Source organism: Vanellus vanellus (genome assembly GCF_965231255.1).
Source record: "Vanellus vanellus genome assembly, chromosome: 2".
NCBI lineage: Eukaryota > Metazoa > Chordata > Aves > Charadriiformes > Charadriidae > Vanellus > Vanellus vanellus.
Window position 1 is genome coordinate 70,554,126 of NC_138906.1, and position 72,089 is coordinate 70,626,214.

Consider the following 72,089-nt stretch of genomic DNA (forward strand, 5'->3'; position numbering starts at 1 on the left):
CCTTCTCCCTTCCCATACTTTCTTCTCTGCGTGAAGTTGCTGCTGAGCAGTGGCTGATCCTGCACTGCTGCTGCTCCTCTTACTCTGTGCTCCTCAGGGATTCAAGCAGGGTGGTGGGTTGTGTTTCATCTCAGGGCTATCTGCATTTGACCCTCAGTATTACCAGCTAATACCAGAGATGCATTACAGGCACCCATGAATTTACTGTGGGTACTGCAACAGTAAATGGCAGAATCCTACATTCTATGCAGTATTTGATTCCCCCCCCCCCCCCCCCCTTTCTTGGAGGAAAAGCTTGGATTTGTACAAGCCCATTGCTTTACCAAAGCACAAAGTGCAAGTGAAAAGCAAAGAATACAGCATAAGACAGGGCAAATGGTTTCTAGTTAAACCCTGTTTAAAAATAAATGTTATCGTTCCTTTTAGTACATTAGCATCCATTTTTTAAAACAAATCTTGGGGAGGAAGCTATAATATATATGCTGCTTGATGCAGTCCACAAGATATAAAGCAGTGTCTCCTCCATCTATCCTGCCAGGCTCTGGGAATGCTGCAGCCTAGCAGCAGTCCCACCAGGCCCACATTAGTGATGGCTTTACAGGAACCTTTGGAGGCAGAGTGCACAACTTGAGCCGAAACCATTCGGTCATTTCAAAGAATGAGTATGGGGGAAACTGGAGAACATGAGAGCAAAATAACTTCACCTTCTCCCAGCAAAGCAATGTCCTTCATAGCCCCAGCGCCTTATCACCCCTGGATTTCTCCAGGGCTTGGACGGCTGCCATATATTTTAATCTCGCATATACTGGAGCATAATCATTTCTGGGAAGAAACCGGTCACCTCAGGTGTTCTGAGATCACCATGTGCATATAAATAAATAGCTAGATAATGACAATTATATAAAATTATACTCTATTTTATTGTATAATGATAACTTGTGAGTAATGGGGTTTATAACAATACCTCCATTGCCAAGGCCATAAGTAGTCCTCGTTGGCACTGGTGCTAATCCTTCCCACATGACCTCAAATTAATGACAATTACAGACACAGACTGACACAAAATCCTGGGTCTGAAAGGGACTTGCCTTCCCAGAGGAGTGAAAGGTGGATCACAGAATGCTTTGCTGCTCCTGCATAAGTCATTCTGGCAGGGGGAAGAGGTGAGCTGTGGACATTCCTCCCTACCAGGATATGTATGGTGGGGGCACATGCTTCCCAACAGAGCACCTTCACAACCTGTGCTGGGGAAGCCCCCATGGATGCTTACTGCTGTAACACCCCACTCCCCACAGCCTCCAGGGTCTGCGGGAGTTACTCAGGAGTGAAGGTGTTTATCATTCACATAGCAAAGCCACCATTAGCCTTTCATTGATTTTCATGGCTGGACCCAGCCTTCCAGTTAGTCAGCAGCATCAAAAATACACGGGCATGGGACCAGAAAGAGACACAAGGTGCTTGGGAAGCAAGGGGAACCACCACCCTACACCACCTTGTGTGGCATCAGCAATAGATGAGGCTGCTGGAGAGAGGCTGGCGTGCAACCCTAGCAGTCTCCGTGCCACAGCCATACAGGGCTCTTCTGTAGAGCTGCTGTCCCACAAAAATGTATGCACAGGCACAAACTTGGCACAGACCAGACTGGCTGCAGTGGGACACACACAAACATGTAGCACTGAGCACAACCACAGACCCAGGCCTGAGGCCATCCAAACCCAAGCCGCAGCTGGGAAGAGTGACCAAAATGCTCAGAGGGATTATGAGCCACCAGAAGCTTAGAATTAGGATTTTGCTTTTCTTTAACTAAAACACATGCTTGATTCTTGCTGAGTTACCCCCTGTTGTTTACATACATGCTCTCTTCTTTGAATTATTTTTATTGATCCCATATGCTTCAGCTCTGGCAGCTGAACTGAGTCACATATTGTCAAAATTAGCAGAAAAATTATGTAGTCTTACACATTACTCCCATGAAATTTTTTCCCTACACATGCATTTGCCTTTCCCTACTTTTATGTGTTTTTCTTTCTTCCCTTCTCTGCAGTCATGTTTGCATTTTCTCTGCAACATTCATCTCTCCAGGGTTTCCAGGGGCCTTTGGAGGGGATTGGAGGAAGGCCCTTGCTCCACCAGGAGCTGCTGGGAAGCAGTTCTAAGCAGAGCCCTGGAAGGCAGGAGCAACACCAAGGCAGCAGCAGCTAGACCTCCCCCTTGGCCCCTAGACCTCACTCCTCTTCCAGCCCCTGCATGGACACACTCCTTATGAAGGATCTTCCACATGCCCTGCTCAGGTCACCAGCTGGAGTCCAGGATATTGGACAAAGCTACCACAACCGTACTCATGCCCCTTGTGTTCAAGCATCTTCCCGATCACCTATGCAGCCTCTGAGCCTTCCCTCTGCCTTCAGCGGGGTCACCTCTTCCAGCCATCCTCATGTCAGCATGCCCAGGAGAACAAGACATGGCCCAGGAGCAGTCTGGATGGCACCAACAGCGCTGCACTGAAGGAAGGCTGGTGCCTGCAGCAAGGAGCTGCCTGTCCAGTAGTTGGTCCTTGCAGATGCCATGGCACGTTGGAGACTGGGCACAGCACCCTGCAAAAGCATCAGTGCCGGAGCATGGGCACATGCATCTGACACGAGTGTCAGGGGCTGGGTCACCTGCTAAATCTTCACCCCAGTGGGTAGGGAGCCAGTTCTCAGTTTCTCTCTCAACTGGTCTCATTTTAAGCCCACTGATAGTTTTACCAGCTCATCTAGATGTGATTAGGTCTTTGCTGAAAGAAGTTGCCTCTTACATGGAGGGGAGAAGTGAGAAAAGCAAATTCCTAACAAAACTCTTCTTTCAACTCATCATGGGAGGACCCTGTCCAACCTTCATCCAAGTGACAAACAGGTCCCAGGCAAGCTCCTGTGAAACAGCACGGCCCTGTTAAGGAGGCACATTTGCCACCTTTTGCAGCGCTCAAGGCAGGGCAGGTCCTCTGGAGCAGCTGGGCCTGGTGCCAAATTCAAATAATCCTGAAGTGCCAGTAATGTGAACCTCTTCTCCCCGCTGGCGCTTTGCCAGTCCCCATCATGCCAGAGCTCAGCACTCCCCTGCCCTTGAATGGCCTCCCCACCATGTCAGAGGACACAGCCACCACTGAGGGACTTCCTGGAAGGCGGGCAGAGGGCCTTGCTTCTCTTTGTATCCACAGGATTAACATGCTGAACCGTGACAGCAAACTTCATTTTTGTGGCTGGCATAACTGCTCCTGATCTGCAAACTGAACAGGTTGCTTCTGGTAGGCACAAACAAGTGCATCCCAGCCATTCCTGCTGGGGGTGCACAACAGGAAACCTGCTCCCCAAAGCAGAGATTAGGTCTTAAAGCTGACATGGAAGCACAGAAAAAAAAAAAAAAAAAACACACCAAAAAAACCCCACCAAACACACACAACAAAACCCAAGGTGAAACAGTTGAAGAAAAGCCTGGAGGAAGGCATCAGGATCACCAGAGCTTGGATGCCAGTTAGACACTCTGTACTTTGAAGCACTTGGACTGGGGTGCCCAGCATCTTTTCCTCCAAAAGCTACATGCAATACAGACCAAAGCACCAGATTAGAGAAAACACATGTATTACCAGAGGAAACATTATACAGTTGCTGCAAGACAGAAGAAGAAAATTTTTTCTACAGCCACCCTAAGCCTCGACTCTGCCTACTAGAGTCCCAGACCACATACCAGGGAGACGTGGGGTGATGTGAAGACAACACAGCTCAGCAACAGGGGAGGTCGATGTAAAACCCAGCCAACTCACCACTACCAGAAACAATCTGCTGGTCTCTGGGCCATCACAGCTACATCAGACCTTGCTGCACTTCCTCACCCAGCCAAGAGGGACTCGGGTCTCACTGCAGTCCAGAGCATCCCTATTCTCACTTTTAAATCATTGCCCCTAAGGGCCCACAGGCTGCTGCCTCCCTGATTGCACCAGAACTTGTGGGTGACACAGGCTGGAGGCCCCAAGGTCTCTCACATTTTAGTTGTCTGCACTGGTAGCCTGAGCAAAGCTGGAAGCTTCTTTTCCATTCTGATTATGTGTCAAAAATGGCACTATCCCACTGTAGAGCCACTGGCAGCGTAACACTATATACTTCAGCATACTTTGGTAGCAAACATACTTCAAGACATCTCTAGCTGAAAAACCATCAGGAACAGCATCCTTCCAGGCAGCAGCTAAACACGCAAAGTATTAGGTCAGCAAGACTGAACACAATACACCAGAAGACAGATTAATTCTCCTCTCCCTGCAGTGCTGAGAGTGGAGTGAGAGAATCTGGTCAGGCCTCAGACTAAGGGGAATAAACTTCCAAATGGGAATAGACACAGTTAGAACAAACCAAAGCTTTCTCAAGAGACGTTCAGCTGAGCTAACCTCAAGGTCCTGAAGTACCTCCTCTAGCATCTAGAGTGCTTCTCCTGGGCGCCTTTACACTCCCCAGAGCCCTTCTTTCAAGGCCTGACCCACACATCCCCATCTCAGGCCCAACCGAGCAATAGGATGCTCAGACACACTCACATGGGGAAATCCAACAGCTCCCAAGACAGCATCACCACTAGCCATGGTGTCCCAGATGAGCTGCTGCAGGACCTAGCAGGAACCTCTTACCTCTCATGACAGACAGTAGCAGAAGCTGCTGTAGGCACATGCACTCACCTGGGCTTATATTCGATTCATTAGCCAAGATCCAGGAAAACTCAATTACTCACTAATTGGCCAGTCCTCAAGACTTTCTCAAAGTATAACGTTTTGACACTGGCATGGTTCTCAAGAAGGCAAGACTGCCAAATTACCAACTGTGCCTGCTAATGGATTATGCTGATAAGAGGTCAGCTTTGGGAAGGATTCTTCATTTCTTTGCTACTACAGAAAAAGACTAGGGGGTCTCTTGCTTGAAAGCTTCACTCTGACCCTGCTGGGGAAACTTTCTACAGCCTCAGTTTGTGAAGTCAGAGTTCCTTCAGTTTTCTCTTTTTGGATAAAACACAGGCATGTCTTCGGTGTAGGTGTTAAGCCAGGCTCTGGGCTGAGAAGCTCAGCCTGAGAGGTCTCATGTGAGAAGTGACCCATAGTACCAAATGCGGAAGTGTTTGCTCTGAAAAGCATGATTTTGTGGGTAGTTTTGGGTTTTTGTTTGTTCTATTGTTAGTTTGTTTCGTTGTTTTGTTTTGTTTTGTTTTGTTTTAATTCTGGGATACCCCTGGAAAGCTCTGTCAAGGATTTTTGTTACAATTTTCAGTGATTTCTGGTTTCGAAAAACTAAAACTTTTCAGATTGGAAGAGCTGGAGAGCTTGAAAGAGAAAGGAGCCACCAGGCAGGCTCAAAGGCCACTGGAAAATGTACTTGCAAGGGCAGTTCTCAGAGGCCATCAACACCTACAGAGGAGGAAACATCCCCAGGAGGAGTCACGGGCCCTGTGGAGAAGCATGACAGAGTGATCACAGGGTGGGCAGCATCACCCGCAGGGTGACCCCAGAGCAAAAATGTCAACCTACTCACTGGGAGACCAGAGGAGGTGTTTTACGAGGGTGATGTGGGTGATGTTTGTCAAACTGGAAGGACGGATCAGGCTGAGGACGGTGTTTAAGGCAACACTCACCCCCGGTGCAGAACGGGGTGTGGAAATGGGTGGGTGGATGGCTGTTTTACATACACAGGTTAAGAAAGCAAACAACATCTTTTGTAATCTCAAAAAATGCAAGGAGTTTAAAATCCAGGAATTTGGTTATAAATAATCCTGAAATAAAAGGCTGTCAGAGAAAACTAGACTTCATGACAAGAACAGGAACTGGGGGAGGAATTGCATGTTGAGGCTGGGATCAAATAAAATTTTAAGCCATTGTCTTTTTTCTTTTTTTTAAAGCTGGTCAGAAGATGTTTGGGTTGGCAGCAGTAATGGCAAGCGCCAGTTCCCCACACACATTAGGAAAGTGAACAGAATGCGGTACTTGAGTCCTGTTTCTGCTGAAGAACAAGTGTGTGTGGAAGAAGATGTGACCACACAGGAGTCATGGGGCTTCTGGTCTTTCTGCTTTGCTGGAAAATGCTCACACTTGTCTGATCTGGCATTTTAAAAATTGGAGAGAAATTCAGAAAAGTCAATTTTTTTCTTGGAAGATTTGTTGGGTTTTTTTCAAAGTTGCCAGGTGAGGAGTTGGCAGTTCACTTATCTACCAGGTGGGGAGCCGGGCAGTTTGCCCACCACTGGCAGCTGGTAAGCTGGCAGGGTACCAGCCGCATTGGCTGCCAGCAGCTGGTGTCTATCACGAGCTTGACAGAATCGACACGTTCCCACCACAAAGCTGGTTCCTCAGTAATCAGTAAGAACCTCTGAAGGAAAAGCATCGTGCTGGAAACGTTTGGTCTGCTGCAGTACGTCACCTATGTTACCCTGTGGACAGATGTGTTGCCACCGCTTTGTGGCACATTCACCGAACAAGACCAGAGCATTGGCCACAAAAAAAAGTAAATAAATAAAGTGACTGTGTTTAAGTGGAATAACATCTGTGCTGAATTTACTCTGAGCAAACTGGTGGAGAAAAAAATGTACAGGCGCGACCGAAATTTTGAGCTGTAGGTGACAACGATGTTGTTGCAAAGGCAACGTTGAGGTGAAAACAGCCTTCTAGTCATTCTCCTCAAAACTCAAAACGTGTCCTCAGAGGCCAAACTCTCGAGACCTTTCAGATAATCTATTGAGGTGAAAAGCCCCACAGATGGCACTCTGGGGTTTCAGGGATGTGTCACCCAGGTGGAAAATCCGACCTTCAGATGCTGAGTACTTGTAGCTAAGCTGGAAATACTTAATAGTAAACAGCACCTTAAAGTGTGATGCTCAAAAACACAGCTGTGATTGTATCTCGTAAGCACTGCAGGAAGTGGGTGTGTGAGAAAACTAAGGAGCATGTCTATCTGAAATTACACGGCAGGGTGTAGTGTTTCATCATGTCCGTTAGAAACGCAGAGCAGGAGGCCTAATTCTGCTGCGAGGACAGGCAGGGTTGAGGGAGCAAAGGAAGAGAAAGGGGGCTCTGAGGCAACAGCCTTTTCTGTGTGCAGCCTCCCGTGCATCCCCCCACCCACAGCCCCCAGGTCATGGTCTCCATCAGACTTTGTGAGGAGGCAGATTTATGATAACTCTGCTCTCCACCTACAGAGAGCAACCACCACCACCGCTGTGGCATTGGCACGCTGCTGCAGCGACGTGTAGGAGCTGACCCAGAGCCTGCCCCACTCTCTTTAAAAGGATTTTAATGTCATTTATTTTTGAGAAAGTAAGGAAGAGTCAAGATTCTGATCCCATCTCTTCTATCCTCTTTTATCCTCAAAATTCCCATTAAGCACCTCAAATGTGTTCCAATTCTTCCCATAAATTTTCTATATTCATCTTTTTAAAGCCAGTTAAGAATTACAACAAAATGAGACAATGTCTTTACACTAATTTTTTAATGTTGCACATACTGCATTTTATAACATTAGAAGAAAAAAAAACCCAAAGTAAACCTTAAAGACAGAAAATAAATACATTTTTATGAATATATGCAGAGAGAGTGCAAAAAATTGCATCTGTAAAACATTTAACTGCTGAATCATACAACAAAACAATTACAAAAGCATTTATTTCTTTGTATATGTCAGCTTTCCTCTTATAAACACAAAAATATTTTACCAAATCTTACAAAGATCAAACCCTTTTGCCCTTCACCAGGAGAAAAATGGTGAAGAATGTGTATAACCTGGAGGAAAAAAAAAAAACAAAACAAATAGATAAACAAAATGTAAGCCTAAACAGGTACCAGGGAAACAACATCTAGACAGGAGGAGGAATTTACCCCTGTGCAGAAGACGAGCCCCCCGAATAACAAGGGCTGGCCCTGTGGAGAGGAGGGTGATTCCTCCTGCCAAGACAAAGCAGCTCTTTGCCGTGCCACTCGCCCCGCACAGCAGCACAGTGCCCTCTTCTCCTGCTCCTTGCAAGCCAAGGCTTTACTTCCAACAAATGCATCCGAAAAAGCAGCATCGGTCCAGCCGGGAGACCTTGAACTGAGAAGAGCTGGGAGCGCTGCGAATAGCCTGGCTAAACCCAGTGCCTCCCTCTGCAATGCGCAGAGCCGAGCACCTGCCTCATACTGGCCCGGACAGGGGTCCATGACCGCTGCCGCTTCGCACCAGTGCTCAGAAATGCACCTTGGTGTCAGACTCGGAGACTTCGAATCACACATGTTTAAAAAAACACGCTTTTTTTCCCCCGAAATAAGCGATACTGGGGCAGTCAAAGAGTTGTCACAAGGTGACCCGCGTCGCCTGCGATGCTGTCAGCGTGGTGCACAACAGTTCTGCTTTTCTTTGTTCACAAGACTTGCTCATTAGGCAAAGTGAATGCTTAGACCAGCCAGCTCCAAATAACTCATCTGAACTGAGGTTTCTTTGACATTGAAACAGGCCAGTAGCAGAGATTGGAAAACAAAAGGAACAGAGATTCGCTGTGGAATTTGGGGAGTTTTGGGGGTGGGCGGGTAGCCATGGAAAGGGCCGGCTTGAGAGAGGGCTCCTGATGAAGCTCTGGGATACTCTCGCACACAGACGGTGAGAAGGCCCGGCATCACGGCTGAGGTGTAGCACCGGCCCAGCACTACATGTGCCGTACCGCTGCCGGCACTCATGAAGCCGCCTGGATGAGTCCCCTGTGCACCACATCCCCTGCGTGGGCCCCAGCAAGCCAGAAAGCTCAGGCACCTCCCTGAAATTTAAGCAACTCACTGCACACGTGCTGCAGCATCACACATTCAACCTGTCTGGGATCTCCCGGCACATGGCCACCAGAAGCTGCTGCTTCTGTTTGGACATCCAGAAGGCACAAGCAAATGACTGAAGTCCATAATTTTCAGCCAAGAAAAGAGAAAGCCTCTTGGGCAGAAGGGGAAAGAATGAGGTCGTGTCCTCTAAAAAGCCGGTAGACCTTGCAAACCAGTATCATATTGTATAGCTCAAGTTGTGATGTTCAATGAAATTTGTTGCTAGGAAACTACCTTTCCTAACAGTAGAAATTTGCTTGGTTCGAATAACTAACTTGAGGGATCATAACAAAAACTCTGATATAACTAAAAAATAACAGTAAACATTTACTGTGGACTGCACAAAATCATAGGAATTTACCTTGCCAGTAACACCACGGCCAGAAGGACACCATGACAGGAAGCAGAAGAAGAAAGGCTTCCAGTATGAATGCAACTAAAATGAACCTATCATATGATAAAAGGCAATGGTACTTCAAAATTAGTATTTTATAATTACTAATTATAAATTATATATTAATTGTATAAATTATAATCATAAATTATAAAAACCCATTGGTTCTGAGTAACGAGTGTAGTGACCCAAAACAGACCTTTGGGCTTCCTGTTCAGCAAAACCATTCAGCTCTCACTTCATTGCTTTACTAACTAGAAGACCAATAAAAATTAGACTGAAGTTTTCCAGAATCTTAGCAGTAAGTTCACCTTCCAGCAGACCGCAGAAGAATCAACTCTGGCTATTCCAGGAGAGGTAAATTTTCACATCTTTATTGCCCCCCACATAAATTAGGGTCTGACCCTACACATTCACGTGTGAGAGATGTCTTACAACTGTCATATAACTAGCACACTCTGTTCCACTGTTTTGTGTATTTTTAGAATTATCTTACTGTGTAAGTGGACCCTAGAAAGCCTCCAGGGGGCTTGAATCCCTAAAATATGAAGCTATACAAGAGAAGCTTTTTTGATTTATACAATAAAAATATGTATATTGGATATAGATATTTTTTTCCCAGCACATTTCCAAACAAGCCTGCTCAACAACAGAAGTGTCTCTCCTGTGAAGCTCAAAAGCTGTAGGGCTCCTTTACCTATAAGCTCTAACAAAGCAGTCCTTATTTAGGTCTCCCAAGACAACTTCTTAAGTCTGAATGAGTTTTTCTAAAGAAGCCAAGTCTGGAATTTCTATCTTTGGTCATTTATCTCAGCATCAAATTTCTTATTAAAACCTGGGAGAAAATTGTTGGAAGATTTTTATCCTCATTCAAAGAAGTCTACTAATTTCGCTCTAAGAATCTTTGGCCTGAGGATGAAAAATATGATCATAAAAGGAATTAGTTGGAGAAAGACGAGAATGACCGGGAGAAGGAGATGACAGTGCAAAACAGATTTCAAATTTTTAAAGCGGCAGGCACGACAGCACAACCACCCGCTGGGGTACCGGAGAACAGAGCAGCCCAAAGTTGATTTCATTGTCCCATTGCGGAAATGCAGTTGATTTCTGTCCACTTGCATATCTTCAAGCAAATAGGAAGGTAATATCCAATTTCTCTTAGTTCATTCAAGTAAAGATTATGTACATTTTAAACTTATCTTTGGACTTTGTGCTACGTTACTGGACAGACAACAGTACATAGCATTTAGTATCATTAAAGCACTGTAGAAACATTAATCACTGTTACCCCTCATGCCCTTCTTTGGGGTAAGTAACTCCATGCACCATTAATAAATCATCAATTACTGAACAGCAGCACTGACCATCTCCCATAGTTCTAGAATAAATACTGCAGGGGAGTAGTTACACAATAGCACGACAAATATTTTCTTTTTATTAAGAGGTGGTTTTGGGTTTATTAAGTGGTGGTTTTACATCATCCTCATTTTAACACAAGGACATAAGATGCTGAGTGGGATCCTCAGCTGTATTTGACACAGCTCCAGTGACTGCTGGGAAATTACAATGACACATGTGGCCATGGAGATTTGTGACCAGTTGCAGTAAAAATCCAGATTTCTAGCACTGGTCTCTAATTTTAGGATCTGACCTTTAAACATCCAGAGCCCAGTTTTCAGAAGGGCTGAATTTCCCTGGTTCAGTGGGAGTAGAGTAGCATACTGAATTTCTACTGCTTTTGGTACCCTCACCAGACACCTAAACTGGCACCAGCAATAAAATGTGCACACAGAAAAGGTACACCTGCCTTCCGCTCTGTAGGAATTAGCTTCTGAAAGGGGTTACCCTGTACTTAAACTGAGGAGTTAAAAATAAACTGAATAGTGTTGTTTTCCCAGACTTTAGAGCTATGCACGTGTGCAATGCTTTTATAAAATATTATCCTTCAAACCATTTAAACAAATTCCCACTCTATTAAGAGATCTGCATTAATTTTAGACAACATTTAAAGAAGGGAAAAAGGTCAAATTTGTACTTCAATTCAAATGGTGACCTTGTGTCTTCTGGGCAAGACAACTGCCTTCAGTTGCATTTCCTTAACAGAGGGAAGAACCTGGCAGTTTCTTTAACACAGCAGTATTAATATAAAAACAAAACAAAACAAAACAAAACAAAACAAAACAAACCATGAGACACCTTCATTCCATTAGGCATTTTAGCAAAAACAGGCCAAGGGAAAGAGAAAGAGGACAAGGAAAGAAACCAGACTAGCAGAGGGTGCATTGGACATAGATAAGAAGACCACAAAGCATGAAAAAACCCACGAATTTTAACATGCAAAACATATTGGTGCATTGCAACACTGGTTATGGTTAAAAAGACTGTACAGCTCCTTTATCTTTGTCCTTGAGGTTTCGTTAAAGTAAGACTCTCAATTTCAAGTTCATAAATAAAATGGAAATGACAGTAGTGCCATAAAAACATAGGTAGAAAAATAGTGCAAAGCCAAGGGCTGGACACTTTAATCTGTCACAAGTACCCTCAAGCACTACCAGTACTGCTCTTAAAGAAAATACATACAGAAAACATTCTCTATTTATTATAAACAGCAGTCGCCTGCATTGCACTCTGTATTTAGAATGTACTGACTACCTTTCTGCTTCCCTTTGAAGCTGTGGATGGAGAATAAATATAGCCTTTCACACTGGCGAGCACTGCCTGCCCTCCAGTCAAGACTGGCAGCAAAGTCAGACAGTATTTATAAAAGAAATCAATTAAAAAGTAAAACAGACAATATTATTTAAGGCCTTTGTCCCTGCTAGTCTGCTCAACAGACTACACTGTCTTAAAATAAGAACATCTACCACTCCCGTTACAGTAACCAGAGAGCGAAGTTCAACAAAAAAAAGGTCACATTTACGGCTGCCAAGAAGGCAAAGTTCCTGAGGCTCGGCCAAGCGCAACAGCAAAGACGCTCTTCGCAGCACTCTTTGGGTGCCTCGCACTGTGTGCACGGAGGAGGGCAGACCGGCGGAGGGTGAGCCCGACACGATGCTCAGGCTGAGCATCTCATTTAAACCTTGCAGCCCTTTATCACAAGGGGTTTGGAATTACAACTGATTATATAGTGCAAACTCGTATCGGTTCCCACAGATATAAAATGCACAGGACGGGAGTCCAGAACAAAAGCCGCCACCGGCCAGGGTTGTGAGGAGCACCAGCCATCAAGGAAATAAACTCCAGGGAGCAGAGCCTGATCTCAGCTACTCCTGAGCGAGCCTGGAGGACCTCCGGCTCTTCAGTGAGGTTTCAGTGAACTTATACGGGTGTAACTGATACCAGGGTCTGAATCAGTTCGGTCGTGAGGCACCAAATTAAAATGAAGGGTTCATTAAATGACAGCCTTTCAGACTTAGTGTAATTAAAAAATACGGGTAACAGAGTTTGTTAACCTTGAGGGGGACAAAAGAAATACCCACCAATGGACGGAGCTTACATTTACACAGCATTTCTCAAGTCTTCACTTCAGCAGGTCCATAAGGTTTTAAAGGAGGGTTTGGCTTAGCCTGGTACGAGTAACTTTTTAACAGGGTTCTTGCTGCCACCCATGTAAACTGTTGAAAAAATATATTGACAGCCTAGAAAATAAATTGTGCATATGTATTCGGTATATCCACGCCCACGCGGCCACTCTATATATGCACAACCAAGATCCCAATATTGCACACTAAATTAGAACTGTATCATGGCCTTTCTTAAAATATTAGCTTCATGGTGAGTTTGCTGCACCCATGTTACTGACAAAAGGCACGCCCAGTGGCAGGGAAATATGCATACTCCTAATATTTCAAGGTAGACATATCATGTTTGATCTGAAAAAAATATCAGCTTTCTCAAGGTAGCCCAGTCTCTCAAAAGAGAGAGACTACTGTTTTAGTTAGAAATAGTTTTGTTGGTTTTCACTTCTGTAATGGAGATCAATAGTATAAATCAAATTGATTTCAATGCTGAAAGAAATGCCATGGCAGCCAATTGACAGGAAACTATTTTCTTAACAGTTTGTTGCCTTTAACGGGACGCAAGCTAGCAAACAGAAGAACTTAATCAGGCTTTTCCCTCTCCCTCTTTTATAAAATACCCCAAACTTTCTGAGAAGTCTGAGTGTCACCAAGAACCAACAGAAAGCATGACAGTAATGACTGGGTCTGCAAAGGCAGAGTACTACTGCAGGATCAAGTCATGTGCAGCTGATGGAAGATGGTAAAGTTCTAGCAGTCTCAAAAGGTGGCTCATACTTAAGGGCATGAACTACCGGATGGTGTCCCGTTTTCCTTTTAGAAAGCAAAACCCTACACCACATGTACTGCACAATAATCTAGACTTTTCTCGCACTGGGACTTGTTAGTGATAGAGTAGCCTGTAAAGAATAGGCACTTATCCCAAGAATTGGCAAAAAAAGGGAGTATCATTCGGTAGGTATGGCACCAAAATACAACCATTGTGCTTTCTCACATACATATGCTGTATAGATGGAGGCTCACACAGACACAGAGTTTTAGGTTGTTGGTGGGCTGTGTTTTTTCTTTTTGCTTCGGCAAGATTTACAAATGCAGCAGATAATGCATGGAGATGCCACGAGCAGCAAGGGAGAGGTCACCAGTGCTATGAGACCTAGTCCAACGAGGATCCCCACAACCTGAAAGACATGGTGGTGAAAAATATGTATTTAGCTAATGTGGAAAACAAAATAGGTGTGTGCATGCATAAGCACAGTACAGATCACAAAAAAATAGAGGAAAACATGAAAATAATCATCTTGGGCCTTCACTGAAGGGGAAAATCTCTTTGCTTCATGCACGCCTGAGAGCTCTGCTCATCTGACCGGGAACGCACCTGTGTCCTGTTCCACATCACCGAAGCCCGCGAGTGGCCCAGCTTGTTTCTGCAAGGGCCTCTGTCGTAATGTCGTAAGAAGATATCATTCTGAAAAATAAAAGGAGAAGCTGTAAGAACAGGTTGCACTACTGCAGGCAGAGGTTCAAGCCTGGACTGGGAATACAACCTTCCTGACACTGCTTTAAAATTACCAGCTGCCGGCAGACAAGTTCACCTGTCTTCCAAATAATTATCCAGAGAAACTTCTTGCAGTGTCAGAAAGTGTGGTGTGTCTGGGACCTGAGCTATTATTGTATAGCACCTTTCCTCCCCCACTTTGTACAAGCATAAGCATAAGCATTGCACCTATTGCACAAGCACCTAGTCTGTAATTTGGTGATGATAAAGGGGCCTGTAAACAACAGATACTTCTGAAATCTTGCAATCTGAGGGATCATCTTCCTGAGCTCCTTCTACCTTCTGTTCTCCTGCTGTCCCTACACTTTACAGTAATTTCCTTCCTAGGCTTAACAGGAAAATTTAAAAAGTAGGAAATCCGCGTTTCCTTTCTCTTTTCCCATTAATACTTATTACATTATCCATTTTTTCTTGAGAAGGTGACTAATGCCCTGCATCACCCTCCCCTGGCCAGCTGTGCTGTAACCTAATGCTGCTTCCTCTTTCATTCATCAGCCTCGCTCGTTGGCTCTGCAGGTATTACCTTCATCTATACCTGGAGCTCCTGGAACCCTGCACGTTTGGAAAAACTACATTTGAATCACACCACTGCAGTTTGTTTTTTCTTTCTCCTTTGGCAAAAACTTGGTAAGGGCATGTCTGCAGAGTCTGTGAGAATCTGACAGTCTTCCAGTTCAGCAAGGTGTTAAGCAATCATTGTGTACTGTGTGTACTCTGAGGCAAGCTGTAAGACTCATGTCGAAAAAGCACGCTTGCACACACAGAAATGGGACATAATATTAAGCGAAACCTGTTTAGCATGCTGAGAAAAGGAAGGATGAAGAATGAGGAAGTTTCATTGTTTGCTGGCTGCAGAGTACAAAAAAAAAAAGAAGAAAAGAAAAGCCATGTGGCATCTAACATTTTATTTCAAGTGCTGGTAAAGTCCTTTTCACGCTCCCACAGTTGTTACTGATGACTCTGCCAAAAAGGGAAGCTGCCTTATACACGAGCACATTACTTCCTGTACTCTTAATCCTGACAGGAAACTTGAAGTCCACGCAAGTTGAGACCAGTTGGTATCGCTTGAGAAACAACTAGCACCCTGCTCTTCATAATCCAACATGTTTATCCTCAAGTCTAATAACCAATCGTTCACTTCAGCAAACACGGCGCTAGAGATGGACTGGTAAAGGAGACCTAGTTCATATGAGCTCTAATGCACCTGCTCGTGAAACAAGCCCTTTCACCCAGTACCATACCACTTTTTGGACAGGCTGTGACCCTTGCAGTTGGATCAGGTGGAAGACGCTTATTTCCCTGGCTCTCAACCAAACTACTTTTAGCTCCCGCACTGGAAGAGGGAATCAGAGAAAGGTAGTGCTGGAGTGGACCTCCAGAAAGCAACCAGCCTGACCCATTTCCCTCAAAGAACTAAGACGGGACCCAGGGATGTGCCTATAAATAATCCTTTGTGGAAAAAGGATGTTGATAGAAATAAAAGCACTGGATGAATGCGAAGAAAGAAATAATGTTAGAAGCTGAATTGAGCAGTTCACTAGGGTATCAGTGAGTTGGTGGAGAGCTCGTACAGGGTCTCGGACTAACCCCAACACCATTACCCTTTATCTAGGTGGTTTTTTTCTGCAGCACTTACATCCAAGTTCTGTAGACAGTACCAGCAAAACGTGTGCTTGCAGTTCTTGCACATCATCTGAGCACAGCCCTCATTTCGCTCAATATAGATCCGACAAACTGGGCACTGCTTAATTGGTGCCTCTGTCTCCGTTCCAATAAGTGATCTACAAGAGAAGGGAAATATTAAAGGGAAATGTGAATGTAATTACTGTTGATATTCAGCTCCGCTGCCTAATGTGTACTGCGCTTTGAGAGCATCTAAACTTGTTGTCTTAACGCACTTAATGTGTGAAGCTTGTTATATTCAGTACAATTCACTGAAGTATACTCACTACTAGCTGTAAAATCATATAAAAGTGAAACTCCATTCCCTTGGATTTTTATGCTACATAAATCCAACACTCACTACACCCGCAAATGTATCACCTATAGCATTAAAACTTAGCGCTTTGTAAGACAGCTTGCATCATTCATTTAATAGGACTGGATTATGCAATTTATAACACTGTACCTGCCTGAGCAAAATAGCCTTAAACTCCACCAAAGCCAAAGATCAAACCTGGAGAAGAAAAATTATGGCGAGAGCTCTTTGGCAACTCCTATTCGATGAAGTCTCTAGCAAGCAGAATGTCTTTCATTTCTTGCAAAAATGATAGAAAACTTTGAACACACATGGCTGAACTTAATCTGATTCTGAAAACAAAGATGGATGGCCACAGACATTATATAATTTAAACACAAAAGTGTTTTCTTTCTGTAGATTAATGCCTTGTGCAACCTTGTCTGTAGGTTGTTTATACCTATGCAAAATGAGCATAAATCATTTCTCACACCAAGTGAGACATTTTACACCCACTCTCTGTAAGAGTTAAGTTTCGGCTATGCAGAGATCCTATAAATATTAAGTAGGAGTGATTTCTTAATCATAGTATAAGCAAAGTTTGGATCCCGGAATGTAAGTGTATTGGATTTTTTGTATGGGCACAAGTCATAATTCTAGCAGACGAACAGAGCCTTTAGGCAGATTCAAAGCCCTGGAGAGGGCTTCACCTTTCAGAAATGTCAGTGGAATCACAAGTTTGATAAGTACACAAATAATATTAAGTATTAAAAAATAAAATGTATCATTTAAACAAATATTTAGACTGGAATTATATTTAGGAAACACCAGGAGAGATGGAAAGCCTCAGCGATGCACCTGAGATGTTAGAAAGAAGCTGTTCCATGAAACTAATACGAGGCACAGAGCTAGCACCCCATGCCAAAAGGAACTGAAAGACCATGTTGTCTCTGTGGGTTCCCCTCTTACCCCTGCTCAGTTGGTACTGGACTAGTTTGGTTTTCCTGGCACAGGCGCTGCGGATGCCATGCCTCCTTGCAAGAGGAGCAGAACATCAGGCGACAAGCCGGGCACTCCACTGGCGCCGGCACTCCTGACTCACTCGGTGCAATACGGCACACCGTTTGGCAGTCAGCTGCAGGGCACCACGTTCTCTGGGGGTCCAAGTGGACTTCTGAAATGTAACAGAGAGAGAAATAAAACTGTTTATGCAGTCCCCTTCTCATTCCAGTGACTTGTGTGTAGGTACTCAAGACCCAATTCTGCACGTGAGTGGGAAAGTTGAAGACCTCTGCGCCCATGCCTCTTCTTTAGGCAGGTCTGCAGTTGTGCTGGAAGCATCACAAGAATGCCAATACATGACATGGGACATATTCTTTGCCTTTATAGGGAGGTACAAAAGACGAACATAAGTGCTGCTTGCTGAGAAGCACGTGTCTTGTGATGTTAGGCCATTCCATGTCTTTCATGTGTGCAAGCCATGCAGTATCTTTAAGATAAATAGCAGAAGGACTGTCATTAAATTAACATCAAGTCACTTTCCATGCCTTATTTCCTCCTTTCTGTCTACAAACTCCAATTAATATTCACTTTATTATATGATCATTATTTGTCAGGTATCATATTACAATAGTCAAGGCAAGATTCGGGGTGCAGACATTGAGTTACAGACATCACCGTGTGGCAGAGAATGATAAATACTGATTCTTCTTTTTGTCCCCCTCCCCCCCCCCCCCCATTTATTCAAGGAATTTTGGCGTGCAACAGAAACCCAGCTGAAACACGTTCTCTGTTAGGGGTGCCCATTGTGTGCACGCTTTATACTGGCTCAAGTCCATGAGTTGCAGCCAAACACTCCCACCCTGCAGAGCTTCCTTAGAAAAGTGCTGTTGTTCCTGCAGGAGCTATCTGCCTCTCCTCCTTCCCTGGGAGCTCTCTGGTACCACCACTGAAAATAAATAGATGGAGGGGATGTCTCAGGCACAGGTGAAATCCCTGACTGTGAGATGTCAAAAGCCATTACAATGTTCTTCTGTACCTCCAGCAGATAAAATATTGTCCCCCTTGAAACAAAAGGCTGCACAAGGGCCCCAGACATATGTTCTCTGGCAAATTTTGCTGAAACAGTTGAAGGCACTTCCTCCTATGCACACCCAGGATGTTGCTGGTAGCCCACAGTGAAGGGGGCTGGTGGATGGCTATCTAGCAGATGCTCCAGTCAGCATGAAAAACAGTGATATCAGTTCAGTGTCCAGATACCCAGAAACTAGAAACTGTACAACTAGAAATGCGTTCAAAGTAGTAAAACTCTCCCCCAAGCTCTCAAGCATTTGGATACACATGCATGGACACCTGAGGAGAAGGGCAGCCCACAAACCTCATAACCTAATGTGCACTAGAAACTCATTTCTTTTTAAACATGCCAAACTGCTCTATTCACCTTGAAAACTTCCAGTTTGTTTAATGCCATCCCTCCCTCCTGTTTGCCCAGGGCACTAATAATGGGGAACCACATGAGGATGATCATCCTCTCTGCTGGCTGCAGGACACACAGGTAATTTTTAAGTATCTGTCAGACTGCTCTGACAGATGTGGAGAATTTCTACATCTATGGCAAAGGCTGTCATCTATAATTTAGGCAGTGTCAGCAAAACATCTCTACCATCTACCTCCAGCCACTTCATGAACGTAGTTCCCTTCTTTCCTCTTATTCTTTTACACGTGCTTCCTTTGCCCCCCATAACAAACAAACATTTTGCTTTCTATTGAATGAAAGCCAGAACAAATCAGTTTGTAGCTGCGTTCCTGGGGAGAAGAGAGGGACATGGACAGGCAGTACAAGCCATTTTACTTTTTTACATACTTTAAAAAAAGCAGTGTCCTGACTGAGAAATCATTATTTCTGTAGCATCCCTTGGTGTCTCTAAAAAGAAACTCTGAACTGGGTAAGACCATGGCCTAGTACTGGCTACTGCATTTATGTCTTCACAGAGCAGGTTCTGTATGCTTTCTGTTGCTAAATGGCACTTAAAATGAGATAAAGTGCAGTTCCTGCAGATAGCTGCTTAACATACTCAACTTTGGAAACCTAAATTCTCCTATTGTATTTTTGGATGAAAGACGGGGTTGTCTGGTTTTGACATCATTGGGAGGAGGGGAGTTGGTTTGTAAATCTTACTGATTTTTACAAATTTGTTGCAGCAAGATTGAATGCATGAGATGAAACTCCCTTCTCTCCCATTTCCTCCATTTTACAAAGAACCCACAGATGGTGTTTTGCAATCCATGCTGTCTCATACTGTTTGGTTTACCATGGAGTACAAGTGAAACCAGAAAAAAACTAAAAAGGAGCAGCCAGAAAAAAGGGAAAAAGGCTTTCATATTGCTCTGACAAGCTGCTCCATCTTTTGGTGAGGGCCATTTCTCTCTGAAGCCTTTCACCTGCTTCCCCACCACCAGTTCAGCTGTGCTCACTACACTCTCAGGAGGGAAGCCTTCCCAAACCGTGCCAGTACTGGACAGGGATGTGGCCAGATTTCACAAAACGCACAGGCAAGCAGGTGAGATGTGGGAGACAGATGGGGGAAATGCAGCATCCTAAAGAAAGGAGAATTTCTGGCTCAGGAGAGGTACCCACTAAAAAGATGAGCCCATGCCTTTCACAGAACATTAGGAAGATGTCCTTTAAAATGGACTACTTTTCGGTCAGGCATAAAATGGAGGTTCTACCACTAGGCTTATTGGGCAATTGTCACAGAAATAGAATTCATATGTCCTAACCACATCCTATTCCTCTATTTCATTACTTCTGATGACCACATCAACCTCATCCTAAACAGACATAGAGCAATTCCTGTTTCTTCTATTAAAATATGCTGCACAGAAGCTCTGTGGCTAGCTAGGTCCTGACTGGAGGCAGAGAAATTGCAGATATGTAAGAAAGCTTGGTTTTAAGCCTGAAAACATTTGCATTCTAAGAACACAAAAAACACAAGAGGATAGAATAATTTCAGTGCATTCCTTATTAAACCAAGCAAGTGTATATAGATATACAATTGTATGCCAATTACTTCTCACAACTTTTTCACCCAATATTATCTGTCCATTTTTTTAAAAAACAAGCAAATGGACAAGAAATATATTTTATTAAAATAGGTAGCACAGATGGGGGATGGGGAATATAGCTTTTGGATACACAAGTCCTTCTTCAGGTCTTGAAAGTTTTCCTCAAAATTCATCTTGCAATGGAAAATGTCTGGAAGGGTGAGAAGCATTGGCTTTACCAATCACTTGAAGACTGGTAAGCAAAGACTACAGAGTTAGAGCAAGTCTTTTGACTTACCCAAGAAGCTGATTATTTAATTCTGGCATTTCTAGTAAAGCAAAGGATGTGCTGAAGCAAAGAGCCCATATCTCAACAGAATAAAGCTGAGAGAAAAAGGGCCTAAATATAGAAAGCTGAAGGGTTTGTATGAAGGGCTTTGTTGACCAGAGCAAAAGCCATGAAGGACACCCTAGTACCTGCCTATTTTAAAGGAGGAGAGGGCAGAGTTAGGCAGTAGCGACCTGGGTTTTTCTCTAGTACCAGGTTTGAAAAGGGCTACGTTGCACTAAGGCTGACACAAACAGAAGGAACGCAACAGATCTCAGCTGTCGGCAGTCCCTGGGCAGATTCCGGGTCAGAATTCGGCCCCAGCAGGTGCCATCAGCAAGGTTTATTGCTCGTGTTGGAAAAAGGCTGTCAGGCCAGCGTTGGCATTGGTGAGGGCGGGCAGGCCCAGGTTAAGGTCAGGTCTGAGAACAGAGCTTCAGGCCAGCAAAAGCTAATAGGCCAAGTCCAACTGATGAGTCCAAAAAGGTCAGCTTTGGGGGCAGTGCTAAATCAAGGATAAGCAAAATGTTTCGGCTGGGGTTGGCATTACTGCTGGGGTCCGGGTCAGAGATTTAGTTAGCAGGAAATGTTGTTCACAGGTATCAGTAAGCTGGATTTATTGCTGGGGCAAATAGGCAAGGCAAAAAGGCGATGTTTAAGCCTGCCACGTGGGTGCCGGTTTTACTCATCATGAAGGAGAAAGGACAGATCTTAGAAACATAATGAAGAGAGGTAGTGGAGGTGGAGGAGGATTTGTCAGACTTAGGCAAGAAAGAAAAGGGAAGCAGGATTTAAAAAATAGACAAGTTCCAGGCTTCAGTGCGTGGGAGGCAGTAAAAAAACCCAGAGAGATGTAAAAGGGAGTTGGACAAAAGATCGTAAGTTCAGCTTTGGCTAGTTATAGAGGAGGAGATACCAGGAAATCATTAGTTTCACAGTCTTCAGTTTAAAAAAGGTTTCACATAAAACAGATTAATGTATTGCAAGAATGGTTCTCTTTCTTAACCCTTTAATATGCTGATTTAACAAGCTCTGATTTCCACCGTCCAGGGCTGGACACAAGCCACTGCTTGGCTTATGAACTGGAGCGGCTTCCTATGGAATTAAGAGTAAATGAGAAGAAGGTAAAATAGGAGAGAGAAATAAGAAATGAAAGCAGGGTTTGGGACCCTTTTCTCTTTTTTAGCCCAAGTGCCTGAAAACCATAGCTACAAACTGCATCTGCCCTCTGGGGTGTACTTGGGTATGCTCATTTTGCTGTTTTTTTACCTCGTGGTCATTCACTGTGATTCATGCCAGATGAGATTCTGTAAAATCCCATATGTTCTTCTATCTGCCCATCTTTTAAAGTGTATTACTGTGCCCAGCTTTTTGGAACCTCTGCATTTTCATACACATTCCCAATTCATCTGTATCTAAGCATGCATAAAAAACATGAGCACAAATACAGTCTTTTGAAGAAAGTTTGAAAACAGGCAGAGTCAGGGCAGATCAGTCCCAGATACACTACCCTGCAAACTATCACAGAGTGAGTCCTTTGAAAAACACTGCAACTTCTAGCAGAGACTTTCAAGTTGGTGTCAGTCTTTAAAACCAATGTGGGACCTCATCTTTCTGACTAGCAAGCTGCTTCTTCAGCCTTGGCAAGGAACCGTCTTCCTGAAGCAGAAGGCTGGCATACCAAAGCTTGGCCCCAGTAAGACCTTCAGTGTCAAACTTCTTTACTAATAGGCCTTACTCAGCAATGAAGGGTCCAATTATCCCTTAGGAAAAAATAAAATAATACTAGATGAACACACATGACACTTTTACATAAGAAAAGCTCTTGCAGGGGTATTTGCAAAAATCCCCATCAGACTGCAGGGTCTGTCTCCCCCAGAAGTTCTTAAGATCCCTATGGATGTATGAAAGGACCATATGCACCCTGCACCAGCCTCTAGCACCTTGTCTAGTTCTACCGGTACAACCACCACCTCAAGGACCCAAGATGAGCATGCTGTGGGAAGAACAACGGAGCCTCAGGCACGCAATCCAAGAGTGTTGCCCACAAGCTTGAGTAAAAGTGTGGTATTTCAGTAAGATGCCACTCTGTTGATTCTGCTCCACTGAAATAATTTCAAATTTGTCTGTGGAGCACAGTCAGATCTAGTAATTGCTCTTAAACTATTGCAAAACAAAGACACCTCCATCTCTTCCTTAACTCACCCAACTGGCTTTGTCTTTGTAGTATGTAATACTGCTGCCTCCACTGACACTTAAAAAATGAAGGTAATAGAAACAAAAAGGTTCTCACCTCGTTCAAACTTCAGCCTCTTGTATAACTGAAACTGGTCAAGAGGCACCAAACAGGCAATCTGAAATGAGAAACAAACACACAGAAAAAGCATTAGAAACACAGAGACTTGAAAAAAAAATAACAAGCACCCTGTTCTACACGCCCGCTCTCCTGAGCTGGCTCTCAAATCCACCTTCTTTTCCTGCTTGCTTTTCACCACCACGTTCCTCTGTACCTTGATTTCCTTCTCCAAAATGTAAAGTAGTCCTTGACCTCTCCTGTTTCAGCCACACATCCCAGTAGTTCAGCCCACATCTTTCTCACCATGCATAGGACAGTCTTCTTTGTGGATTCTGTATTTACTGCAGGCTTCTCGCTTTGTTTCATGTTGGCTTAATGTAATGAAGGGTGACAGTTTGCCAGCCTTGGAGACTGCAGCCTGTTGTTCATGCACAAGCCCAAATGAAGGGTTCCTCATTCATGTCTCCCAGTCTTCATGGCAGGGGTCACTTAGCTCTCAGAAACTCAAAGCTAGTCTGGTTCCCATTTTTTATTCACTTAATGGGTTTGGGGCTAAGACAGTTAATGTCACTGCTGTTGGAATTTGCCTTAGACGTGCATCAGCCCACTGGGAACTGGACTGAAGTTAACAAATTTAGCTGGCATAGACAAACAGGCTTTGCTGATATATTTCACACTAACATAATTAAAATAGCAGCTTAAAAGGCTAAATGCTCCGATCTCAAATTAACATTCTACGAAAGAAAACCAAGTACCCTATTCAAAACTAATAAGCAAACTTGCATACAGGGTAAGGAGGGGTTCAAAAGAAACTTCATGGACACTTCAGGAGCCACGTGTTTGTTGGACTCAAAATCTGAGATCATTCTCTTTATATGCTCCATTTGTAATATTGTACCAGCACTAAAAAATTTTCTACAGCTACCTCAATGTCTTTGTCTTTTACTGAAAATAAACCTAAACTAATGCTAATACAAGACCTGATCATTTGAAGCACTGTGAGATAGCGTAGAACCGACAGCTTCAAAGTGAAAGGCTCTTGACCCTCACATCCAGTATCCAACCACAGTCCTTCAGATTACTGTGAAAGGCAAAATTTTGCCCTCAGTGAAGTGGACACTGGCCCTTCTGCATTTTGTGACACGGAACTCGTGAGAAGAAATACAAAGACAAAAAAATTCAATATATATTCATATCATGCTGTGAATACATTTGTGTTTGTAGATGGAAAAAAGAAAAGCAAATAATATATCCATTTGTGTCTCATAAGATAGGAAATTGGTTTATTAAGACTTTAAATCACTTGGAATTAAAATTGCATTTTGAAGCAGATGTTTGCATAATTTCTTTGACCTAAATCAATGTAATACAAAAAATAATCCAACTAATGTCAAGATTTAAGTTTTCAAAGACGCTTTTAAGACTTTTAAGACTTACAGTTGAAGAAATCAAAGGATTTAATATGAAAACGGGAAACACCAACAAACCTTTTCAAAACATATCCTTAGTCTAGTAAATAAGTCCCTGGGTCAAAGCGCTGTCCTCATTCAGTTTCTGAATTCAGGGTGCAAACTATTTTTAATATGAAAGTATTTGCATTGCTAAACAATATTACATTGATATGACTGTCAGAAAGCTTCCTGAGAAACTCCCCACCTGTTCATCAGAAGTCAGCTGAAACGTTCTTGGAAAACAAATAATAACTTACTCAAACAAGTAAAAAAGAGTGGAGTTCAGCGGCTTCAGCACAGAATGAGGCCAACCAACAAAGTTATATAAAAACCACAAGTCACATCATTTCAGTATTGCCCGCTCCTCTCCAGAGCAGCTTCAAATCTAAACAGTGTTTGGAAAACAAAGAGAGTCATCTGCTTTTCTCTAGCTGGGTGAGCATTGGCAACTACTTTAAATTTTCCCTTCATTACAACTGAATTAAAACAGCAAGCCTCAATGCTGCAAGAGCCACTCGAGTGAATTGTTTAGCTGGCTGGGGTCTTTCTGTGTTTGCTTTTTAAAAAACAGTTTGTCAATGGCAGTTCTATTGAGCCCAGAATTTCCCATGTATTAAAAATCGGCCTTTTTGATTACAGTGGGAGCGGAGTCAGGAGTTTTACTGCAGTTTTCAATAGAAAGCAGAGTCGGTGCTGAAAACTTCCCTTTCTCTTCTGGAAAACTTGATCTTACCATGCCAGCCTTCCCCACCAGTTTCACCCAGCTCCACTCTTCTTCACAGCTCAGCTCCCTCCTCCCCCCAAGCAGCTCCGGATACTGACACATGCAGCTTGTCACCTCTGCCACTGACTCCCCCAGGCTTTGAAAGATCAACTCGTGATAGCACCCTCATGGAGGTAAAGCTGAGAGGTGCTGAGCCGAAGCCCCTCACAGATTTAGTATCTTTAGGCATGAGGAAAGGAAGGCACAACCTGCTGCTGCTGACTGAATTCAGTGCCATAGAAAAGCTGTATGTGCAACTCAATTGAAAAAAAAAAAAAAAAAAGAAACCTGAGTATCGGGTCCCCCCCCAAAACCAGCAAATCCTTTCCTCAGTGAACTTTTAATCTCATTCACACTTAATCAAGAAGGACAGCCATAAGCAGGATAAGGGGATTATGTTTATCTCCTCCTACTTGGCATCGGTGTCTCAATGTTCATCTTCACACAACTTCTCCAGACCCACCCAGGAGTCCGTCTATCCCAAACACCCACTCTCCTGCCCAAACGCACACGCCCCTGGCCTGGACAGAGGATGGAGATCTGGGGAGGATGCAAACCAGCAACACGGCAGATGGCAAAGGGCCAAAAGGCAAAGACTATGAGCACGTCAGAAAGCAGACTTTTCTTATTCTAGGCTAAGAAATTATTCAATGTAGCAAGAAATGCTACTGGACAAGTTTAAGGCTTTTTTTTTTTTTTTAATACTGGGTTAAGGTTACAATAAAAACCTACAAGGAAAATCAGAGGCAAGGACTCTCCTCTCCCGAAAAGATGTTGATTTGAGACTTATCAGACCATTGGCAGTTGAAATAATTTTTCTGGTTTTCTGTGTGCTGTAAGCAACTTCTGCAGTTAGAGTAGTCTTGTCATAGAGAACAAGAACATGTAAGAGCTCTCGCTAAGAACAGCACCTTTCACACCTGAAGTAAAAATATCCATGGAAAAAAACAAAATTTTGAAGGCTTGCTACCACAAAAGGCTCCAGCTGGACCCTTGCCAAGTGTCCAAAAATATTGCCCAACATGGTACAATAACTGGGGGTGCTATTACTATGTGAGACAAAAGAGCAAAGGAAGGAAAATGAAAGGGTTGGAAATAACTGGGTTCAGTTTACAGAGGGGCGGACTGTTCCTTGTAACCCGGGCAGTGCAGTAACCAGGAGCCAAGGAAGAACAACTCCCCTGTTCTAAAACACTGGCTGCCACAGTGGAAAGTGAAAATCACTGCTCCACCTATTCTCAAGCTTTCAAGGGAGATGCAAGGAGGCAATCAAGAAAACGGAATAGATCTTACTTCCTTTCACACCCGTATGAATCAAACCTCGATAATGCCAAGGCAGGAAAGTTCACCAGGAGAAGTGCTTCTCCCTTTCTCGCTTTAGCAGGTAGGCAGCAAGGGCAGATCCTGCGCTGGCAGCAGCAATGGCCGCCCGCAAAGGGTTGCATTGCCCACCTCTGCGAAAGTCCCACTCACACAGGCACTGTCTAGTTTTGCACGGAGTGCAAAATACTTTTACATTGGGCTGTGGTTTGCATTTGAAAGGGGTATGGGAGTTTGATCTCTTTATTGTTAGACATTACACCCACTCCTTTCCTCATCAGCTACCATGCTCACTAGAGTCATCATGAAATATTAATTTATTCATTTTCTCCATTAAGGAGCTCTTCTCTTATTCGGTGATAAATAAAACCAAAATTAAGACTCTCTCATTTGCTCTGTGGATTTATTTAAAAACGAGTAAATAAGAACAGAAATGTTAATTTTGACCCTGAAAAAGAAAGGTCGGCCTGCAACATTTTCTCACCTTCCTCCTCACTTTACCATTTCAATCACCCCTAGCGAAACATAAACCAATTTTCAAATTAAAAATAAAACTGGTATTTTAAACTGACTCCCAATGGGATTTTTGTTCAGCTATGTATAGAATATAATGCAATTAGGAATTCTAAGATCTGGGTCAGTGTCCCATTTCAGCACCACTTTAAAAAGCGCTGACAACTCTCTGTCAGGTTAGCACTGGTGTAGATCACGGATTTACACAGACAGAGGGACAATAAGCAGAATTTGCACTGCATGCAAAGGGGCAATTCTCCCTGTCGAACTTAAGACACAAAAGGTGCGCCCAAACCAGTATCTTCTTTACCGCCTGCTGCACGGTTTTAACCCAAATCAGATTATGTATACGTGAATCATTGGCACCAATGTTACAAGCTTCAAAACAATACAGGAATCAGAAATAGCAAAGTGCAATCCCCTAGACATTATCCAAGTGTGTACTGCATTAGAAATCCCTGTATGCAGTTGAGACTTACCCGGATTCATAGCTTGCATTGGTGATTGGATTTGCACCAAGTAAAAACATTTCAAACCATGATAAATTACCCCTTGTTTAGATTAGGGATATAAACCGGTCCAATTAAATCAATGGAGCAAATTCCCAAGAGAGACAGAAATATTCTAGACAGAAGAAGTCTGCACGGTTGAAGAAAACTGTATTAACATAAGATATTCCTTCTACCTTCTGCTTCCAGGAACGAATCCAAATCATCTTTGTTTATTGTACTATTAGAGCTTGAAAGGACAAACATCTTGTTTAACAAGATTGCTTTTAAACTTTTTTTTTTGTTTAACCAGCTATTTGAAACAGAGTCTGTAGCCAAAACCATTGCCTTCCCACCACTAACGCCCATTTATTTCTAGTTAAAACCAGTTATATGACAAGCAGCTGCTGTCTTAAGAGGTCACGATATGACCTAGGATTGCACCAGGTTTCAGGCACTCCAGTGGAACAATTCCTTCAGTTTGAATGCACTATTTCTCAAATTACAAAAAAACGCAGGGAAACATACCAGTTTCAGCTAGATTTTGTTAAAGTTAAAACAAACCAAAAAACAAAACACCAAACACCAAACAGAGGGGTTTCAGAAAACATATTTTCAAAGTACTGAAAATGACAATTTTGTAGTTCAAATGACTTTTCATTTTAAGTTTTTTAAGATTAAAAACCTGGAACATTCTTCTGAGCTCCAGAGAAACCAATGCTCTAGCTCACCAAAAGTAAAGCCTTAACTCCCAACATCTCCTATACTCTATGAATAAGCAGTTTACTCCCCAAACACTGATGAAATATTCAACTGTTTGAGAGAGACACATTCCTACTATTCACACTTGCTCATTTCTTCCTGAGACATGCAAGAAGAAATTCTATTCCATGTTGAAAATGTTTAACCAAAGGTTTTGCCCCCCTCCACCACCTGAAAGCAACACAAGAAGCATATGTCTCAGAAACAAGGCAAGAATTGCAAAAAGGCTCTCATAATTTAGTACCAGGCTAGATAAACTCTGAAGAATTTTACTGAGAACATAAAACAGACTTAATTCACAACGAAGACAAATAGGTCACTGGAAAGCACTGAACAAATGTTACACACCTTGAATAAGGACCTTGAGAGAGGGAAGTAGAGGAACTTTTATGGGTATAATGTGTTATAAATTACTTATAAGCCTTTTTATTAATTTTTCAGTTTCCTTATTGAAGAGAGCTCAATCCAAAATGCACTGAAGTCAACGAAAAGGCTTTCCTTCACTTCAAATTATGCCTAAGTTCACCTTATCTCCCTTGTGCAGGCTAGGGCAAAAGGCATTTAAAAAGCAAACAGAACAACCATGTTAGCTAACATAATTAGACACAATTTAGCCCAAAGTGTAGGAACCAATTTAACATCATGTCCATGACAAAGACAGTTTTAACTGCTATTTTTTCTCCAAACTATAAGGGTACCTGGTAAATGTCAATCATAGCAGAGTCTGAAACGGACACGACATGAAAAACACACTTTTTCAAAACACAGGGGAGGCAAAAAAGACTGTTTCTTTTTTTCCCTTGGTACAGGCAACATGTCATTCCTCATGGCACTGTCCTGGTGAGGAACTTTTTCCTGCCAGAAGCCAAAGACCAAACATTCCAGACCCTCTGGAGGTGAGAAGGCTCATACTTTTACACTAGAAGTTTCAGAGTGTGTAATTCTAAACAGTACTTCCACGCCAAACAATAGCCATATTTAAGCACATTCTCTACCATGTGAATAAGGTTCTGTTTTTTAAAAAATAGCTTTTAAAGGCCACATTTTCACTCCGAACATCCTTTGTAGAGAAGAAAAAAGAATGCAGAGTGCTCATTCATAATCTTTCAGATTACTACTGGAGACAATGTATTTCTATTCTTTCTTTTCTGTTTCTTTCTTTTGTTCCTGTAGTTTTGGAAGGTTTTCCTTCCTAAAGAATTAGGTTTTGGGGAAAATACATAAGCAGTTCATTTTAACCAGGTTGGGGGCCTGTTTGCTTTTCAAGTGGAAGGTCTGTGTTTCAAGCATATCGCCAAAAGGGAGCATCAGAACACTCATTCATCCACGGGACACTAATGCACATTTGGGCTGTTTAGTCATTCTGCCTTCAGCTCAAAAAGCACCCAAGGATTAAGCTAATGGTCCATTAATATATGCCCTGGAGTGTCCTCCTGCTTTACTAAGGGGAAATATATCTCTATAATTCCTATAGCAGCATAAGCCTAGTTTAACAGAGCAGAATTTTTCCTATCATTTGTTAAATTTCTTTAAAAAATACATTTTCAATAAAGGCCAGTTGCCTCCAATCTGGTGCGATGAGTGGGAGGGACATTGCTACACCCTCTCTGTATCTATGCCCAAGAAAAGAGGAAGGGAAACAGCTGGCTACTTTCCACAATAGCTGGATTCAGCCAACAAAAAGTTCCACCATACGCCTGCACGCCATAACAAACATAGCTGGGACTCCCAGGCCTCGATTCAGCTAAGCACGGCATTTCAAATGCATGCTGGAGAGGAGATCCTGAATTTTTCTGGAGAAAAGGGCATTTTTGCTACTGGGAATTGAATTGCCACTGACTGCATTTGAACAGGATTATATACTTCTACCACAGTCACATCATCTGTATACATAGGGCTCAAGGGAACCCAGAAGATAAGCTGCTTTTCTTCAGTTCAGGGATGGAGATATGATTCTCCTTGATTTCATCCCTGCAAACAAATGCAGAGAGAATGCACAAAACCAGCCAAAAGCCCTTAGCTACCTTTTCTTCCTGTTTGCTTGTTGTTGGGTTTATTTTTTTCCTGCTTGTGTTATCAGGCCCAGCAGGGGCCTACCTGGCTCAAAAAGCAAGCAAGCAAGAATAGCTGCAGGGCAACGTCAGATTTTCTCGCAGTTTTCCGTGGCCTTCTAGATGTACACAACAGCTGGCACGTATGAGGGTTCCAGCCACACTGCCAACAGCTCCTCCCCATGTCATGGGCTTGGCGCTAAGCCCAATTCAGAAACTTTACACCAGCCCTAAGCCAGGCAGGAGGCTGCCTGAGCATTGCTGGGAGGCCATCAAACAGCCTGGTAGGGACCATCTAGAGTCCCCTTGAATCCTGTTGTCCCAAGCGGTGCAAGAAGGTCTGAGGAGCCCATTTTCCCTGCAGTTTCTCCACCTCCAACTTTCAAGCTGAACCTTCCAGTTACTCTGGGAGATTGTGCACATGCCAGACGTGCAAACAACTCTGCCTAAACCTCATTTAGCTTCTGAGCTCTCAACCTCTCCAGTCTCTGCCTTGGGAATTAAGACACTTCTCATACCTCTGAAGACCTACTTCCACCCAGTGCTGTGCAGATACCTTTCTTTCTGTATCACTACAGAGAGTCTTGTGTGTTTATATTGGGCTGCAAATTGGTTGTGGCAGCCTAATATAAATATACACGAAGAAATTCTGGCCTTGCGTACCATCAGTTTGAGTTTTTGTTCTTAATTTAAAAGAGGTGCAAGAATTTCAGTGTTTGCAGTCAAAGCAAATCTGATTTAACTGACAGTGATAATGGAGGCTCAGCAGTTCTGGGATACAGGGTATTCTGGTTAAGTCACCTGCATGGATAATTCAGAGGTTGTCTGATGCCAAGTAAGCCTTTCCTCAAGGCACAGAGGGAGGGAAAAAGGAGCAAAACCCTTGAAAAACATCTGTTTGTTTCTAGTTCCTCTTGTCAGTCAGGCTTCTTGCCAAAAGCTCATTAAAGGTAATTAAAGGGAGGAAAAAGTGTATGATCATATTTATTATACAGATAAAGAAGTTGGGGGGGGGGGGAGGGGGGGGAGTATGTTAAAATAAAAAAAGGGAATGAAAAAACTGTTGATACCTCTGCTTCTTGTAGGGTCCCGTGGTTCAAGCATACCATGTCTGGACACATGATAGGAGAACCACAACCTTCTTGAATTGCCAGCTGCATGTACTGTTTTAGGCACTAGAAACAAGTAAAGAAAAGAAAAAAAAAGTTATAACTCACACGTTGGTAACACACAGATGCTAGAGATGCTGCACAGCTACCACCTCCGCTGCCTTAATTGGCTGTCCTGAAGCTCCAGCACACAGAAAACATCGGTTATTATAAGTGTGAGTGCTACAAGTGATTACATTGGAAAGAATGCACCAAAGAACAATTAATTATGCATGACTTCATCTGCCAAGCATTGCGTTTACCCAAGTCAGCAAGTCAGACCTTTCAGTGCTAACAACCCCTACACTCTGCTAAACTGGGATTGGAGGATTTAGTGGGGGGAGTATCTTTCATCTTAATTAAACAGGCTTCGCTCTTTTGTCTTTCCTCCTGTGTTCTTATTCAGGCTTTCAGACAGCAGTTTCCATTGTAGGAGACCTCATTTACAAGAAAGAGGCTATTGTTCTCAGCTGCATAAAAGGGGAAGGGGGTTTATAACCTGGTTAGAAGGTTATAATCTGCCCTAGAAGATGTGCAGCTATCAGTTCTTTCCCTCCTCCCCCAACCCCCTACACAGATCAGGTAATTTCCATAGTTTACCATGATTTATCATCAGCCTCTAGTCTATTGAGCAGGAGTTCAAAGTCCATTTCCAGTATGGATGCTTTCTTATGAATGTTTCCAAATTGTTTTATTACACAAAAATGGCAGGTCTCCCTCTCCAAGGAGAAAAAAAAAAAAAAAAAAAAGCCTCAGGTCTCTTCGGAAACCATTTCCAGTATTTATAGGCATTTAACATTCAGGTCTGCATTAGGTTGGACTGTTCTGAGAAGGCCTTGCATATTGTGCTCTGATTAAAGAAAATTCCTCATTTGTATTTTTATTGGAAAGCTGGTACCCTCTTAAATGTCAGGATAATTAGGACTTTTACAAATGGAAATGAGGTTTCTTTATTATTCTATCTCTCTACAGAAACATCGACGTCCACACAATTTGCTTAATTCTGATGAACTATACAGAGACATTGGTTCAAGCAAGTAGAATTAGCTTAACTTAGTGGCATTTTAAATAAGCTTACTTTTGATTTGTAAATATTTGAAGTGCATTCATTTAGACGAACGCAGGGGTATAACCTAAGTGGTAAGCTTTAAATATCTACCTCATTAAGCGCTAATGGATTCAGATCCAGCGAGCACCCCTATAAGAAAGCAGCAGAGCAGGCTGCAAGAAATTGCTGGTGCGAGTAGTATGTGGGAAGCGAGCAAGTTGCTCACAGGTGAAGAGCAAAAAAGAAATCATGTCAGTAACTGAAGGCGGTGTTAGCTCCCAAGGGAATATTAGCCCAGATTTAACGAGGAGCTATTCTTTTATTATTCAAGCAGTCTCAGTGCCCTATCCCATCTTCTCCCTCACCTCTCCCAAAGGCCTCTAGGCACGGTGCTTATAAAAAGTCAGTTTAACCACCAGATCACATCACCCCACCAGCACACGCAGCTCCTCCGCAGAGCAGGAAGCAGAACCAGGTACATAACCGCAGCGGTGCCTGGGAGCAGCTACCCTAGAGACACCAGAGCTGTCAGGGCCCTGCCCACATCTGCTGCCACCATGGTCTGGACATTGGCAGTGGGTGGCACAGGGAAAGCCAAAAAAGTGTCCCCAGACCCCAGGGTGACTCCCAGTGCCATTACTGATGCAGGTGGAGACCCTGAGTGATCTGCTCCCGCAGCCCCACGTTCATTAAGCACCAGGCGTCGACCACGTGCTTCAGGTCATATCACAGGGGAAACACGGTATCAAGTGCTCGCTCCCTGCATAAATTTCCTCCCTGGTTTTGCCTGTACCCAGCCTCCATCATGAATAATGCAAACAGAAAATTCTGCCCTCCGAGTCCCTTCCCCAAAGCCTGTACGCGCTGCAGTGTGTTGGGTGCACTTCTTAGATACGTGGGTGATGCTCCAGCAGAGCCTCCTGACATCTCACTCCCTCTCCTCATGGAAGACCTGATTACTTTCTGGATCAAGTCTCAGGGCAGCGTTTGGGGAAGGGGAAATGTTTCCCTCCCGCCAAAACATTTAGTTTGCCTTAATTCCTCAGCAACCATGGGAGACCAACCTTTTACTTTAGTTAATATCCTGGCTTCTGTCTCCTCTGTGGTGTTGCCTGATACTTAGTAATTTGTTTTGACAGCATGGTACAGTGGATTTGTATTCAGGGGCAGCTCAGGTCAGCCAGTTACAGAGGGAGGACAAAGCCTGAGAAGTTACTGCAGGCCTAGCAGCAGCCCAGAGGCTTGTTCTTAATTTAGACTTCCAGGACAGAAGCTCAGAGCACTGACAATTACCCTTCCGTGCAGGGATGGGCATGAAGCTCTTAAGGAGCTTCGATCTACAGTATGGATTTTGCAATCAGTTTCAATAGGCAGTATCTAAATCATTAGGGGTACGAAGCCAGGAGAACAGAGGTTTCTGAGGATTGCTAATGCATCTGGATTCTCCTTCTCTTCTAGCTCACTGCTTAGTTGTATGTGAGGGTAGGTGAGCAACCGGAGCCTTCTGCGATGCTTTCAGAGGGTGACTTGGGGAGATTTTAGAATAGGTCTGTGCGGTGCCATGGATCTTCAAATGTTTCACAGAAAGCCTCTCTGTTCAATAGTTTTTATAGGTATTAAAGCTTTTGCCTTGATTTTCTGCACTTGGAGAAGGTGCTGTGGGTGCAATTCAAGAAGCTGACGGAAGGACTTAAAGGTGCTGGGAAACTCGAAGGAAGCATTTCACATTTACCACTGAAGGACTGAGCTTTTTACTTAAGTCTGTATATGAATGAAAATGTGACCTTCTTGTTCCCCCTTTCACAAGTTAGCAGCAAAGAAGAGACAGTGGAAAATGACAAAAATTTTAAAATATGCCTTCACTTTAACAGTAAGACTGTTTTTAGAGGGGTTTTACTATTATTTACAGCTCAGCTACTAATTTAGCTACTTACTTGAAAAGTGGCAAATAAAAGTATCAGAAAAGATGTACAAGCTGCAAATGTGATGAGAAGAGGATTCGATATCTATAGAATGACCTTCTAAGCAGTATGTCCTCCCACGCTATGGAGAATACATTATACAGACGTAATATACATACAGACATAAAATGGTAAGACTTTTCGTGCATTTTGTCTGCAAAAATCAGGAGTATCTCACTTAGGAAAACTGCACACACTACATATGCTACTTAATTGCTCTACAAAGTGGAGGTAAGATCAAGATAGTCAGCCTTCTGTGGTATTAGCATTCCTTGAAAGGATCTTAATCTTGACATCCAAGAAATCACCAGGTCCGAACACCCTTGGGCTACACTCCCCCACCAGTTTCCTGCAGTGCGGTGACTTACAAGCATGGAGAGCAGTCAGTGGCTGGAGAGTCCATACCACAGGACCTGTGGCTTACAATGACAGTTATACCATCGTCTTACTCTCCATGGCCAGAGCAAGCCATTGGCAGTGCCCTTCCTACCAGCACAGTGAGGTTTCCACGAATGCATCACACAGTCAAGGCAGAATGGTTGAGGCAACAGACTAAAAATCTACTGAGGTCTTGCTGAACAAGTTGGAATACTGCTGACTACAGATGAAACTGGAGGATTGGCTCCATTACGTTCACCCCTCAAATAAATGGCAGATACCACCACAAGGAATTTTAACTTCCATACCTGCAAGTGTACCCTAATCAGTTACATTCAGTTTACTCAGATTTTCCCCACTGAGCAACTATACCATGCAAATATCTGTTCCGGGATACATAACAAAATCCTGATGCAATCAAGCAAGAGGGATCAATTAAAATGTGATAATGTAATTCCACCAGTAAAACTCAGTACACCTAACAGAAGCTCTTGGTGCCGATCTCACTTTGTCAATCACATTTTGCTCCTGCTGGACTACTGTCAACTTCAGTGGAAAGAGTATGACAAGTAATTTTTTCTCTGCCTGAGATTCATAATGTATAATGACACTTTTTTTCAGATAATTTGCTGTCTAAACATTTTGGGGCAAGATTTTTTTTTTTCTCTTATGCCATTTTTGTCTTTCAGGCAAACTTCCTCTGTTTAATCAAAGAAGGTCAATATCCATTTACTTCACAAAATGTTACTCATGAGTATGTAGTAAGTTAAGGCCTGTAAAGTACCTGGATCGAATTATCATGCAACACATATGCATTTCTTTTTTATCTTACAGGACTTGTAAGAAAGATTATGATTTAGGCAAATACTTACATATGCCCCAAGTACACATTCCTCTCCTGGAGCTAAGGCTTTGTTGGAAGTGTGTGTTGTAATATGAGGGAAGAATCCTTAAAAAAGCACTGAAAAGCCCAATCCAGGAATGCACAAACTAATAGCATAAAAAATTCCTTCTTCAGTAATGAACACTTCCTCTAATCTTCGAAAGTATTTTCTATGGTCAGTTGTGAGCCCCAGGAATAGAAAATTCTGTTCAGGCTATTCATGGATTCTTCATTTCAACACTTCTCCTACATGCAGCTCTAACTTCAACTTTATTTCCCCAAAGTAAATTGTGCAGAAGGAATTTTTAACGTACTGACCAAAAAAAAAAAAATAATCTGTGTGGCAATTTATTTAATCTCCCAAGGGACCATAACAGATCTGCATTTTAATGTAAGAATGAGTTCTAAGTATAATTTCAGTATTATGTTGCTAGGTAATGATGTCACAAAGGCACTATATCCCTCTTACTGTGAAATCTTATGTTTCTATCCAAAGCCATTTTCAGATAATCTCTGTACCAGAAACAAAAGATGGATCTCAATCATTCCTACATATTGCTTTTTCAAGTACCTTGACATGTTCCATTACCTTGCTCATCTCCCATCTGCATGCAGCTCTTCAGCTCCCTAAATGCAGCCTCATTGTTTTGGATGGAAAAGCATAAAAGGAAACCCCATACGTGATGTGACAAAATTGAACAGGTAGTTTTATTAAGAAACATGGAGGGATGGCTAGGAAGAAGAAAGAAATGGAAAGCCCTGACTTGTTTTCCTGTCAAATGCTACAGATATTGCTGCTACCCACCGTGCAGCAGTTGATACAGGATAAGTAAGGGCATTTTTAATTAAATTCTGGAAAAGGGAAAAAAAAACCAAACAGATCTACAGTATTTCTTAACCAGTACTAGGGCATGATCTACATTAAATAAGAAAATGCAAGAAATTATTGAAGGCATCTTGCCGAAACAACAAGGTCTTTCCTACTAACATATAACTTGAAGACAATTTCAATTACAGAAAAATTAAGAAAACCTCAGGTTTCCATCTCAAAATCTGCAAGACTGATTTAAAATTTTAAATTCCTCTTCCAGATTTGTCCTCCAAACTGTATTGTTTTGGGTTGGGTTTTTTTCAGCCTTAGCCATTTTACAAACTCAAAATCTGGGGGGTGGGGAAAAAAAGGACTGTATATGGAAAGAAAACAATTCAGCTGTCATTCCAGAGTGTCTTATGATCCAGAACAGATCAACAGATAAGCCTTTAGGTTTTGTTTCAATTCTGGGCAGTGTTTATGTACTTTCTATTCAGTAAGACCTAACTTTCTTTCTTATCATTTACAAATGTTACCTGTTCTTCAGTGCATACACAAGACAATGTAGTAGTCATGTAGTTTTAAATGGAATATGTAGTATTACTAACTTCAGTGAGACAATTCAGAACAATGTTCTGACAATGTCAGAACTCTAAATTTAACCACCTGATCCACTCAGCATTTAATCAATTATGTACTCAAATAAATACATGCCCCCCAAACAGTACTCATAGTGTTTATGACAGATCTACATAACGTTTAGTAATATGTTCATCATTGTCATGATATCTGCACTTCTGCATGTTCAATCTCTAAAACGGGCCAGTTGCTTTCAATCTGTGGTAATCAAACTCCTGGAATCTCTCAAGTATTTCTCAACAGGTCTTAAAACTAGATGAATCAAGTCTATTGGCAATTAGCTTGGAGGCAACTGCACTTCACTTGGAAAAAAATGTGAGGCTTTTCCAGTTAAAGAAAGGTTTTAAAAAGTACACCACAGAAACATCCATTTATTAATTTGTTAGAGATTAAGCTTATGATAGGCAGGACAGAAATGAGAAACAAAATATCAATGAAACCTGCATTTGTATTGCCCAATCTATATTTTAACTGTTAAGGACCAGATGCAGTGACAAATGAAGTTGCTTTCAAATGGATAGAGGACCGTGTCACATAAGAACCTTATTGAAAAAGATGCTTGAAAGAAAGTGAAAACATGCCCCTTTAGCTTCAAATGACATACGGTCATCTCATGGCTCAGTAGATGGGGAGGAATAACATCACTGACAAGCATTTTATTTTGCCATGACCAAGTGAAAACACCAAGCAAACATCACTGGTCCAGAATGCCCCCCCACTGCTCCACAAGCCTATTTTTTAAGGGAACTTTCAAGTATATCTGAGAAATATACTGTCATCAGCTTAGCCTCAAAAGATCTACCACCAATCATGCTAGATTCTGCCCAGATACATGGTCTAAAACCAGTTTACACATGGCCCACCTCATCCTGGCAGCTGTTCATAAAGGTCAGGTTAGGTTCCTGGAAATAGTTGCCATTAAGTGATACCACCAAAAAGAAAAGGATCAGAGAAATTCACCCTTCCCAAAACTGAACCAGCTGCAAATACTCTTGCAAAGGGTATCTGTGTTAGACCAAACCTGGCCTTACCAACAGCTACAAAACAGACATGACCATGAGGTTTATGTCACAGGCTGGCTTAGTTACTGTGGCACTCTGAGGCATTGACAACTTACTTCACATCTGTTTCTTCATTTGTTAAATGGAGATAACACCAACTTCACTGATGCAGTGCTGTCATTAAATGTGTTAGTTCCCTCTTCCTCACCTGTCTTCCCTTGGCTACAACCCAGATGCTGCCACCTCTATTGACTTCAGAAACATGTAGCCCTTCTTCTTGAACAGTAGCACCCATCAAAAGGCAACGGGTACATTAGTGCCCTTTTGGTACCCCTGCTAACTCTGCCTTTGGTGTTACTCTGCACAGAAATGCATGCAAGAAGTTCTTAAACCATCTCAATTACTACAAAAGTGCTATGAGTTCAGTGACAACATTAGCAGGTGTGGGAATTTTCTTTTTTATAACTTTGAAACAAAGCTATTCTGAAACATTTCAGATGTTGAGCTGGGGAAAAAAGAATCCAAAATGTCAAAACTTGACAGCTTGCTACCTGTGGGTGGAAGCGGATAACAAATTGAGGTGAGCTTTATATAAAAGTAAGTGGGCCATTGCAGCACAAGGTCTATTTAGCAAGAGGAGAAGGTAGTGTTCTGGTGCAGCCGTGAGCGCACGCAGGTGTCTTGTAGGATGGGGGAATAAGGAGGAAGAAGAGGGGACTAAACCCCTTCTTGAAAATTAGCACAAAGAAACAGAAGAGATACTAAAACCCAGTGTTGGCTAGATGAAGGAAAATCCAAATTTTCCCTTACTCATAAGTTTTAGTAAGTAGCTTTTCACTGGAGTATTCATGTGCATTTGCTCCATTTAGCAGGCATCCCACGCTCTTTGTCATCTGCCTCCTCCTTGTCTTTGATCTACTCAGTCTCCTCTGCTCTCAGGCTTTTCTGCCCATGATTTTTGCTGATGATGCTGATCCCTCACATATTAATTTGTCTCCAGTTCTCCAGCGCTCCCCTGCACAAGCTATCTGAGGCTTCACAGAATCACAGAATGGTCAGAGTTGGAAGGGACTTCTGGAGATCATCTAGTCCAACCCCCCTTCACAACACTAAAGACAAAATGTCAATATTTAGCCACCAGAAGGAGACAGGGCAACACACAGCTGCTCTTAAAAAGATTAAGGAAAGCAGAGGAGCCTTAGAGCGTCCTGCTGGTGAAGTGCAACAGAGAAATTCCAATTTCTGGATGGGTTTCCCCTTCCCCTCAAGCAAAAGTGTCTGGCAGCAGCATGCAAGCCCCTCTCTCAGAGGCTGCAGCCTCCCAAGGCCCTGACTCGCCAGGTAGGCAGCTGCCCTGGGCGCCAGGCTGTCAACAGCAGTAAAAAAGCCTTTTTCGCCCATGTCTAGCCCTGGCCTTGCTGTCACACGTAGCAAGAGTGGAAAATGTTGTTCTCCCAAACAACTTCAGATCACCTTCTACTTGCAGAATAGCCGAGACAGCACAGAAGCTACCTGTGCTTCTATTCAACATTGCACACTGACTTCTCCTTTTAAGGCTGCATGAAGTTTAATAACATTTAGACTGCATTGTGTGCACCAAAATAACAAACAGGTGGATCATCATGATATTTGTTTTGCACGTTTTGTAACTCAGTTACCTCACACACTTCTGAGAAGTACAAGACCCAACAAAGAATTTGCTTGGAAAAAAAGAAGGGTGAATCATGCTAGTTCTGCATAAACGTGTGCTGAAAGCACAGAAGCAAATACATGGAAATATCTTCTGTTTTCAGACTTTGTTACATGTTGTCTTAGGCATCTTGAGCCATGTTCCAATAAATAACACACAAGATGGATATAAGCCACTGCTTGACGTAAATAGCAGCAATGCCATTTGTTGCTCACCTGGCTCTCATCAGGACTCTGAAATGCTTAGAAGGAGGGGGAAAAAGAGGAAAGACAAAACCAAACAGAAGGAAAGACAAAAGCAAACAGAATTGGCATACAGAGAAGAAGATGACACTGGCTTTTTTACTGACCCCCAAGACCACATTTTCCATAACAGCACTGCACTGGTTCCCTTCTGCCATCCCTGGCAGCAGGGCAATCTTACCAGACCTGGTAGAACCTCACCTCCATGACTGCTTACAGGCTACAGACTCACACCGAGTCTTCCATGGGGCCCTTAGTATTTCCAGTATTACTGCTAGTCCAGCACTCCTCCCTACTGCTAATTTACACTGTGCCAGCTACCAGGGCATTTCTAGCAAGAGGAAGCAAGGTGCATGTGATCACACCACTCATCGTCTCTCCCAGCTGCTTTCCCAGTTTCAGCCAGGTTTTGAGAAGGTGGTAGTCTCTAAGATGTATGCTTTCCAGCCGGTCTAATGAGCGCCGAAGCCTGGGCAACACCCGATGCCCCCTCCAGAGGCAAAGCAGGGAGGTCAGTCCATCTATTTCTGGCACTACTCTGACTGAGCCCTCCGGAGTCTTGCCCTTGTGAGGCACCGCTGGAGCTATCTAGGGGAGGAAGGAGGAGAGCAAAGGATACAAACATGTAGGAAAATTGACTAGAAATAAGTGCAATATTCAAAATATAATTTCTTAAGTGTATCAGTCAGGATGTAAATAATATTAGCTTGCTTTGGACCTAGATGTAAGTGCACTAAAATACTGTATTTTGTAACACTGTGATGGGGTAGCCAGACACAGTGTATAATTATTTAATGTACATATGTGAATGATGTGATCACCACAGGGGCAAAAACCTGTGTAGCTGCACATGGGCGCCTCCAAGGAAGAAAAAGTTGCAAGACAAGGTAAGCACAAGAGACTGCAGATAGGAAAGACATCCCACCAAATATACAGGAAGGATGACTGGCAAGACAAAAACCAAGATAAGCAGTATCAGGAAGAGATGAGACCCCCTCCACTTTCAGGAATGGGGCAAGTAGCATAAAACCATGCAGCTTAAGCAATACGTATATTGCTGAAGATATATAAGAGTGCACCACAGCATGGCACTCCGCAAAGGTTTTATAGGTATAGGAAATGACCTGAATAATATAAAGTGCAGTCCTCTAAAACTTTTGCAGGTCAAATATACCTCACATCCCTGACCAACCCTCTTCAGAGATCAGTCTTTCATTCAAAACTAATATAGTCCGAACACAATGAAACTAAGCCATAAGGTACACTATAGCCGTTTCCAAATTCTTGGGATGTGTAAATGTGTGCTTTAACTCACATTTCAGTGGAGTCTTACGCCAAGTGCAACAAATGTTGAGAAATAAAAGGCTGATGCCTCTTCAGACCTGAATAGGCTTACCAAGTAAGATGGCAACTGTGTTCTGCAAGTCATCTGCTTTTTCCTCTCTGAACAGAGTAAAAACGTTTATAGCTATTTGAAAAACTCCTGTCTTAGTAGCAACGTTCCACCAAAATGCAAACATACGCCTTCTTAAACACAGTTTACTTGCTTTGGCTACAACACAGCTTTTATGAGGTATAATGTTTATTACAAGAGTTTCTAAGCTGAAAAAATAGCTGTACACAATTCTAACTCATTTAAATTCCTTGGTTTTACAAGGTACAAATGAAAAGGAGATATAAGCTCATTCCCACAGATGCCTAAATTGTAACAATTCCCAATTATTTCCACAGCCAAAAATGCTGCAGTGAAAAATGACCATAGATGCAGGATCATCATTACAGTTAGCAAAAAAAACCACCTCACGTGTAATAGAACAAAAAATTAACAAAACTAACGGTTCCACCTTAGTAGAGCAGAACCTATTATGACCACGTCAAGCCCTTTCTATTTCAAATTTAATACTACTCTTGGATCTATCTAATTAACCTTAGTGATAGAATAAGCTATATAAACTGAAAGCATCACTAGCTAAAAAACTAATATAGGCTCGATCCCATAGCTCACAGCTGACATTCTTACCCCAATATGTGTCTTAAGAGCAGTGTGAAGGTATCTAGAAGCCCTGGCATGGGTGGGTAGAAATTTATGGCATTGCATACCAGTGCAGCTACTGTAGGCTGTGCCCCGAGCGATTACCCATGAAAGCCCCGGCACCAGGGCACTCTGTGGCAAGGGGCTTCTGACACTGCTCTATGGAGGCTGCCCAAAGGTGCAACTCATACAGCCTCCCAGAAACTGCTCTGGATTCAAGACAGAAAGCCATATAAGCAGGTTAAGAGTTCCCAGAGCCCCCTTTGTTATAGGATGCAAGATCTACGTATGTCTGTTGCATCAGCCCAGACACGTCCATCAGGAGGATGTTCAGACACGGGCAACAACATCCAGACAAAGGGTAGACATGGAGCATGAGCACAATCAAGACATTACGCCCACTGAAATAAATAGAGCATGTCTAAAGGCTTCTCCCAGCTGCATTCGGCACTCACTCATGGCTGGCTTTTGGTTTAGATAAAGTCAGCGAAGTATGCACAGATGCCAAACAACTGTGACTGTACTTTCCACTTCGCTGTCACGGCACTGGAGCCAAGCTTTTCCCACTACCGGCCAGGTAAGGGGTGTACGTACCGGGTGGCAGCTGCGGCACCAACAGGGGACAGGTGGGGCCAGCAACATCACCAGCCATCACCGACTTCTCCCTTTCACCAGTCCCCTGGAGGAGTGGAGAGCCCACTTCTGACTGGCACAGTCCTCAGCAGTCCACCCTTCCCCGGGGCCGATAGGGTTACTCTGCCCAGCTAACACTGAGGTTAACGTGCCATTAACGATACTAAATCAGAGTCACTGAATTCTTGGAGAAGAGTGGAACCACTGTAAAGGTATCAACTTCTCCAAATTTTTTTAATTTAAAGCAGATTCTTCATATTTACCTGTTAGGTATGTTCTGTTAAAACTTTTATTACAAACTAAAATACAGAAATATTTTGTGGAAGTCGGTATGGAAAATAAATTTCATGAAGTTCAGGCTGAAAATGCATATTAATCAATCTTATCCTAGTTTCCTGAAACACACAGCTAGATTCTTATCCCATTTAAGCTACCCTGAATTCAGAGTAAGTGAAGATACTCTCAGTCAAGCTGGCTTCACAAATAGAGTTCTTCCATGAGTTCAAACAATCAAGGGCAAAATTTAAACGTACTTGCTTGATGCTTATCCACAATTTGTTGTTAAAAAACAAAACCAAGTACATTTAATCTGGAGTTAAAATAACCAACATCCCTCCAGTGGCTTCTGACCTGTTTCCAAAAATCCATTAGTCAGGTACACAGAAGTCACTATTGCCAGAGAAACTGGGTCCATTTTTCCAAGCTGACAAAGAGACCAGAAGAGGACTAATACCTGTAGGGCTTTTATCAGCTCACTCAACCTCCATCTTTATCATTTCCACCAGTTTGATTTGATCTGAATTTGCAGGACAGAAAGTCCTCACTGACAACTATAGGCAATGCCTGACCTGGGCAACATCTCTGCAGCACAGACTGCAGATGCAACTGTTCGATAGGCCAAGGTTCATTTTTGTTTAGGCTTTCTGATTGCCCTTAAAAATTACATACAAGACTTAAAAGGTCTCTGGGTACTCAGAAAACAACAATGGGGAAACAAAACCTCACAGCTACCTATGATGTTTCAAGATCTTGCTTCAGAAAAAAATAAATACTGAGTTTGCATATAGACTGTGTATTTTCTCTGACAGTCTTAAAATGCATCTTTTTTCCCATTTACTACTGTGATTTATTATTTGCTATGGGGATGTCTGTTAGAGTTACAAATTATCAAAAGCAGAATGACAGAAAAGTCTTTTACATAAAGCAAAACAGACTAACACCAAATGTTCTTTAGGAAAGCATCCTCTATCAGCATGGATAACACACACTTCTTGTATGGGACAAGCAACCCCGCCTCGCAGTTCTGTCTATCTCCCATTACCCTGGTCCTGTAACATAATGGTGCTACTAGATCTTACCGATGTACAAAAGATGCAGCTGCATTCCTGAAGAGTGGTCATCTTATCCATGGAATATTCACAGAGACATAGTTTGCAAGTGAGCAGGGGCTCCAGTGCTAACTCTCCAGCTTCCGACTCTTCAGTTGTCATGGTGTGAGGACAAGATTTTCCAGCAGAGCCCATTCACTCATTAATGGTTCACTCAGCCTGAAAAGAAAAATCAACAGCTGAAACATCCCACAAGTCATGTAGTCACTTCTCATTGACCTGAGAATTTACAACTCAGATCCATAAAAGCACCCACACGCCCAAACGTACTACTCTGGCAACTTTGTGCCTTCAGGCCTTTCAAAATTTACAAAAAAAGGTGCCTGAGAGCCCACCTCACCACAACGCCTTAACTGGGTTGGTTTCTCAGAGAACATTCAACTTGCTGACACAGAGCACCTCAGTCAGGCCACTTATCATCATATTAAAAAAAAAAAACAACCAACCAAACAAAAAAACACCCAGAAAACCTCACACATATAAGACATTACCTATGTTATATGCCCCAGTATAGTGGTCAGAGCCCTCACCAAAGTCCTAGGAGCAGGGATCTGACTTGGGAAAACGAACTCTTAATTAAAAAAGTAAACTGTGTTCCTATGTACATATATATATATATATGTGCCTTCTCAAATGAGTTTCAGAGTCATACCCCTCCCATCCCTATGAATTCTTCGGTCTTCATTGCACCCACACCATTTCAGTGGGCGTCTCCACTCCCACCTTCCATTCTGGCTGGTGGCTCGGGAGCTCCCCTGAGCAGTGCAAGGTGACAGCAAGTACAGATTCCCACGTCCGAGGCAAGCAGTTCAAACATTTAGCCTGTAATGTAGGTGGTGGGTACTACGAACTCCACCTTCTCTGTGAGTTGTCACAGAGATAGCGAGCTGACAGTCCACTGCAAGAGGGATGGTCAAGACATACAAACCCAGGAAAGGGTTTTAGATTGCATGTCCTACTTTTACAGGGCTGGAGCTTAAATCCAAGCAAGTAAGAGTATTTTATGTGCAGTCCTCTTTTCTGCATTGCCTTGACTATGCCGGAGAGCTGCCTGCTCAGGTCTGCAGCTTTTATGCATCCCACTCCCTGGCATCCAGCTCTTCTATCTATTTCATAGGGCTCTTAGGCATCTAACCGACGTTTGTGAACCATGAACGAAGTGCACTAGCACTCTGACAGGGAGATGATCAGAATAGCCGTGTTTCCACCACACATTATGTCCCAACAGTGCTTGGGCAAGAAATTTCTATCCTTTGAGAAGAAAAAAATGGAAATATCATGCTCACATGTAACGTTACCTGACCTATGCATTTGAAAACACTGCACCATAAAAAATTTCAAGACCTTCATTCTTACACGGTAACACTGAAAGAGAAATTAAAGAGAATATCTTCATGCTTAAGCTAAAACAATGGAAAGCAAATTTGCAGATTTTATTCACCTCAAAACAGACAGTGAGGTTCGGTGCAGCATTTAAGGCACAGGAAAATCTATTCCCATTTCCAAGAAACTTGACCCAACTTCCACAGGTCTGCTTCTGAATGCACTCAGCTGATGGCAAGAAGACCTTCACAGACATTTCTTACAAGCAGAGACCTGGTGGCCGGCTGCACACAGCTGCTTGCACCAGCGCCAAGTAAGAGTGCAGCTCTACTGAATCTAAAAAGCTGCATCACGAATGGCGGCTACATGAACGTGAAAACAACAGAGGATCAAGATCCATCAGATCTGACACCTCATGAGGCAAGCAGGAGGCTCGAGCCCTTTGGTCCACTTCTGCTTGCTTCCCCTGCAGTCCCGAGCATCCTCGTGGCAGGGCTGTCAGGTCACATTTGGCAGCACGTCGCTGCTGCCGTTCTGCAGCTCCCGGAGCAGCCAGGCCAGCTGCAGCCAGTCAGGGCATACATGACATACCAGCTTGCAGTATCTGCGTAATTCCTCCCCAGAGGGAGAAACGATGGTGCTCATGGAGCTGGAGGGGTCAGCACATGTGGAACCTCACCCCACAGCTTCCACCTCACGACCTGACACACAGCCCAGACCCATCCCCAGCCCTGTGCCATGAGCATCCTGCCCTGTTGTCATGGTTTGGGCCAGACTGGCCACTGAAATGAATGGCAGATGCTCTCTGACCTCTCTCCCTTCAGAGAAGGGAGAGCACCTCCCTTCAGGGAGAGGAGGAAGAGAGAGAGAGAGACCTATGACTTTAAAAGAAACTAAACTACTTTAATGAAAACATTAATAAAATAATAAAAAGGAAATAATGAAGTATATACAGAATCAGGGAATTTTCAGAGTTGGAAGGGACCTCTAGAGATCATCTAGTCCAACTCCCCTGCCAAAGCAGGATTGCCCAGAGCACATTACTCAGGACTCCATCCAGGCGCGTCTTGAAAATCTCCAGAGAAGGGGACTCCACAACCTCCCTGGGCAGCCTGTGCCAGTGCTCTGTCACCCTCACCGTAAAGAAGTTTTTCCATGTATTTGAAAGGAACTTCCTATGTTCCAACTTGTGCCCGCTGCCCATCGTCCTGCCACTGGGAACCATTGAAGAGTCTGGCTCCATCCTCCTTCAACTCACCCTTTAGATACTTGTACGCCATAATAAGGTCTCCCCTCAGCCTTCTCTTCTCCAGGCTAAAGAGTCCCAGCTCTCTCAGCCTTTCCTCATAAGGGAGATGCTCCAAGCCCTTAATCATCTTAGTTGCCCTACGCTGGACTCGCTCCAGTAGTTCCCTGTCCCTCTTAAACTGGGGAGCCCAGAACTGGATACAGTATTCCAGTTGTGGCCTCACCAGTGCAGAGTAGAGGGGGAGAATGACCACCCTCGACCTACTGGCCTATGCAGCCCAGGATTCCTTTGGCCTTCCTGGCGACAATGGCACATTGCTTGCTCATGGATAATTTACTATCTGCCAGGACCCCAAAATCCTTCTCCTCAGAACTGCTTCCCAGCAGGTCCACCCCTAACCTATACTGGTGTCTAGCATAATATAATATATAAAAAATATAATATATACATATATGCAATATATACATATACGTTCATAATACAATAGATAGATACAAAACCATATCAAGCTCCCAGAATGACGATCATGTCACCGGCAGGCACTGGGGAAGTCCCAGACTGGACTCAGCAATGGATGGGAACTGGATTCCAGATCTGGATTCAGGAATGCATGGATCGGGATCAAAGGCAGATGAACAGAGAGCATCCTCCTTGGATGGCAGCCATTGAAGAAAGAGACCTGACCCTTTGATCCCTCAGTTTTTATACTGAGCATGATGCAGATGGGATGGAATACCCCCCTTGGTCAGCTTTGGGTCACCTGTCCCACAGGTGCGACCCCTCTACGCTCTTCCACTTCCGACCCTCCAACAGGGCATATAACAAAGTTAACTGACCTTGGTTGTTATAGCACTTAAGTATAAGCAGGAGCCTCTCTGCATACAATTTCTTGGCATAAATTAGAAACAATCAGGTCTTATCTCTCTAAGAGCAAACACTGTCAGAAAAATACATTGTTAATTTCAGAGTTTGGTTAGTTAGAAGAGGCTTAACTGAAAAGTAAAGTTACTGAACAGAAGCTTGGTTCTGTTTTACCTCAGATCAGGACACCTGTGTTCCCACTGGTCTGCACAGAGACGCTTTCTCTTCAAAAGCCGTGAAACCATAACAAATCTGGGTGGGAGCACAGTTACCCCTTTTAATTTTTACACTTCACAGTTTGCTAGCCCAGCCTGACAGAGAAGTCATCAGATGTGTCCCTTGGAATGTCTTTCCTGTAAGCGCCCAGTTTTAGAGACACAAGAGCCATAGTCAGGATTCTGGGAACCAAATTCCCGGCCACAAATTCAAAGCAAACTCTCTCTTTAACGGCTTGCTATCACTAGTTCAAAACATATGCTGTGCCCACATTATTCTTGGCACAGTCCCCACATGCTACCATGATGCCCCCTGCAATTTGTTCCATACGGCTGCAGAGCTGGAGCTCCAGCACGGCCAGAAGCCTTGGAAGGAAGCCTCCCTCTGAGTCAGGGACTTCAATACTCTTCTGTAATTACTGCAACGGGGAGGAGGGGGGAACAGTGAGTCACTGGAAATGCTACAGCAGATCAAGAACTACCTGTTATTTAAAACTACGTGCTAGACATTATCTCAGTATTTGAAAGAATTGTAACACATCTACTCAGGTATGCTTTTCAACAGCAGCTGCATCTGTACAGGTAAGCTACTCATCCCCACGCTGCATGGATCTGACATTTCTTCATTTAGAGGGTAGAAGGTAGCAATGTTAAGAGGAGGGATGTACAAAAGAACAGATGGGAATATCTCAGGATGAGGGAACGGATATCAAACGGACACAGCTGTCTCCAAAGTAAGTGTTCTTTTTATAACCCAAAGGGTTATAACCCTGCATGCTTTTATTCAGGCAGCAGTAGAAAGATTCAGGTGTATAAGTGAGGTGTAGGGCTAGGGGCTAAATTTAGATGGCCTAAATCCGGCACCCAGTGTGACAGCAAGAGCACTTGCCCCAGTGAGGAGTAGGCACCCGGTACACCACTCTGCCCTACTAGCGATCAGGTGCCACAGTGTGATGGCTGTGGGGACTTGTTATGATATCCCAGGCACTCTTGTCCCTAAAAACTGTTTGTAGGTTAAATGCAGTTTTGCTCCCTGTGTCACCCCGCCCCACTCCTCCTTCCCTTGCACCAGCATGCCAGAGTGGGGCTGAGGTTCTCCCTAAAACAAGCAGAGCACCCTGTGGAAATCTCCAGCAGACAACACCGAGCAAACCTGGCGGACCAGAGGATCCAGCCCCCACACAGCCCAGGCTGGCTCATCTCACCACAGCCTCATTAACCCCAGTGGGGCTCAGCAAACGAAGTGAACAGGATCGGAGCCAGGGAGACAGCTGCACAGCCTGCCGGCACAGCCCCTGGAGGAGGCACTGTGGCTATCCGCAGCAGCACTCCCTCCGTGCTCCCTAAGGGGCCAGCTTGTCCAAAAGTGGTCCTCCAGGTGAGGCTGGCACAGGCAAAGCCACCCTGTTAGTACCTGAAAACCTGCCTGTCAAAGAGAGAGCAGGCACATGGCCTACATGGCCTGCTCGTTTTCCCACAGCAACCCAACCAGCTGGTCTCTGCTTCTGCTCAGCAGGGTTGTGATTGCTGCTGCCGCTGCCATGGAAAGCAAGCAGGGTGAAGAGTTAATGGTTATGGAAAAGGGTAGCCCCATCCAGTGGCAAATGGGCTCTGAAGAGAAATCAGGCCTGCGGAGGAGGTTCATTCCCACGATCAGATCACATGGTGGAAACTATGGGGAGAAAAAGACGTGTGTCTTCCTCCTGCTCTCACCCTCTACTCCTTCTCCTATTCTTGCCCAACAAGGCTCCGGGGAGACCTTATTGTGGCCTTCCAGTACCTAAAGGGGGCCTGCAGGAAAGCTGGGGAAGAACTTTTTACAAGGGCATGTAGTGATAGGACAAAGGGGAATGGCTTCAAACTGGAAGAAGGTAGATTTAGATTAAATATTAGGAAGAAATTTTTCACTTTGAGGGTGGTGAGGCACTGGAACAGGTTGCCCAGAGAAGTTGTGGAAGCTCCACACCTGGAGTTGCTTAAGGCCAGGCTGGATGGGGCTTTGAGCAATCTGGTCTAGTGGGAGGTGTCCCTGCCTATGGCAGGGGGCTTGGAACTCAATGATCTTCAAGGTCCCTTCCAACCTAGACCATTCTAAGATTCCATGATTCTAACATTTCAAGACATATTGTCCTCTCCCAAGCTCTCAAACCATCTCTCCAACTTTACTACCCTGGCAGAACTGAGTTTTTCATACTCTGCAGAGAAGCCATGAAGTTCCACCTCAGTTGCTCCGAATTTTTATGGCTTTCACTTTGCTAGGCTTAGTCCCACAGACTGTCATCAGTTAATTATATATCCATTAGCTCTCTTTATAGTGGCTTAAAATTCCTACTGTAATTACAGGTGAGTTGCCAACAGTTTAGGTTGAAAACAAAGCACCTAGGATGCATGTGTTGTGCAGGGGAAGAGGGAGTTACTGAAAAATGAGTTGGGGACAAAGAGGAAAAGACCCTTCTGGTTTTGGTTATAGTAATAAAAGTGACCTGAAATAAAAGTAAATGGAAAGCCCCTGGAAATAATAGACCCTCATATAAATAAAATGCATTTCTAAGGACTAAGTTCTTCCCTTTCATGCTCACAAAACAAACGACCCATTTAGGATAGAATACCAAGTAAAACAAAAAATGTATCACTGAAACTGGAATACAGCACCTAACTCCTCACAAAAACCTCCACAGAACAGCAACGGAGGCTCCATGAGCTGTTGTGGAATAAGGATAAACACATCTCAGGGATTCTCTCACCCAGAGGGACATAGTAGACTAAGTTCTGCACCAGCATAAACCAGTGGCAAGGCAGGGTTAAAATGGCCCCAGTGCACGTAAACACTCATGAACTGTAAAGATCCAAGCTTTTTCACATACTTCTATCAGCCATGTACATGCACACACACACAGAGATCATGCTCCTTTCACATTGCACAGAATTTCCAGGAAAAGGGACGGATTTCCTCAAATTGTACACTGCCCACCTTATAAGGAAGAACTGTTGGGAAGACTCATCCTTCTCTGGCTCTGATACTAACAGCGTTGATGCCATAGGATAAGCCAGGACCAGAAAGTCTGAATGACTGTGAGTGATCTATATGGGGTCAGTCCTGGGAGGGCGTAAACTGCACAGTCACCAGGACCACAGTTTGCTGAGCGCTCAGACCTGTCAACGTTTCCATTTCCTTCATCTGCCTGCGGACACTTTTGCTTTGGCTCTGGGCGGTGACAAAGCTTTGTGCTTTCACATAGCAATGAAACGTCTCAGCACTATCCATAAGCAGGAGAACATTAGAGCGTGCTCAAAGCAGAAAGAGAAAGGGCTCAGGGGGTGGGAAGGGTAAGTACAAGCAGAAACACTTACAGGAAAGCAGTGGAGATTTTGATCGAAATATGAAAAACACAACAAAAGCACTGGAGGAAGGAGTACAGAACTTGTACTTCAGGGCCTCCTGACACCACAGTGTCCAGTGTCTGGCTTTGAAAACAAATTCCTAACAGCAGATATCTGCTGTGCCTGCTTCTATACAGGTACCCACAGCAAATCTTGATATTAGTGTCCTGAAGTGGAAACTATAAACTCCCTGAAGTGGGAGTGAGAGAGTGGCTGGGTGGGTGTCTGGCAGCCAGCCAAGGTCAAGCCACCGCAGCTCCCTAGAGATGTCAAAAATTGATGCAACCTAGGGCTGAAACTTTGCCTGTGAGCATGCATTGTAAGGTGACATCCTTGTTGCAATCATACAAAGGCTTCCTTGAGTCTTCCCAGGTGCCTCAAACCAAGATTACCAGGTTCAAAGAACAAAAGTGACTCTGTGTATGTGATAGAGCAAACAAGCCAGGCAGTTTCCTGAGCTGCAACATCAGAGGGACGTTGTCTGTGTGCCTGCAATCAAGTCACTGTACTTTTAGCTAAAAAAATGTGTCTGAATGTGACTTTCACCACTTAGAAACACCACATGAAATCACGAAAGCCGCCTGCACTGAAGCTGGAGGAAAATGAATGGATTATATTCAGCACCATAAGTCACCCCTTCATTTTTCACATGCTGCATCCAATAGCAACAACAGAGTTCTTGGAGAAGCTACTTCAAGCCTTGTGTTTACAAACAATTCTGCTGAAGTTAGTAGAGCTGTATGCTTTTAGCGGAATTCAGAGTTTAAAGGTAGTGAAGAAATATACAAACATGAGACGCATTGCTCCAGGAAACATTAATGGAATAAAAAGTGTCTTTTATATGTTTTTTCCTGTGGGCTGGCGTGTGCTTGAGCCCATCCTGTGGGGCAGGGTGAGCCCTGACAGTCCGCTCTAGCCCAGCATCCCCCCAGGCTTGCCACAAACCAGCACCCAGGCATGGACTTGCATACACATGGTGGGATCGTAAAGAGGTTGGGATTAGGTTTAAGGTCATGTGTGGGACCAACACATAACATAGCGCTTCCCCATTTTATGAAAAACATTTTAGTATCAAAACAAAAGTACTCCGAGCACCTAGGTTAAGCTCCTATTTAGTGTGCCAGGTATTCACTGAACTTTCTTGAAGAAACATTTGCAAGCATTGTAATTGTTTCTCATACCCTAGAGATTTCTTAAGTACTCCACCCATTATGAAATGACTTCAACGCCATAATAAAAACCTGTTTTGACATCGTTCAGCTCAGGCTTCTGTTGTTTCCTGTAACTAAGGTTCCCCCCTTAAAAAATGAAATAGAAAAAGAAAACTGCCTGAAAAATACAGGTGTTCAAAACCAATGCTAAAAATCAGGCCCTTGGAGAAAAACTATAGAAAGATTTAAAACAATATAACAGTGTGGTATTAAGATAATGGGGTCAGATCATAGAAGATATAAACTGAGATATGAAATTAGGACACATGAAGACAGCTGTCAGAAATTCACATTCCTACCAACTTAAACCCCATCATTACCAGTTTTGGTTACAAGGCCTCAGCTGTCCCAACTCTCTCGATACAACGTTATTCAAAATTCACTTCTAAGGCAGCTTTGTTAAACTCAACAGCCCTCCACAAAGAATTAGTTTGAATCAAGCGTACTGGTACTTCTGTGGTATAATAGACTGACCACTAAACCACAATGCATTAATTTCTCCTTCTTTTGATATGCACTGCCTACACAGAGCTACCTACCTAGACCATACAGCATTACTTATCAAGCAGTGATTCAGTAAGGCTGTAAAACGTATGATTAAAGCTCCAATTCAAGAAAGCCTTCATCTTCAAGAAGGACATTTAATCACATGTTTAAGTGCTCCTGTGTATCAAAGCCTGAATATTTTGCTTCATTGCAATGAGATTATTAACAAGTTAAACAAGTACTTAGATTTTCTGAAATTGTGGTGTCAAAAAAAGCAACCAGATCTGTGAATAGAAGGTCTAATTTTAAATACATTTTTAATAAATTCAGAATTACTGTATTACATCTGTGGCTTAATACAGCAAGCAAACCAATGACTTGATTACATGCACGTACAAGGAAAACCCATTTCTGGATTACCATAATATGCTACCAAGCCAAAGTATTAGAGAGAATAAAAGCATTTCAATATCTGTTCTCTCTGAGCAGGGCTTAAGAAAAGTCAGATGTATAATATTACATGACAGCTTTCTGCACTGTAAAATTTTTATTTTAAGAAAACTTGTTTAAAGAACAAGCAGCCTAAGCAAACGTGCTGCCTGGTACATGAGAACACACCAAAGGCAATTTCTCTCACTTGTTTCCATTGGAATGCCTGGGAAAGAAAAAGAGCCCTTGAGCTGCTGTTCAAGAAGCATTGGCTGTATGGAGTATTTTCATATCATGCTAGCAACCAAAAAATAAATATATCAAATACTTTGAAAGGAATGTAGTGAGTGGGAAGCCTCTTGCACAAAAAAAAAATGTAAGGGACAGAGTGCACTAATTAAGAATATCAGCCAGCTTCCTGCCAGGCATTTTTATACCAGCACTTTAGGATGCCTAAAACATACACTGAACAGCTTCCCAAATCTCACATACACTCAATAATTTCAAATCATTCTAATAAATCAAAATGTCATTAGGGCACATGTAAATCAGTCTTTGAGAGTACACTTGACAGGTAACACCTCTACTGTACTGTTCCTGTGAGGTATGAATAACTGAGATTTTAGAACACCAGTTCCTCACAGTAACTTCTAGCAATCCTACATCAACAGGTCCCTGGGGAGTTTTTTTGCAAGAAGGCCTTGGATATTAACTGAATGTAACAAACCATTTTTTCTTCCAAAACAGATGTGACTCTTTGCAATTGTGGGAATCCTTTATGTGTTTCCCTGCAACACTACTTTAGAATATGCGAGGGGAAAAAAAGTGGGCTTTTCCCACCTCCGTTCCCAAAAACCTGGGGACTCCAAGAAAAGGGAATCTAATAGCTAATGGTGAAATAAAAGATGCTGCTTCCAGCTGACAGGCAGCTAGGAAAAGCACTTTCTGATTACTTAAAGATAAAAACATAAATACTGAAAAAGAAGTAATGCGGCCTGTTACTAAACTGAAATGCACAATCAAAACACAGTCTTCGTCTCTTTCCAATACTGACAGGAGACACACAATGGCAATATTCATTGAATCCATGAGGATGGAAGTAAGCCCTTCTGCGTGGAACGAGGTCAGACCATCGTTCCACAGAAGCCACCACCTTCACCCAGATCTGCTGGAACTGTGCTTGAACTAGGACATATCAAAGTTCAGGATACGGCTCTGTCAACACTGGCAGGCTGGAAAGCCATAGCTCCCCGCACCAGACCTACTGGACGTGAGCCCTGGGAAGGCCTGTAGGCATCAAGTTTGGCAATGACCCAGACGTATCCAACTCACTATGCCCGAGCGGTGTGACGGTGTCGGCCGCAGGCCGCAGGCTATGGTGATGCATCTGGTCCTGCAGGCGGCCAGTGGCAGGATTCCCGTAAATTTTGATGTTCACCCTGGCAGTCACAGGGCTAAAGAAAGGTGATCAGCACAAAATGCAGTGATACAGGCAAACTGCAGCTAGACAGCAGAACTCATCTGTTTTGGCATCAAACACTTCCAAATATTTCCAAAACACATCGAAACAACAAAATTATACCAAGTGGAATTCCAAGTATTGGTTACCAGGGTAAGATTAGACTCTAAATCTTATCTAAATAACACCCCCTATTCTTAATGACACTACGTAACATCTGTTAATGCTAAACTACAAGGAATTCCTACCTAAACTAGTTTGGTGCACTTTACTTTTAACTTCCTGTTGACAAGAGGTAATATACCACTATTAAACAAAAACACACTCTTTATGACATTAATGACAAAAGCAAATGATAGGTCTTCCTTTCTGACCACATGAAGGCTTTCGGTAACTGGAGCATTTACGAAGTAAAAAGGAATTGAGCTTTTGGGAGGTCAAACGTGTTGATAACTTGGCTAGCTGTCTCAGCTGAAACAGGAATAGGAAGTCAGATGTAACAATTTGCCTTTGACACAGAAAAAAAGTAGTTTATTTTTGTTAATCAGATAACAAAACCTTGGGATATGTTAACTCCTTGAGCCGGAATGTTTACAGTTTAGGTAGGGCATGTTCAGAAGATATTTGTGACATTTGGCCTGTTCTAACACCAAAGATTTTTAGAAGATATTTGTAAACACACATTGTTAAAGTGAAAGCAATGGAACGTTACTTGACAGAGGGACCAACTTCATCTGCTTGTTCATAGTACATACTCTTCTTCTAAGAAGAAACTAACTGGGGCATTGGGCTCCTGTGGATGGAGACAGCTCCTTTTTCAGAGCAGCCAAAGCTGTGTCTGGAGCAAGTAGCGTCCTGACTGCGAGGCAAGCAGGTCAAGGCAAGTGGAGACGTGACCCAAAGCCAGGCCTTGAAAGTGACAGCAAGAAACTTCTTAGGGCCAAGGGAAGCATGCAGAGTTTGCCAGATGCCAGAGAACAACTCAAATGCCTGGAACAATGAAATTGATCCCCCACTGAATTCTGAAAAAAAAAAAAAAATTGCTGAACAACATATATTGAAAAAAATAACACGTGTTTAGCTACTTATTTTTAGAAGGGATGATCTGATTTTTTTCAGCGCTTGGAGTAAGATGATACCTTTAACATCTCTGTCATTTCATTCTGTCAGTCCAATAAAACTGCTAACTTGCAACATTATGGTCCTATAATCTTGTTTACTACTTTCACACATCTTCAGATTTACATCAACAGGAATCAAAGAATAAGTTAATTTTTGTTTTGTAAAAATTTTTGTGTGACTGCTCAGTGCATAAAACTAACAAGTATGTTTTAATTTGCGCCTATCTAATCTTACAGTCAAAATATGCTGCCCACTATTATAGAAGAAACACGCTGTTCAAGGTAACCAAGATAAAACAGGTAAGACATTAAAAACTGCCCTTGATCCAAACACGTCTCAATGACTTAGAAAGCTGGGGGGACACACACTACCCAGTGGTAACTTTCAAGTCTTAGCTACAATGACATTCAGTGAATCAAAGACTGGGAGTCAAATCTGAAGATTAAACCTTGGGGAAGTCACTGTCACTAATTTAAGTATTTTCCATTAAGAAAGCAACATGAATAGCTACTGACTATACTGGAGTTTGACAAGAAACAATAGCAGAGGTTTGGTCCTGGACATGAGCAAGTTGTTTTGAAACTAAACATGTGCATTTATTGGAGTAACTACTACTGCTTCTCACAACTGGTTATTAAACTAATTGGATTGTATCCCTAAACCACTCCTCTGCCAGTTCCTCAGTGAGCCCTACCAAAGTCGGCTGCAACCGGAGACAAAGAAGGGACAGAGCACTGAACCAGTCCCAGCTCTGGTGAGATCTGCAGAGGTGAGAAAGAGAAGTAAGCTCCAGTAACAATCTCCTGACTGACCTTTTCTCTGCTTGTCATCTCAATATCCATGTTTGCTTTCCCTCTTTTCCAGCCCACCCATGGGAAGAGCAATGAGCTCAGCGTGCTGGGAGACAGCTCCCAGGAGGGGGTCAGCAGGCCATTCCTTCCATGTTGCCTGCTGCCCCAGTGCAGGGGAGCCCCACGGTGCCCGCCCCATCAATCAGGATGTGAATATGGGGCATCTCTACTCTCTGATGGGCTTCACATACACGCTACTGAACAGAAGTTGCAAACTGTGCTGGAATAGCAATAACAGCTTCAACTAGAATTAGTCTTGCACTCTTCACGAACTTTAACAGCTACGTATTTTTAAATCACCTATACATTCCCACTTTCATAAATAAACATTTTTAACAGTGTGACCTGTTTTGCTCTTCATCTTATTAACTAGATAAGACAAATATGACATTTTCTTAAGTGCGAGTCAAAAAGCTTTGCAGCAGCTCGGCTGATGACACTGTCACAATATGGTCTCATTGCTGCCCCGCCCTCTCCTACCTGACTTTCTGCATCCACCTTCTGTCTCTGTGTTTCAGGCTGGAAGTCTCACAAGAAGGCTTTTGCCTGTACAGTGTCAAGCACAGTTAGTTTCTCAGGGGCTCGACGCAATTCCTTAGAAATCCAGATCACAGTATCACAGTATGCTAGGGATTGGAAGGGACCTCAAAAGATCATCTAGTCCAATCCCCCTGTCGGAGCAGGAACACCTAGATGAGGATGCTACTACGAGACATATAAAAAAGCAGAAGCGTACATCAAATGCAGTTAGAGCTTTGCATTCATCACTCCCTCACTTCAGTTCCCAATTTCAACCTTCATTACAGAAATAATTTCAAGCAATGATTTATAGCAACCTGTACACAGACAAGACTTCAGCCTCAACAGCCTTAGTATCTGTTAACAGCTGACTAGTCTCTACATGATCTTAGCCATGAAATCGAAGCCCTGCCAATGGGAGTGCTCCCAATGGCTGCAATGGACCTGCTTATGAGTGCAAAGATAAGCAACCAGAAGCAGTTGGAAGAAGCTGCCCCACCTCCCAAACACGCAGAAAAATTAGTATCTAGAACACAGCACTGGAGGCACTCATAGACTTACTACACTATAGGGTGACAATCTTACAGAAACCTTTCTAAAGTTATCTTTCTGCCAGCCGGTCTTTTAATTATGACCATGACAACTAATGCCCCTCAAATAGGCATTTTGTCCTCATTGTTAAGGAATTATGAAAATGAGCTATGGCAAGAATTCTCTACTCCTTCTCCACTCCTCTGCCCACAACTGCATGTTTCCCTCATTTGTTGGCTCATCCTCCCAAAATGTGGGAAACTAAGTCAACAAGGGGGTTGAAATTGGTCAAGCCGTACACACTGCTTAGGTATTTGCAAAAAACCCACCAACTAATTAAAAAAACCCATGTCCTTAAAGTAGTATCAGCTAAATTTTATATATATATATATGTGGCTTTTACTCCACTCCAGGCAAAGGCCATGATTGTCTTTACCACAAATCCTCCCCAGAGACTGTGATGGAGATTCTCCACCACTGAGCCCACCAGTGCAAGTGTGAAGAGGTCAGGAGGATGCAAGACTGCATCCTCTCCATTGTGCAAAGCTTCAGCAAGGAAGTTATTGCTGGCCCCGTGGATGTTGTCTTAGCCCTATAATGGATAAACCCCATTGGGAAGCATTCCAGGATGAGTGGTTAGCTGAGTGAAAAAGCTTCAAGTGAGTGCAGTGGTAAATAGCCCACAGGATCAGCTACTTTTACCCATTGACTACATCTTTGTAACCTTCTTTTTTTGAAGGGGGGAAGACCGGCTTGTTTTCCTTCATTATCTCCCCACCTCCACCCATCGGAATGCTTCTAAAATTAAGCACAGGCAAAACACATGAACTTTGCCATCTACCGCTCAGACTTAACCAATGTTGGCCTGCACATCACAGCTTCTACTTAATCCTGGAATTTTTTTTTCCATGCAAATGCTTAGCCTATGTACTAGCCGTCATGAAATGTGTTTTTCCTTCTATGTACCTAGGAGCTTAGAGCACGCAATTATGAATGATTTGTGGCTCTATATACATGAGCAAGGAATTCACCTCTAAGCCACAGCAACATATAGTACATAAAAGCATAAGTAGAGGTAGCCTTGAAGGACCCGTTTCAGTCCCTGAACACAGAGATACAGCTCTTCTGTTGCAATGGTTTTTCCTTTTTGCAAACATCTAGAGCACATAAAAGCTTTCCATTCTGCACATTTGGCAGTCTGAAGATAAAATAGTTTGTATAGCCAAACATGAATATCAAAGCTTCTGTCAGACACCCAGACAGCGTCCACTCTTTGAAGAATGACTCACGTCTTACATTTTCCCTCCTCTCCTCATTATTACAGCAAAGTGAAAGGCAGAAAAGCTTGCAACAGACACAAATACTGACATTCTCAATTAAAGGGGAGAAACATGAGCATGACAGTAAAATGGTATTTTTTTCCTTCTAGTAAAAACTAATTCTGTACTCTGTCTCCTAATCAGCATCTCTTGTCTTTCCTTCAGACAAAAAGCATGTAGGACAACTCCCCATGACGGTTGTGCCTACAACAAGCTCTAGCACACAGGAAGAAGCTCCATGCAGGAGAGGTGTTCTAACATGCACAAACTCACACTCATAAGCCGGACTCTTCCACAGTAACATGCTGGCTATAGTTTTCATGAACAGCACGTCTTGACTTTACCATCTTCACTGATAACAGCTCCAGACCAACACCAAAAAATACACCTTATCAGGTCTCAATTCTGGAGCCACACAATAGTCCCACTCTGACTCACCCAATTGCCCTTATTTATGGTATTTGAAGTCTGTCAGACAGGTACATTTCTCATCAGTTTTATATAAAAATAATTTAAACAAGCAGTCCCTTGACTACAGCGTGCCTGGGACTGTGTTATTTCAGAGAGGTTAACCGTTCTGCAGCAGGAGCCAGATTCTCATGTCCCAAATCACTTTGCCTGGTGCTGGCTCGCTTTGGGACTCCAGAGATACTGACTCACTCAGAAACACGAGGCACAAGGATGCTCACAGGTCCTGTAGTCGAGCAGCCCAAACTCCACGGAAGTCAAAACTGTACTTGCAGGCACCAAGGACATTAAAAGACTCAGCTAAACCGATAGCATTTCTAATTACGGATTATGGATTTTCCCTTGGAGGCTGAGCAGATTCCCCTAGAAATACAATTAAAAAAAAGCACCCAGGTCTTGGGAAACCCACAATATTTTTTCTTTATTAAAATAGAAGAAGAGGAACCAGAAATGGGGAACACTTATATCATTGTGTGCGAGTATCAACACATACAAAGAGATCTAGGAAACTGCATCAACAAAATGTGTTTTATATAGCTACATTTTTTATTTGAAAGTGTGTTTGCAATGCAGTTAACCTAGTCATGCTTTCAAGCCTAGAAATTTCCACTCGGCACTTCTACTCCTCCCTGGAAGACCAAGAGTTGGAAAAATCCCACTTCAGTAGGAAGTGAAGGATGAGGTCCTTTGTAATTTGAGATACTATCTTTTTTTGGGTTTTATGAGTGTTTTAGTATCTGCTAGCAGTGATCTACTTTACGAATGTAATGCCCACTCAGTTCCCACTGAGCCGAAACCATTTACAAGAGACAGAGAGAAAGATTGCTGAACGCTATTTTCTTACTGATCAGCACAAAGTTATTTGGCACAAGCATCTCCGTAAATATTTGTCCGAGACTGGGTAAATTTGCAGTGTACGATGGCCCTCAGACCGGTACTCCCCTCTATCAAGTGAGAAGGCTCATAGTCTAGCACTGGAGCTCAGCTGCGCTTCAGCAGAAATGCAAAATGCTAGAGGCTGAGCTCAGTCTCGCTGCTGTCTTTCCCTTTGGATCTGTTCTTTTTTGGTTTGTTCAATGTTCCCCTCCACAAACAAAAAGAAGATTGATTTTCAGATGGAACGAATGTGAGGTTATTCCTGGCTGTTGGGTAATGAAGAGAATTCGTGAAGTGCATTACACAGGGCTGGGATTTGGCATGGGGAAGCTGGAGGGAGAGAAGGGAACTGTACCCACCTCCTGGCGAATACGCAGAGGAAGAGGACAGATCCAGAACCATTTTCAGCCTCATGAAGCTGAAGGCAATGCCTGCTTTGGTATGTGCAAGGAGGACTCGGTTCACAGCGGCACTGGCAGCCTGCCACAGTATTTTGTTCACAGGTGCTTGTGACATCCATGGGCCCAGAGCTGTAATTATGGTCTCAGATGTCACAGTACTACTAGCCCAGGAGATATTTATGGATCCGATACGTACAATCTATGTACACTGTGTAGTTGCACACACATTCAAGAAAACTTCCCGCTCAAGAAGAGGGACAGCAAGTCTATAGCAGTTTTTTTGAGCTACACATCAAAGCAATACACTCCACCGGGTCTCACCACTAAAAGTCACTGAAAGGTCTGGACAGGGTGGATTGCAGGCTCATACCACAGATATTATCAGAGGCATACTAATGAACTGAGAACCGGGTTAAGTATTAGCGCTGTTTGTTTTCCTGTAAAGTGAGTCGCTGCTTTTCACAGTTGCATTTTAAACCTAAGAAGATAATAAGGACAAGTACATACTTTCTTCCTCCACCGTAAGGGAAAGGCCAGATAACCACTTCCACGCTGTTTATTTATTTCTACAAAGCTTATGAAGCACTTAGAGAATATAGTGTAAACCATGAATCTAGCTAGAGAGAAACAACTCCATGTTGTTTGCTATTTGTATTACTAACTTTCGCTCCAAAGTATACCACCACACAAACAAAATCACCAAAATGTCACCATCTGTGGGAAGGAAGACTGTGACTATCAGCGAGGAGCACGCAGGATATAGTTCAGCACGGGGAACAGAAACTATAGCAGGTTGCCAAATGCTATTCCTACATGAAGTGTAGGGAGGTTTCTGTGTCCTTGTATGAGCAGACAGCACTTTGTGTTAAATGCCCTCATCGGACAGTAGGATACATGGGAGAAAAGGACTCTGATTGTCATCATACTGGCTTGGCTCCGGAATAGCTCCAGTTTATTTTGAAGGAATACTTCCCACTTTGCCACAGCTTCAGACACTCTGCAAACACACAATTCTCAATCCATGATCCAAAGCACTACTTTCAGCAGCATAACTGCAGCCATCCCCTCATCAATGATGTGCTGCATTTTCTCCAATGTAGCTTATGTTCACTGAGGGAAGGGTTTCAGCCACTTTCATACTATGACAACCCATACACCCACTCACATTCAGGCATAGACGAGTCCTGAACAGGACAAGAAACAGGCCAATATATTTGTTTTGGGAAATATTTAAGGACAGGATTTTGAAACTTCTGTTTCCAGAAATATTGGTATCCCAAACCCAGTGCTTGCCCTTAACCAAGACCACTTGCCCTTCAGGCTGAGGGTAGCCAAACATATCATATTGCTGTGCCTGCTCACAGCCAGTTGGAAAGCTGCATGGGGGTATTTCAGTCACGGCCTGTATCTCTGCTAAAATTTACTTCTTAAAAACATTCAGTGTCTATTTACCAAGAGGATGGGAAGTCACCCTGCACTGCTTACTTAACTATGGTCATCCTAAATATTTTACTACTCACAGTGCTCTCTGAAGGAAGATGTTTGATATTGCTGTATACAGTTAGGAAACAGAGTGCCTCTGTATTGCAGAAAATACAGAGCTTTATAATAAACCAGACCGAAACATCTCCGTTACTGAAGCAGCTTTGTACTGAGAAAGCCTTATGCTGAGAAAGCCGTGCAAACATACCAGTAAACGCAATTTTCTGTTCTTAGTGTAGAATAATTTAAAAATGCAAACTAGAAAACAAATTTATTGTATATTTAGTACGTGCTTACATAAAGCACATAACTCTAAACTGTGAACAGATTAGAAGTGTACATTAACACATATAATACAGACCGGTATATTTTTCCTTCACGATACCAGCTGTACAAGACTGTGGCAGAAGAAATGCCTTTAAAGCAGGAGGAAATCTCTGCATTTTAAACTTGGGCTCCCTCCAGCTTAATCAGATGTTTTTTCAGTATGAAGGGAGTTCTTGTATTTAAACTAAAACAGATATGTGACTGACAGTATGCCATCTTAGCAACTGCTTTCCACACAGATATGTCCTAATACTGCAGTATTTTCAAACACTTCACACCGATATTCCTTTAAAAGTTACACCAAGAGAGGTAATTTCACCCTTTCGGGAAGTACCTGAAGTCTATTTAATTTTCTGTACCTTTAACGGTCAGGACTCCAAGATTTCCTTTTGCCTCAGCTCTAAGCACCACACAGTTCGATTTTAGCCGTAACACAAATAACATTTATTTTAGCTCTTTAATCATTCTAGTTCTTACCTTTTTTTTAACTAAGCCTTTTCTACTTTCTTCCATTAGAGGCAAATGCTGGCTTTCTGCTGTTTTCACTGTATCCTTTGCTTTTAAGGAAAAAAAATAGACAGAAAGCTCTGTTCCAACATACCTTGAAAGGAGAGTAGCATACACTGCCAGCTGTGTGACTTTCCAGTAGCTGCACTCAGATTCCAGCGTTCCCAAGAACCACGGTGTCACAAACGCCTGAAGCTCGCAACCAGGAGCGGAGGCAGATCGCTCTCGCACGCCCTTCCTCTTCTCCGGGTATCTGACAGCTGTACACTTTTTAGGACTGCAGCAGGACTCGTATCCCAGCCCCTCTGCCACTCTGATAAATCATCCCCTCCCTGCTATTAAGAGCATGCTGCCATTATATCTTAAAAGCACGTCACAGCCTGCATGCAGTAGCTGTGGGAAAGCTGCATTTATTTATACAGGAAGCTTGAGTACAGCACTTCCTACTTCCCATCCGAGTCTCAATTCAACTGCAGGTGATTACTTAAACCCTGTCAGCTTCCAGCCAATGCATACCCTACATTCTCATTTGGATATCTGTGCTGCTTTTAATTATAACTCCCATCTGAGCCCTGACAAGATAAAACTGAAAGGGACAAAGCATTAGATGCGACACTCATAACAAAAACCCTCCCAATTGCCATTTAACCTGTTTTAGGATAGCGGTTTGTATAGCAGCTGCCCTACTGGCAGATGATGTCTGAAACATTGCTGGCTTCTGCATATCTCCGCATGTGAAAAATGTCATCCAAAAGCAAAGCGATTTCTTCACGTTGGAGGGGAAGGAAGCAAAAATCTAAACGCACCAGTAAAGTATCAGTCTAATATCAAATCTGAGTGCTTAATAATGACGGTGCTCAGCTTATTCTGCCAATACTGAATTTTGACTCTTTCAGCTAGGCTTGTGTGCAAGAGGGGTTGGAAATACTGCAGTTCTGTACACCAAAACTATGGGTGTGATTCACACCAGCCAAGCAGCAGGAGAAGGTATTATTGTGCCACCTGACACCAAACCCTCAAGAACTTTTCCTGCTGTAGGAAATGTACCACGCACACAGGTAAGAAGTACAGATACATCAGAGTGCGGGGGGTGCAGAAAAACAGAGGGAGAAACAAGTATAGGCGTTAATCTATAATTTTCTGTTTATGATGAAATAAGTTTACTTTGTACTTCATGCAATTAGTGCTGGCGTTTTGCCTTCGGGGCTTTGTTGTGAAGCCTGATGTATAGGCATTTCTTCTGGGGTGTACAGACACTCATAGCTGAGCTTTTAGGTATTTCCAGACAATTATACTGCATCAGATTAATTTAAGGAAAAGGCAGAAAGCTTGTGCAACTTTAATTCAGCCTCCTTGCACCTAAGCATTAGAGCTTTGCTTGAATTACCATCACATACTCTTTTCCCCTTGGAATAGGTACAAACTTTATCGATCCATTTGCCGTTGGGTGTTATACATAATTTTGTATCTGGGGTAGAAGGGAATAGTCACCAGAAAAAATACAGCCTCTCCAACATGTGGAATCATGTTGATCCCTGCAGTGTTCATCAATCGGATTACAGTAGGATTAGGCAACCAAGAGCCACATCACAGATATTGGCACTTGAGCTCATAGAGCATTTCCCAGCAGTAGCAGACCTCAGCAGTGACCAATCCTAGACGGTACCCAAGAAACACTTGGGGCTCAGAGCTATTTTTCAGGCTGCAGAGCAGTAGTGAAAATGTGGAATTCTGTGTCAAACTTCATGATTAGAAAAGGAGACTCCTCCAGTGGTAAGATTTTTATCCTCCATCTTCTGTTCTAGTATGAAACAGCTTAAGCCTCTATGACTGTCTTTTCACTATCTGCCCTCTCTTCCAGGTCCTAGATTTTCTTCCTGTAGCTGCCACCATCACACAGGTACTTGTTAGTCCACAGATGAAGTGCAGCAAGAAAAATCTTCCTGCTCTCAGCTCCAGCGCTCAGCACTTGAACAGCAAAAGGGCAATTATCTCAAGGAGGAGAGTGGGGAGAGAGGGAGGATGAAGGAAGTGAAGTCATTCCTGCAGGTGTAGGGAAAATGGCAGGGCAGTAGGACCAGAAGTAGAGCAGGGCAGCTGCCAGCAGCAAAGTAGCAAAAGTAGCATCTGGTTTGGTGCTTACTTCTTGCCGGCACAATAAAACAAAACCAAGCTTCACTGCAGTAGCCTCCATCAATCAAGAGAAACAACTGCAAATAAAGGCTAATCATCTTTCCTTCAGATAAATGATGAGGCCAGCTTGTATCTAGGGAGGCTGTTCTTTTGAATTAAGAAAACTAGAATAGTCCATTAAAATGCAGATAAATTCTGGAAACTTCAGCTGCAAACATCACATGATATTTCTATCCGGTTTCCTACTACGTATCTCTGTGCGTGAAAGCTACAATGTGACCGCACAAATGTGCAAAACTGCTTACAGCAAAATTAAGTTCCCTTAAACATCACAAAATTGGTGAGAAACACCATGAATGTTTTGCAAGGCATTTAATTTCCTGGAAAATGTTAAGAAGTGCTGGTTCCAAGCACTCCGCTTCTAGAGTATCAAATCCTAAACCGTGGTCCCCAGATTTACGTGCAGGACAATCACTTACTGATGCTCTGTGGACAGCTTGCTATTCCCCCGCTTCCGTCTTCACTTCTGCGTTTACTCCTACTTCTGTGCTTACCCAGGATCTCCGCAGCAAAGAGGAGCTGAAGGTGACGCAGCAATGTGCAACAGCTCAGGCTATAAGGACTTGAGATGATCAATACTGATGATTCTTTCCATTGCTATCACCAAAAGGCGTGAGCTGGACTGTTATGAGCTTTTCTGTCAAAATGATTTCTCTTCCAGCTATACCTCAATCCCAGGTGCTTCGCAGTTTCACAGAAGCACATCTTCTTGGCAAGCTAATTTTGCAGTGTTATGAGTCATGCTAAAATTGCTACCCAGCTCAAATCCCTGAATCTCTTGACCCAGATTGATTGATTTCCTTTTTGAGCCAACAAATAAAAAAAAATACCAGTTCGGAATGCTAGTCAAGGCACAAGCTAAGCCCTCCCTATCTGCTTTTTTCTTCGATAACAGTGATATAAAGCACAAAACTGAGAGAGTCCAATTAATTTTTTTGACACTCCTAACCGACGCTTTTATAGCTCCCGGGCTGGGGGAATGGCTGAGTCTCTGAGATGATCATGCCATCATGTATCATTTCTGAGATGATACATGCCAAAATGCAACATCACCGTGAATTTTTAGTTGAGTTACTAGCCAGAATAAGAATAAAGGTTGGCATAGTTAATTACTAACATTGCTGTGTCATCCTTGCAGCTACTTGAAATACTTACAAAATGACTAAGCCACTCTGGCATTAACTAAAACTACTAATTAATTTAAGAGATAGGAGTGCAAAAAAGTAATAGCATGACCACTGAAAAGATCTCTCACATCCCACAAACAGAATACCATTAACAGCAAGTGAAAACACCGAGTTAGTATAACTAACAGTTTCATTGTAATTCCACATAAAGAACTAGGATTAGTTTGTGGAGGAAAAAAAAAAGAGGACACGTTCACTACCCTGATTCACAGTTTTTCATCTAATAAGAACCAAATACTCTGAAAAATAATTGCTATCCATAGGCTTAAAATAAAAACAGGTTTTGTAACAAGCTTTCTAAAAACAGAGCCTAAGAAAAATGTGTCTTTATCCACTTCACTTACTGTACAAATTATCCATTTTCCAATTGAAAACAAAGTATTCGTATATGCAAGAGAGAATTTCACAAGAAAAAGAGATACTAATGTGTAACATAACCAATGCTGAAAAGAAAACATGAAGGGTTTTTGCAGAGTGAGTATACATATATTATCTGAAGTTGCAAGTATGATGCCCCTGATGTCATGGACTAAGAATAGTTTTCTTCTATGGGAACTGTCTTAAAGGGAGATTCCACCATCAAAAGTCATTTGTGGTACTTTCATAAACCTAATGCTTTAAAAAAAAGAATCTTTAGTCAATATATGAATTTATATAATCACACAATGCCAGAAATCAGATATCAGTGCAAAAAATACAAACCTATGTAATGTTTTGCATGCAGACAAGCTTTACTCAGAACAGCGACAAGAAAATCAGGATCACATCTTTTCCTGTTTAAATAACCCTATTTTTCTACAATTCTGACTTGGTATGCAATTCGCTCACTGACAAACCAGACTTGAAATCTTCATTATTCCCTTTAGCTAAAACACAGTAAAACTTTACTATAAGGAGTTTTGTATTGGAGAGAAATAAATCCAGTTAAAATTATTTTTAAATAATAGTACGTATGTATCTAAAGAGCTTTTTATTTTACAGTAAAAAAGCGAGTGGGATGGCACACTGTCTCCTGAACTTTCATAATCATTATGACCTCAAAACACGTGGATTTGTCTCAGACACAAAGAGAAGAGGTAGGTGACTTACACCTATCCGCTCTATGAACAAGGCAAAGAACAATATTCTTGAGAATTTGTTGGCACAGCAGACCATCTCCAAACAAAACACAATCATATGGCTTCCATAAAACTTTAATGCTTAGAATCATAGAATCATAGGGTTGGAAGGGACCTCTGGAGATCATGTAGTCCAACCCCCCTGCCAAAGCAGGGACACCTTAGAGCAGGTTGCACAGGAACGCGTCCAGGCGGGTTTTGAATGTCTCCAGAGATGGAGACTCCACCACCTCCCTGGACAGCCTGTTCCAGTGCTCTACCACCCTCATGTTTAGGTGGAACTTCCTATACTCAAGTTTGTGCCCGTTACCTCTTGTCCTGTCACTGGGCACCACCGAAAAGAGCCTGGCCCCATCCTCCTGGCACCCACCCTTTAAGTATTTATAAGCATGGATCAGGTCCCCCCTCAACCGTCTTTTTTCCAGACTAAAGAGACCCAATTCCCTCAGTCTTTCTTCATAAGAGAGGTGTTCCAGTCCCCTAATCATCTTGGTAGCCCTATGCTGCACCCTCTCCAGCAGTTCCCTGTCCTTCTTGAGCTGGGGAGCCCAGAACTGGACACAGTACTCCAGGTGCGGCCTCACCAGGGCAGAGTAGAGGGGGAGGATGACCTCCCTTGACCTGCTGGCCACACTCTTCTTGATGCACCCCAGGACACCATTGGCCTTCTTGGCCACAAGGGCACATTGCTGGCTCATGGTCAACCTGTTGTCCACCAGGACTCCCAGGTCTCTTTCTACAGAGCTGCTCTCCAGCAGGTCAGCCCCCAACCTGTACTGATGCGTGGGGTTATTCCTCCCCAGGTGCAGCACCCTACACTTGCTCTTATTGAATTTCATAAGATTCCTCTCCGCCCAACTCTCCAGCCTGTCCAGGTCCCTCTGTATGGCGGCACAGCCTTCTGGTGTGTCAGCCACCCCTCCCAGCTTTGTATCATAGCAAACTTGCTGAGGGTGCGCTCTATCCCCTCATCCAAGTCATTGATGAATATATTGAACAGGACTGGACCCAGTACTGACCCCTGGGGAACACCACTAGTCACTGACCTCCAACTAGACTCTGCGCCCCTAACCACAACCCTCTGAGCTCTGTCTTGCAACCAGTTTTCTATCCACCTTACTGTCCATTCATCTAACCCACTCTTCCTAAGCTTCCCTATGAGGATGCTGTGGGAGACCGTGTCGAACGCCTCACTGAAGTCAAGGTAGACCACATCTACCGCTCTGCTTCTCTACAGATATTTTTTCCTGTGTTTATACTTTGAAGTACTTCCTGACACACTGGAAGCTAGCTTTTGCTATTTGATCCGTATAGAACAGCGCTAGAGGAAAGAAACCGACAGCCTCACCAGAAAATGGTGAGAAATCAGCCTGCTACCCGATTGGGATAGCTGGGTTTGGAGGGCTTAGAAATCTCAGCCTAAAGATCAAGGACAATGGCTTTGACAGTACCAGAGTTTCAGTGCAACTTGTCTTCTTGGGACCTGCGAGCATTAAGAGAAAGTATATGTGCCCCCATAGGAAACCCTGCGGGTGGCAGAGCTCTATCGGTAATGCTGCCAGGAGCGGGCTTTTTGCCACCAGCAACTGAACAGCTCTGCAACAGCTCTACATAGATTTTTAACTTCTGCTAACTCCTGTCTGTTGACCAACTGTGTGAAGAACCAGCTTGTGAAAAGAAAACAAGCCGAGTCGTTAGGAGCCTGCCATAAATGAAATGCTGATGAATTGCCACTGAACAGCAAACATCCAGCTCAGGGGCAGCCAGCGCAACACCTGCAGCCCAGGGCCCATCCTCGGCCACCTCTTTGCCCTCAGATGCAGGGAAAAGACAGGTTACTGTCACCACCCTTCCCCTTGACTTTCTCCTATGACATGAGACGTGCCAGTCATCGGTTCACAAAGCAATTGCATCCCTCCACACACACTGAGTGAGAAAAAAAACCAAACCCTCTGGATGGCAAGAAGAGCAGGCAAGTCAATGATGTGACGCCACTACTTCTAGTGACAGGGCAGCAGAGGACGCAGAACACCTCTCAGACTCAGAGGCCACCATGTGCAAGCAGGTCCAGTTCCCCAGCTGGACAGCACACGTAGCTTCCCCCAAACCAGCGCCACCTCATGAACTCATGGAAAAAAGTAAAATAAAACCAAGGAGCTTGCCCTGCTCTCATGTTCATGTGTAACACATTCAGATGTGGAGTTGCTCAGTTCTTCTGAGGATCAGGTAAGAGGTAAGAGTTTCTAGCTGTGAAAAGAGAAATTTTTAAAGCAGCATGGAGGGGTCCATGTTACATAAACATGGAAGAGGAGACACTGAAGTTGTCCTCTTTTACTCTCACTTAAAGTAAGTACACATTTTTAACAAGAGTATACAAAGATTACATGGGATAAACTTGAGACTTGGTTAAATGAGTTTATTTTCTATTAACTGCACTCACAGCTAGCTTCAGAGCATGGCACAGACTTTCAAATACACACAGGTTTTTTTTTCCTTTTGAATGTGTGCCAAAAGTGACACAATCTGTTGACTTTTAACCAAGTGTTTTGGTAATGTACCGAGAATTGCAGTGATTCCAGACATTGGTATCACCATCAGTTTAAAAACTGAGAGGGCAAAACCATGCTGGCAGCCAAGACAGGAAGCTTCCTCTGTAACAGAGGAGGTCACCAACCTGTCCTTGTCATGAGAAAAAAATGTGCATGCTGTTTTCACTTCTTCATTTCTACCTGCTTTTTCTGTCCTGCCTGAAGCTCTTAACTGCCCTTTTTTAGAAATATTGAGAGACAGCTTTATTCTTTCCAACCCAGGCCAGTCTCCTAGGTGATGGCTTTGCCTTAGCCTGGTGAGGCTCTATCTACAGGCTAAAAGACAGCTAGAAGGGCGGGGGGGGGGGTCCAAAAATACATTTCAGCCCATACCTTGATGTTTTAACTATACCTTCTGGAGTTGGGGACAGGCAGGTCAGAGATGAGATTGAGCTGAGCACCTAATTTTATGGCTAGAAAAGCCAACGACAGGACTTCCACAGACATCTGACAGGAAAGACCAAAGACTAAAGCATACCTTTGATTCATATGTTTTCTTTAGTATTTAGGTATGAAACAGACTTACCCTTTGATTAACTTAGGGTGAGAAATGGTTTCCAAGTTGAGAGGGGTTACTCCAATGGACTGGTCAGGCAGGGAAACGCTGGAACTGCAACACACCCATATAGGGAAACCAAGGACTTGTGCCTCTCTCCCAGCATCCCTCTCCTTACTTGACTTCCAGGGAGAGTTCCCCATGCTATTCCCCTCATCTTTATAGTCTCCTTTCTCTATCCTACTTTACATCTCACCCATTCATGGTGAGCCCAGATGTGAAAAGGTTTGTCTAGATCCATTTTTCTTCCTATGGAATTTAATCACACGGTTAGATAATCTCAACTAATAAAGTTTTTAAGGATTTCAGCCTCTCAGTGTGCCACAGTAGGGCTGTTTGAGCAAGCCTATCTTCTCCCTGCTGTTTTAGGCTGGCCACCTTTGCAATGGCAGCATCCAACAAAGACACAACACCGCTTCCCAGATGAGAAGCGGCAACATCTTAAAATGCATGCAACTGTTTGCTGACAGTCATCTCATCACAGCTGTATTAACAAAACCCAGGACTGGTCCCCATTCGGTTCCCTTTTTTAGGATAACGATACAACTTTTTTCCCCTCCTCTGCTCAGATCAGAGAAGACAGCAATTACAATAATCTCTTTGAAAGGACATCTTTAACACACACTACCTAGCAAGCAGTTGTTAAATTCAACAATCCCAAAATTAGCATAGTGGGGACTCAAAACCGAGCAGATTGCTTGCTTGCTGCAAGTGACATAAGGATTATTCAGTTGCACTGAAATAATTTGGGGGTTTTTCACAGAATCACAGAATTATCAGAGTTGGAAGGGACCTCTAGAGATCATCTAGTCCAACTCCCCTGCTAAAGCAGGACTGCCCAGAGCACATTACTCAGGACTGCATCCAGGCGGGTCTTGAAAATCTCCAGGGAAGGGGACTCCACAACCTCCCTGGGCAGCCTGTGCCAGTGCTCTGTCACCCTCACCGTAAAGAACTGTTTCCGTGTATTTGAACGGAACTTCCTGTGTTCTAACTTGTGCCCATTGCCCCTCGTCCTGTCACTTGGAACCAATGAAAAGAGCCTGGCTCCATCCTCCTTCAACCCACCCTTTAGATACTTGTATGCCATAATAAGGTCTCCCCTCAGCCTTCTCTTCTCCAGGCTAAAGAGTCCCAGCTCTCTCAGCCTTTCCTCATAAGGGAGGTGCTCCAAGCCCTTAAGTTTTTAACTTCATGTTGTTTATTTTTGTGTCTGTTACATTCAAGTGCTAGGTAAGTTTATTAAAAATAATGTGCTTTTGATCTAGTAATTTTTTTAAAGTTTCAGAAAACT

The 72,089-nt window shown here is 43.2% G+C and overlaps 1 protein-coding gene across 1 annotated transcript; it reads right to left on the bottom strand.

Annotated features, from left to right (window-relative positions):
- Positions 1-13,791: 13,791 nt before the first annotated feature.
- On the bottom strand, positions 13,792-44,408 carry RNF144B (ring finger protein 144B; the record flags this gene model as incomplete). Its single annotated transcript, XM_082480074.1, has 7 exons — positions 44,107-44,408; positions 31,353-31,457; positions 22,932-22,992; positions 17,236-17,440; positions 15,946-16,090; positions 14,130-14,219; positions 13,792-13,932 (listed from the first exon to the last, which is right to left on the bottom strand). The coding sequence occupies exons 1-7, from the start codon at positions 44,269-44,271 to the stop codon at positions 13,792-13,794; spliced, it is 912 nt and encodes a 303-aa protein (XP_082336200.1). The 5' UTR covers positions 44,272-44,408.
- Positions 44,409-72,089: the final 27,681 nt, after the last annotated feature.